The 72,089-nt window shown below is 36.6% G+C and overlaps 2 protein-coding genes across 2 annotated transcripts; both read right to left on the bottom strand.

The window, feature by feature from the left end:
- Window positions 1-10,890: 10,890 nt before the first annotated feature.
- LOC113922586 (NKG2-A/NKG2-B type II integral membrane protein-like) lies at window positions 10,891-19,735 on the bottom strand. Its single transcript, XM_027594635.1, has 6 exons — window positions 19,549-19,735; window positions 19,034-19,111; window positions 18,491-18,544; window positions 17,820-17,965; window positions 11,248-11,351; window positions 10,891-11,011 (listed from the first exon to the last, which is right to left on the bottom strand). The coding sequence occupies exons 1-6, from the start codon at window positions 19,733-19,735 to the stop codon at window positions 10,891-10,893; spliced, it is 690 nt and encodes a 229-aa protein (XP_027450436.1).
- A 24,701-nt stretch (window positions 19,736-44,436) lies between these two features.
- On the bottom strand, window positions 44,437-71,054 carry LOC113922132 (NKG2-A/NKG2-B type II integral membrane protein-like). The gene is given in 6 exon segments (XM_027593954.1): window positions 44,437-44,563; window positions 44,793-44,896; window positions 69,180-69,321; window positions 69,862-69,916; window positions 70,389-70,466; window positions 70,868-71,054. Coding segments are annotated over 6 exon segments (693 nt in total).
- Window positions 71,055-72,089: the final 1,035 nt, after the last annotated feature.

The following is a 72,089-nucleotide window of genomic DNA, read 5'->3' as shown; positions in this document are numbered from 1 at the left end:
TCCTAGTTTCGTTGATCTGTTCTACTGTTCTTTTGGTTTCTAGTTCATTGATTTCTGCTCTGACCTTTATTATTTCTCTTCTCCTGCTGTGTTTAGGCTTTATTTGCTGTTCTTTCTCCAGCTCCTTTAGGTGTAGGGTTCAGTTGTGTATTTGAGACCTTTCTTGTTTCTTGAGAAAGGCTTGTATTTCTATATACTTTCCTTTTACAACTGCCTTTGCTGCATCCCAAGGATTTTGAACAGTTGTGTTTTCATTTTCATTTGCTTCCATGAATTTCTGTAATTCTTCTTTAATTTCCTGGTTGACCCATTCATTCTTTAGTAGGATGCTCTTTAGCCTCCATGTATTTGAGTTTTTTCTGACTTTCCTCTTGTGATTGAGTTCTAGTTTCAAAGCATTGTGGTCTGAAAATATGCGGGTAATGACCGCAATCTTTTGGTACCTGTTGATACCTGATTTGTGACCTAGGATGTGATCTATTCTGGAGAATATTCCATGGGCACTAGAGAAGATTGTGTCTTCTGTTGCTTTGGGATGGAATGTTCTGAATATATCTTTGAAGTCTATTTTGTCCAGTGTGTCATTTAAAATCTTTATTTCCTTGATCTTTTGCTTACATGATCTGTCCATTTCAGTGAGGGGGTGTTAAAGTTCCCTACTATTATTGTATAGTTGTCAATGTGTTTCTTTGCCTTTGTTATTAATTGGCTTATAAAATTGGCTGCTCCCATGTTAGGGGCATAGATATTTACAATTGTTAGGTCTTCTTGTTGGATAGACCCTTTAAGTAGGATATAGTGTCCTTCCTCATCTCTTATTATAGTCTTTGGATTAAAATCTAATTTGTCTGATATAAGGATTGCCACCTCATCTTTCTTTTGGTGTCCATTAGCATGGTGAATGGTTTTCCACCCCCTCACTTTCAATCTGTGGGTGTCTTGGGTCTAAAATGAGTCTCTTGCAGACAGCATATCAATGGGTCTTTTTTTTTTTTTTTCCAATCTGATAGCCTGTGTCTTTTGATTGGGGCACTTACCCTACTTACATTCAGGGTAACTATTGAAAGATATGAATTTAGTGCCATTGTATTGTCTATAAGGTGACTGTTACTGTATATTTTCTGTGTTCCTTTCTGGTCTATGTTACTTTTAGGCTCTCTCTTTGCTTAGAGGACCCCTTTCAATATTTCTTGTAGGGCTGGTTTCATGTTTGATAATTCCTTTAGTTTTTGTTTGTCCTGGAAGCTTTTTATCTCTCCTATTTTCAGTGACAGCCTAGCTGGATATAGTATTTTTGGCTGCATATTTTTCTCATTTAGTGCTCTGAAGATATCATGCCAGTCCTTTCTGGCCTGCCAGGTCTCTGTGGATAGGTCTGTTGCCAATCTAATGTTTCTACCATTGTAGGTTACAGACCTCTTGTGCTGAGCTGCTTTCAGGATTTTCTCTTTGTCTCTGAGAGTTGTAAGTTTTACTATTAGATATCAGGGTGTTGATCTATTTTCATTGATTTTGAGGGGTTTCTCTGTGCCTCCTGGATTTTGATGCCTGTTTCCTTCCCCAAATTAGGGAAGTTCTCTGCTATAATTTGCTCCAATATACCTTCTGTCCTTTTCTCTCTTTCTTCTTCTTCTGGGATCCCAATTATTCTAATATTTTTTCAAATTAGGATATCACTTATCTCTCGAATTCTGCCCTCATGATCCAGTAGTTGTTTATCTCTCTTTTTCTCAACTTCTTTATTTTCCATCATTTGGTCTTCTAGATCACTAATTCTCTCTTCTGCCTCATTTATCCTAGCTGTTAGAGCCTCCATTTTTTTAATTGCACCTCATTAATAGCCTTTTTGATTTCAACTTGGTTAGATTTTAGTTCTTTTATTTCTCCAGAAAGGTTTTCTCTAGTATCTTCCATGCTTTTTTCAAGCCCAGCTAGTTTGTTTATAATTGTCATTCTGAACTCTAATTTTGACGTGTTACTGATGTTCATATTGATTGGGTCTCTGGCAGTCGGTACTGCCTCTTGTTCTCTTTTTTGAGGTGATTTTTTCCATCTTGTCATTTTGCCCAGAGGAGAATAGACGAATGAGTGAACAAAGTGCTAACAGGGTAACAATGTTTCCAGAAAATATACACTAAACAAATCAGAAAAGACCTGTAACCAGGGGAAAAGAAAGGGAAATAAAGGTCATAACCTGAGCCAAAATTAAGAGTTTCCCATTAAACCTTCTGAGCCGCCAAGGTGCCACATTCTGTTTTTGTTTTGTTTTGTTTTGTTTTTTTGCCAGAACAGCACCAGTTGAGGTCAAGAGAGATTTAACTATATACACAAAAGCTGTCATTTTCTCAAGATCATTCTTGGAAGTCTGATTAGTTTTATTTGGAAATTTTGTCTTTGATCATTTAATTTTCTTTTTTTAAATAATTTTTTATTGTTATGTTAATCACCATACATTACATCATTAGTTTTTGATGCAGTGTTCCATGATTCATTGTTTGTGCATAATACCCAGTGCTCTGATCATTTAATTTTCTGTTGAGAGTTCTGATCATTTGGTGATTTTTTTCTTTAAAAGTTTAGTAATCTTTATTTGTCTATTTATATTGATGATTGATGTCCATTAAACTTGAGCAATATTTTTGTCATGAAATAGTATTTGTATTACTTTGTTAATCAAATTAGAAAACATACAAAGAAGTTTACCTCTGGCAATATTGAAGCTGTGGGAGGAACCATGTTGCTGGACAGAGTATGAGGATATTGTATATTTTGCCTTTTGGGATTTCCTTTCCTCCTGCAGCTGGTCATACTGGTGGTACACAACCCTCTTCAGCGCACTTAGCATGTATTCTGGCATCTCTTATGCCAAAAATCACATTCCTGAGTGCCTTTCTCTTAGAGTCATAATGACAGGGCAAAATCTATTGATTTTTATTTTGCTATGTTTCAAAAAAGGCCACATAGCCTAGATCATCTTAAAGTAAAATTAAAGAATTTAATGAAGGTATTTGAATTCTTATTCTGGCAATAGTCCTAAGCACCCAAGTACTCATTACCTGTTACTTTTAAGCTGATGAGAGGATTAAATATCTTCACCCTGTTGAGCTCAAGTTGGGCTCTTCTGAGATGAAATGCTAGGAGGCAAGTTCATGGCATTCTGTAGCTCTTTTCTCTCTGACACAAGAACCAGTGTTGTTACAGATAGAGGCTACTTAATAAACCTTCATTCAGGGGTGAAGGTGATCTGGGTAAGAGACATATGGTACAAGTAAGAAATAAAGTTCTCTTGCTACAGATATAATTTTTGTTGTTGTAATGAGATCTAATATTTGGGAATTATAAGACATTGTCAGGAATACATGGAGGAGTTATCATGTCTCTAGACTACACTATAAGTCTCAGTATATTTTTAAAGGCTTTATTTATTTATTTATTTATTTATTTATTTAGGAGAGAGAGAGAGAGTGAGAGAGCAAGCGGAGGGACAGAGGGAGAAGCAGACTCCCTGCTGAGCAGGGAACCTGACTACACAGGGCTTGATCCCAGGACCCTGGGATCATGACCTGAGCTGAAGGCACTTAACCAAGTGAGCCACCCAGGTGCCCCTATAAGCATCAGTACTGCTTTCAGTTGAAGAATTTGCTGAAGATGACTGTTCTAGTTACAAACCTTGTGGGAGAGTACAAAAATCTTCCTCAGGACACAGATTTCTTAGCTCTAAATATTTCCCAAACCGAAAGCAATCAAAACAGCCAGTGTTGGGACTAAAATTGTAAATCCAGTGGAATGTAGAAGTTATGTCATTAGAAATGCCCCATACTCAATGTATTATCAGGGGTCCTGACATATAGAGATCAAAAGGAAAAGGATAATCCATGGATTCTGAACGTGCAAGTAAAGTACTTCAAGTATGACCTGGTCAGTTAAGTTGAAAACATTTGACATTTCTAAACTTTGCAAAAAAAGCAACATATCTAAGAGGAGATAATATTGGAGGTTTATTTTATCCCTGATATGTAAATATACTTATCACATTTAACTGTATAAAGAAGACTTCTTCCAAAAATGTTAAGATTGTGTATCTAGCAAAATGAACAAGTAGCATTTAAAAATAACAGTCACCCCAAAAAGGTTAAATCAGGGATATTTTCCTTTTTTCAGATATTATTAGGTCTGCCATTGTCTTTGGAGACAATGATCCCTGGGCTCTGAGAAAATAATTTTGCACATAATAAACCCTAAGGGTGAGGAATCTTGTTTTATTATGAAGATGATGATTATGACAATGATGATGATGGTGACTATGTGGATGAAAGTCTAGTGTTTTGATGATTTTATGCAGTACTACACATTTGGAGATTTAAAAATAACAAATATAAGATTTTTGTTTTGTTTTTGTTATTTGAGTATAACTGACACACAATGTTACATTAGTTTTGGGTATAAAACAGTGATTTGACAAGTTTGTACATAACACTGTGCTCACCACAACTGTGGTTACCATCTGTCCTGTTTCTAAGCCCATTTTTTGTGGTCAGAAAATGTTACATCTATATCAAGGGAAGGCAACCCAAGCTGAATCTCCCTAGGAATACTAAATCCAGGCAACACATACTTTATGGTGAGAATAACCAAAGTAAGAGTTTGGGGTAGATGAATTATTTTCTTAATCATTTTTAGTCTTTTATATTACATAAGTGTTAATTTCAAAATTAAATTATTCTGGATTCAAAATTTGTTTTGTTTTTGTGCCTTCTATGCCTGCCTTCTCCAGGATTATTTGAATATTTTTTAGAATTTCATTCCAATTAATATATTGGCTTCTAGGCTACCTCTGTTTACATCATATTGTGATTGTTCTAAAGATTACAGTACACAGTCTTAACTTTTCATAGTCTTGATAGAGTTAATTTTTTACAACTTAAGAAATTTTGTACAAAATAGGTTTATTGATCACCTCCCCTAGTCATTATGGTGTAGTTATCATATGTATTACAATCTACATACATTGCAAACACTGGAAGACACTGTTGCAAACTCTGCTTTGAGTAGACATGCATACTGCAATGAAATTAACAGAAGATTGTCTTTCATATTTACCCAGATATTTATAGTTGCTCGTGCTCTTCTTACATTCCTAAATGCCCAATTTTCTATCTGATACTATTACTCAGAGCCCTGAAGAATTTCCTTTTTTTTGCACCTCTTGCAATGCAAGTATGTCGGTAATGGATGTTTCCAGTACTGTTTGAAAATGTCTTAATTTATCTTCATTCTGGGGCACTATTAATGATATTGAATTCTGAGTTGGCAGTTTTTTTTTTTTTTTCTTGAGATGACTATTCCATTATTTCTTATTCTCATTACTCATGAGTTTCTGGGTATATAGGTGTTATTCTCTGGTTGCTTTCAAGATCTTTTTTTTTTTTATCTCTTTCAGAAGTTTGAGTTTAATGCATCCACTCATGACTTGGTTTTTATTTATCTTATTTGGGTTTTGCTGGGCTTCCTGACTTTAACTTTGTGTTTTTCAACAAATTTGGAATAGTTTCGGCCATTATTTCTTTAAATATTTTTCTGCCAATTGTTTCCTTCTCCTTGTAAGATCCTAATTACATGTGTCATAATTTTTGATGTTATTACATTGATCTCTTTTAAAAATTAATTTTGCTCTCCTCTGAGATTGCATTACTATTCTTACCCAATCCAGACCATTTGAGGGGGACAAGAGCTAGATATTTACATGTTGCCTTAGGAGGAGCCACAAAGAAACATAGGTTGTAATTAAGGGAAGAGCCTCATAAAATGTAGGGCAGAGTAACACTTTCTAAATACTGAAGTCTTATTTTATCCACAAGTTTATACTCATTAATTACCAGGAAATGAAATTTTTACATTAGTAAATTTAGTGCACGAGATTGGAAAGACACAACTCTGTACTTTTTGCATTCTCTCTGGAATTGAGTGCCTGCAAAAAACACACTTTCTGGTCTGTTCCAATAACAGTAAATTTTAAAAGGGCACCATCTTCCTCTGAATTTAGTACTGAAACGAGTACTATTTAACTCTGGGATCCAGAAAAACAAGTCTGTTCATTATGTTGAACACCTAATGTATATTCTCAGAAAGTTAGACACAGAGAAAACTACCATTTCCCTGACTTCTCCATGACTCTTTCTATTCTGAATTTACTTTTCACTAACATCCTCCTAATATTGTTCCATATTTATATAGCTCCAGTGGTTTTGGTGGATCCCTTAACCAAGCTCACTCTACCAAATATTTCCCATAGCTCCTCATGGGTAGGTATAAGACTTTAGGTACCTTTTTATGAACGTGTTTAGATATGTAGAAAATACTTTGGGAGAAAATTGGGAGGTGTTCCACATCAGAATGTATTAAGCAGCTTCTCTCTTATTTCTCCATTTTCAATAGTAAAAGTACATACTTGTGGTTGGGATTCTCCAACATTAGAAAGAAGAGGGCATTTTGGTGTCTTCTTCCCCTAGGACCCTGTAGGTTCCACAAATCTAGGAATCGAACAGGCTATTTTGTCAAACCTTGACAAGCCCTTTCAAATTTCTTTAATACAAAAAAAGGATAGCCTTTAAATATGTCCAAAACAACACATTGTGGGAGGACACAGGGGTTCTTCATCACTGAGAAAAGGAACAGTAATCATGACTTGATTTTCAAAATAGGAATGCATGTACAGTAGAAATATCACTGTCCATACATGATTTGCTGAATTTCTCAAAAACCTTGTTTAAAATGCAGTACCTTTGATGTATATGATTGAATTGGTTAAATCAGATGATATTTTTGATGCCACATTAAACTAATATATTGAAACAATAGAAATTTGGATAGGTGAAAAGAGAAAGACAAAGTTTTAGACTTCAGGTCTTCTTGAAATCAGAGTTTATTAAATATTAGGGAAGCAAAATATGAAAAGAGGACATATAGCAAGAACTCAATGTGGTTACACTTTATTTTAAGGATCTTTAGGCATGATATTATTTATTCTTCAGATCAGCCCTATTAGGTGGCTACAATTATGGTCCTCATGTCAGATGATGAAACTGAAGCATAAAGTTTTTAAGTAAAAACAACTGAGATTTAGTGAATACTTATGTGCCAAGAGGTGATTTCAAATAATTTTCAGGTAACTCTATGAATCAAACACTATTTCTATCATATTTTCCAGGAGAGGAGCCTGAGTCAGAGCAGTTCTGTAACTAAGTCACAGGGCTAAGAGTGTGCATTCAGAAATTACATAGAAGTGACCTGGTTTCATTGGTGATGTCCTTAAACTTTACCCCATACTGCTTATTCCCCATTTTTACATTGATTAGGGACCCTGGTGAAAGCATCTATATGATGATGTTTACCACTAAACAAAATACCTTCTGAGAATATTTGGCATAGAGGACACAAAAAAACTAGATGGGAAGTTAAAAAAATAACTAAGCTTTTAAACTGTTTTCCAATATTGTTTTTTACAAACACACTTACTTATCTCATAAACTATAATGAAAAAAATATTCCTAAGGCTATTATAGTAGGTTAGGTTAAATTTCAGTGATCTACATTTCTTCCATCTGACCATTTTGAAAAGAGTATACTTTGCTGACAATTAATGGATGTTTGGTCATGTGACTTCTTTTCACAATATAATGTGAGTGAGAAAGTGACATCTTACAAGTTCAGGGACCAGGCATTAAGAAGCACATATCTCCCTTCCCCTATGATCTAACTGAACATAATAAATAAATAAATAAATAATAATAAATTAATCTTAAAAGAATAAAATATTAATTAAAATAGTAACCAAAAAAAAGCACTTATCTACTGGCTCTTCTGAGAGCTATTGATCTCTGTTATATAAGGTCATATACCAGGTATCTCAGTCCTCTAAGAATAAAATACATAAGAAAGATGTAAACTGAATCTGGAATAGTCTGGAGTCAAGTTCTTACACGCCCAACCTACATAAACTGAAACATCCCCAAACTATAAGTGGTTGAATGAGAAATAAATTTAAATTATTTTTAAAGAATTTTTAAAATATTTTATTTATTTATTTTTGAGAGAGAAAGAGAGAATGCATAAGCAGGGGGAGGGGCAGAGAGAGAAGCAGAGTCGAAGGCAGACTCTGAACAAACTGAGCCCCCCAGGCGCCCTTTAAATTATTTTTAAATGTCAATGCAATCTTGGACAGTTTGTAACACAACTTTAGCTATTAGTTACAGCTGATATTTACATATTGTACGAAAATAATCTTGAATATTCATATAATTTCTCTATACGAGTTTAGGGAATAAATATAGAGAATATAAAGAACAAGGCTATATTCAAAGAGATAATGTGTATGAACTACTGAGTTATTTTGCAAGTTATAATCAAATGTAAGCTCTTTACCTCTTGTGAATGAACTAGGGTAGAAATATCTCTGAATAATTATCAAATTACAAAAGGCTCTCCCAAATTCTGTCAATATCCAGCTGCTTGACCCACACAAGTATCATTATACTTTTAATTCTTGTTTTCTTTGTTATTTAACATTTTTTCCCATTAAAGTACTTTTCTAAGCATTGAAGTGAAGAGTGGCAAAAATAGGGACATGGAGAATTTAATAAAACATGCTATCTTCCAAACTATCTGCAGTCCAGGTGAAGAAAAAAAAACAAGAAAATGTATCAAAGAACATTGGTTATTATCCAATGAAAATACCAATCTTTGCCAGAAAATGAATCTAATCATTAATAATGCTGCACTAAAACAGATTCAGAAGATAGATGTCGATTCCATACTCTGGGGACGTGGGACAGATGTGAATGGCTCTTTTATAGCAACCCTGTGGTTGTTGCATGATAACCCCAAGTGTCTGTTTTTTCTGTTTTTTGTTGTTGTTGTTTATAAAAATTTATTGAAATTGAAAATTTGATCTTCTATCCCATGAACATCCATTTAGGTGCCTTTCAACTGGTAATCTGCTCTCATAACTGGATTGCTGCTCTCATAAATGCCCTCTAAATCTTCAGGTTGACAGGTCTGCCTTGGCTTAAAACTTGTTCCAGGCCTTGTAAGCTGTCCCAACTCTTCACACCTTTACATGAAAAGGTCTTCAAACTCAGCACCCAAGCAAGCCGTCCAAGATAGTGGCCTGTAAACCCAAAGATAGTTGGTCCAGACATGTCAACGACTCAAGTCCACCCCTTCAACTTCCAGCTAATTATGTTTAGTGCATGTTTGCTCATGGCTAAGGTGTGAAACTTGAGCTTTAGGATCTTGGCAGCCACTTCCACACCTTTGGCACAGAACTGTCCATCAGAAGCCATTAAAAGCCACATTGCATTCACACCCAACACCATTCCTAGGGAAAACATTAGGATTTTTAAGATAGCATTTTGTTCTAAAGTCTGTCTAAGCATGTCGTTTTTCTATCATCTATATTGGATCATTTACACCACCCATAATTTCCTGACTATAAAGGGCGCAGTTCATGCAGTTCATAAGTTAGAAAAAGCATATTGCACAAAGGTTGGGAACCACTGACATAAATAATGGTGCACTACCTGAATGCAGCCATTGAGAGAACCACGTGGACTACCCCAACCACCAGCCTTCCTGAGCAAGGGGCCAAAGGAGGCCCTGGCTGAGGTCATTAACAAAGGCCCACTCAGGTGACTCAGCATGGGCAGACCCTGAGTGCCTATTAACCATTTAGTACTCTCGGCTCCAAATGGATCTCTCAGTGCCCTGTTTTCGGGTAATGGAGCTAGGTGCTATAAACTTCTCTTCTTTGTCAGCTCACATGAGGTTGAATTGTGTTGGTAGAAGGCAATGGAGAGACATTGCTGCAGAAAGGGCTTTTCTTCCTGGTTTCATGGTGTTTTCAGGGTGTTTGGCTGCTATGGCTTGGTTGCCTGCTGTATGCATCCAGGAAGTCCTGTCCCAGTCAAAGCTTCCAGCCCTTTGTTCTGTGCCTCCTAACAGTCTGGCAGAGAATTCTTCCTGCCTGCCAGTGACAGCCTGAGATCCATCCTCACCAAGTTCAGCCTGTGGACTATGCAGCTGCTCTGTCTCAGGCTAATCCCCTGAGCATGTCTGCCATGAATCGTGTGTATCCACCGTCTTCAATGACATCTAAATCCCATCTTCAGAGAGTAGACCTGTCTTTCTCAGTGATTACTACTTTGGGTACTCTCCTTTCACTCTAAGGTATTCTTATAACTTTCCTTATCTTAGCAGCCTTTCCTCTTAGTAGGCTTTCCCTTACAAATAGATAATAATTGTTTACATCAAACTTCTCCTGGATTTTGTCCCCTGACTCAATTCTCACTGATAACCTTGCCACCCTGGTTTGTCATTTGTAGTCCCTTTAAGGGCTATGAGAAACCAACTCATTTGGAAATATGAGTGGAATTATTCACCTTAGTGAGAACTTTATAGTAACAGTGCTTGATATTATAATTTGTAATTTATGATTTAACAAATAACAAAAGCCTAAGAAATGTATAATATGTTCCTTAGTATATATTTTTTACATTAATAAAATTGAGATTGAAAAACAGTTCTATAACACCAAGGGTGAAACCTCAGGTACACTTTGGACTTTGTGTGATTATGATGCATCACTGAAGGTTCATCCTTGGTAACAAATGAACCATTCTACTGAATGATGCTGATAATGGGAGAGGCCATGCACGTGTGCATAGAGGGATAATACAGGTTAGTTCTGTATTTTCTTCTTAATTTTGTTGTTAATCTAAAATTGCTCTAAAAAATAATATCTGAAAAATATTCTGAGAAAATAATTGGCTTTTAAAGAAATGAGAGATATGTTTTTTTAAGATGGTGAGATAGCATTATACCAAAATTAAGTAGCTAATATGCCTGGTGCTTACAAACATATGTTTTCGTTTCTAAACAGGATGCAAAAGAACATTTGCTTGACTCAAAATCAAAAAATGGGCAATTCTTGTCACTCTCTGAAGATACTGACAACCTGAAATACAGAGAATTATATCTCATTAATCTTAGCAATAAATAATATAATATTCTAATGAATAAACAATTTATTTTGACTAAGAGTTATATATCTAAATCTGAATATTCCCCATATAATTTTTCTATAGAAACACTTCAACAATTGTATTTATATAGTTGTTCATATATGGCTGTTTTTCTTTGTAAGATTAATTATTTTAAGTCATGAAATATAAATGTTCTTAAGAAACTTACTCTTTGGAAAAGAAAGGTGAGCATTTTGACCACATTGATGAATTATAATGGCTTCTCTGGGAGACTGTTATCCATGAAGAATGAATGAAGACATCCAACAAACACTATGAGAAAGCAAATTTAATTAGAAGTCAAATAAAAGCTCATACTCACCTGAATTTTGTAGTAACAAATAAACTCTTTCTTACTTTATAGAATCTTTTAAATTATCATATAATGTTACACACTGGACACATTATAAAAGTATCATAGTAGGAGTAAGTGAAGAGGACAAACTGACAAAGATAACAATTTCAGGGTTCTAAAAATTGACCAAAGGTTAATAATAATTTGTGAAATATCTATTATTAAAAAACTCTTAGAGATTCAAGTAAGAAGAAAGCACATCTGTAGTTTTCTTGCTCAGCACTGTTCCCATGCCTTCCTGCCTGCCCACCGTAGCTTAGTGATCCAGCACTTATAGTTCTACAATTTGGAGAAGCTGCAAATGGTGCTAGTGCCACAGGGAGACTCTATTAGCAGTGGAGAAGGGAGTGAAATAGCCCATTGACTTTTCAGCTCAGAGTGATGATTTTGCTTGTTAATGAATGAGGAAATCCCATATATTTACTAGTCAGAGGCTGTGTATCAAGCCTTGTATCAAGCACTGTGATCTTCATAAATACAAGCGGAAGATACTGTAAGGGAAAGTATGACCAAAGAGTTGACATGAGTTCTCTAAACACTCTTGGCTGATGGAAAAAATATATATATATGTGCAGAGGGAGAGGAGACCAAGATGAACCCAGTAGAAAGTAAAAGCAGAAGGAGGCTTGAGAACTGCTAGAGAAGTTATGAGCACTCCACTCCCCCCCACACACACACATGCACACACATCACATGGCAGAGGGTGGAAGCCCTACTGACTTGTGGTATTTGAATATAGTCTTTTGAAAAAATTAGTGTTTGACATCTAAACTACAAAGTCACCAGGGCAATCCCTAGGAATGTTGGCTGAAAAATAAAAATAAGCAATTAGAATTTGGAAAAACTGGGCAGACATATCAGCAGGCAGACTTAGAAGATCCTGTAGTAAAGTTTATGCAAGTTTCAAAAATAATAAATCAAAGAAAAATGAAATAGAATGCATGGTTACTAATCTATATTATCAAAAATTCTACCTAAAAATTAAAAAAAAAAAACATGAAAAGGAACTGGAAGGGGTGCCTGGGTGGCTCAGTCAGTTAAGTGTCTGACTCCTGGTTTTGGCTAGAGTCATGATCTCGTGGTTGTGGGATTGAGCCCCTGTCCGGCCCATAGTCAGTGAAATCTGCTTCAGATTCTTTTTCCCTCCCCGTCTGCCGCTCCCTGCTTGCATGTGTTCACTCTCTCTCTCTCTAAAATAGGTAAATAAAATCTTTAAAAAAAAGGAATGAAAAGGAACTGGAAAATGTCTTCCATACTAAGGGAAAATAAGGTCTATAGAAACTTTTATGGGGATAAGATGTTAAGTTTATTTGAAAAATATATTTTAAAGGAATATTTAAAAATCTATGTAAATTATAAAGAAAACTATGTTCAAATAATTAAACGAAAATATTATGGCAGTAGTAGATCAAGTAGGAATTATGAACAGAGAAATAAAACTATGCAAATAGACCATAGAAATTCTGAGTTTATAAATAATAGGTATCCAATTTTGGTGAGCATGTGAAGAAAAGGAAACCCTTTGAATGAAATGTAAATTGGTATTGCCAAATGGAAAATAGTATGGTGGTTTTTAAGAAATTAAAAATAAAACTACCATATGAATTAGTAATGCCACTTCTATGTATATATTTAAAAGAACTGAAATCATTATCTCAAAGTTATACCTGCATGTCAATTCTCATTGCAACATTATTCACAATAGCCAATATATGGAAGTATCAGCAACAGATAAATAGTTAAAGAATGTATGATACACACACACATACACATATTTATACATATTGAAATATTATTCAGCCATGAGAAAGAAGAAAATCTTGCCATTTGTGACAAATGGATGGACCTTGAAGACATTATGTTAAGTGACAAAAGTCAGACAGAGATAGACAAATACTGTGTGGTCTCACTTACATGTAGAATCTAAAAAATTGAACTTGTAAAAGCAAAGAGTAGAATGTTGTTTACCAGAGGCTGAGAGGTGGGGGAATTGGAGAGGTTTAAGAATACAAAGTAACAACTAGTAGATAATAAGTTCTGGAACTCTAATGTACAACATAGTGATTATAGTCAGCATTACTGTATTAGAAACTTCAAAATTGCTAAGACTAAATCTTAGCTGACACCCACAAAAATGATAAATATATAACATGAAAAAAGTGTTACTTAACATTATCTTAGTAATCATACTCTAATACATAAGTGTATCAAATGAACACATTGTATGCCTTAAATTTATACAATGTTATATGTCAATTATATCTCAATAAAAACAAAAAAAAAGATATATTTGTAATACCTACAGCTCCTACTAAGGAAATAAGAATATAGCTAAGACAATTTTTGTCTTAGGAATTAAAATGGAACACTAAAATAACACATGTTTAATATAAAAGTTGTCAGGTAACATAGAAGAAGAAATCAAGACACAGACATAGAATAAATAGCAAAATGGCAGACCCAAACCCAACTATCCTATTAATGATATTCGTGTGAATTAAATAAATATTTCAATCAAAAGATAGAAATTGCCACCCCGAATGAAAAAGTAAGATCCATCTATATGCTTTCTGTAACAGACACACATTAGACTCAAAGGCACAAGTAGGTGTAAGTAAAAGGGTAACAAAAGATCTACCCTACAGAGTCACCCCATGAGTGAGCAGAAGTGGCTATTCTAATATCAAAGTAGCTGTTAAGACAAGAAATATTATTAGAAATTAAAAGAAACATTTCAGCATGTTAAGGCTGTCGATATAAGAGGAAAATAAAACAATTACAACCATATAATATTCATTTTACAACAGAACCCGCAAACACATGCAATAGAAACTGACAGATTTGAAAGGATAAATAAACAATTCAATGAGCACAGCTGGAGATTTACAGTTCTTCCATCAGTAGTGAGAGAACAGCTAGTCACAGAATCAGAGGCCTATGGAAGACCATCAAAACAGTAGGAACCAGCTTGACATAACTGACATATACAGAAAGAGGTTTAGGTCATAGATAGGGATCAAATATTTGAAGGATGGAGATATTCAAAGTATATTCTCTGAAGACATAGGAACAAATTAGAAGCAGCAATGGAAAGAAATGTGGGAAATGTCAAAACATGTGGAAAAGTGATACACTTCTGAAAAATGTATAGTTCAAAGATGAAATCTGTCAAAATACCTTGTACTGAATGATACTAAACTGAGAATATGTGAAAACTTTTAGGGTGGAACTCAAGTAGTGTTTAGAGACAATTTGCACCTTTGTCACTTCTACTCAAAAGGAAGAATGTTATAAAATGCATGATCTGAAAAAAACAAAACAAAAAATCAAAAAATAAATAAAATGCATGATCTGAGTAGCTTCCTTCTCAAGAAGCTATACAGAGAAGAGCCAATTAAAGTTAGAGAGGAAAGAAATGGTAAACATATATTTAGCAGAAAGCTGATTCTGAAGTATGTATAGTAGAATAACTAAGAGTAGCCCTAAATGGATCAATACCCAAATATCCAAGAGCATCAGCAGTAGTATGGATGAATACATTATAGTAGAATCAGACAATGGAACGGAAATGAGTTTGGACAATTGAAAACTTCATGCAACTACATAGATGAATTGCACAAGTTTAGCTTCCCCTGAAAGAGCCAAGAAAGAAAGAATACATACTGTATGATTCCATTTACGTAAAGTATTTTTTAAATGCAGGTAAAAATATGAAAGGGGCATTTTGTAGTCCTGGTAAAATTCATTTTCTCATTCTGTGAGATGATGACACTTGAAAATTCAGCCATCTGTCGGCATGTATAGCATTCCACCCATCTGTATGTATATTATACCACAATAAAATTAGCATAAGAGAATATTTTGAAAATATGCAAACATTTTTAAAACTAGACATAAAATTGAAAAAAATCCTACCAAACACAACTTGTGAAAACCAAAGCAAAAAGAAATAAAAATATCAGAAGTGTGTTACAACTTCTAATACAATTTTATCTGTCATTCAGAAAGCTTTTCACACTCAGTTACAGAATATTTAGATGTTTATGAGTAAGGACAAATGTGATGCCATTTGAACACCAAAATGAAACCCTTGAGCGTGGAAAAAAGGGGCTAATAAAATCTGTGTTATGTGCATTTTGATAGGAATACTAAAAAAAAGGAAATTACATGTCAGTGGCAATCATAAGTAGATTCTGACAATATGTAAAAATAAAGGACTATGACCTAAGTAGATTTATTGAAGCAATACCATGTTGGATTTACATCTGAAATCCCATAGTCATAATCCATCACATTAGCAGAGTAAAGAAGATCAAATGATGTGATTTCTCTGATGCAGAAGGCAACTGATAAAATTAATATTTATTCTTATTTTAAAAAATATCTTTAGAAAGATAGAAATAAGTAGGAAACATCAATGCAAAGATCTAGAATAGATATAAGTCTGGAAAGAATTATATAAACTTAATGTTTAAAAAAAGACCATTTTTAAAGTATGAGTTGACATAAAAGTACATAAGGAGATTAATGAGACAGAAGTGCAAAATTTATATTCACACATATATGGAATGTAGATTTCAACAAAGATCAAAAATCATTCAGTGGAGAAAGCATAGTCTTTTCAACAAATACTGTGGGAAAAAATAGAGTATCAAATATTATTAATAAATATATATTTTATACTATGTAAGAAATGCTAAAAATTGATCATACATAAGTGTAAATGATAAGATTTCAAGATGATTATTAGAAAAAATGCATGACCTAAAGTTGGGCAGACATTTCTTAGGTAGAACACCAAAAACATGATCCATGAAAGAACAAATTGACGAAGTGTATTTCATCAGGATAATTTCTACTCTTTGAAGGGAAAAGAAAGATAAATCATAGACTTCAGAGAAAATATTTACAAACCATGCATCTCATAAAAGACTTGCTGCCAGGATACATAAAGAATTATCAAAGTACAGTAACAAAAATTAAAAATATAACCAAAATATTTCAATAGTTAACTTCATCAAAAAACATATATGGATGGCAAATGAGCTTAGGAAAAAATGTTCAACACTATTAGTCTTAGGAACACTCAAATTAAAACCACTACAAATCAGACTTCCTGTTGTCTATAGTTTGTGAATGTTCACTGCTTCTGTCTTATATGAATATGACATTTTAAACTCAATTCTCAGAAATTTTCCAATATGGGAGTAAAAATCCAAGTCACAGTGTCAAAATGTATTTGCATCCTATAAACTCAGAAAAGAGCACATATCTAAAATATGACAAGGACTTTTAAGAAGGGAAAAGAAGACACCATCTAGGAGAAATGGGCAAAAGACACACTTGAGCACTTCTCATTCTCACAAAAGAGAATATCCTAATGATTCACAGCCCATAAAAATGGAGCTGTTATATAACCACCAGAACTTACTCTATTAATTTTTCTGAGACTACTGAACTTTGGATCAAGGTACTCTTTGGTAAAATGTGTATTTATACAATACATTAGAAAAACATTGGAATAATTTAATAAATTGAAAGCACACATAATTATGACCATGTAATTTCATTCTAATCCTTAGAGAAAAATGTATTATAATTAAACATAAATACAATTATAATGTTATATTTTGCATTTGTATTTTATGATGATAAATGTAATATTTATATGCTTAAATGTATTATATACTATATAGTTATGCATCATTTATAAATTATTTTACATACAATATGTAAAAAGACAGGGAAAGGCTTTTCATAAAATAATTGTTCATAATACCCACATACTAAAAGGAACAAAATTTCTGAGAATAGATTTTAAAATGTCATATTCATATAAGACAGAAGCAGTGAACATTCACAAATTATAGACAAATGGATAATATAGATGGTTTACAAATATGTGAGAGTGAAAGGAGACACATATCAAAACGCATACTGCATGATTCCATTGATATAAAGTCTAAAAATAAGCAAAGGTATTTCATAATATGAAAATTAGCAGGGGTAATAAAGGCTCTAAACTTCTATTTCAGGATCTGATTTGTAATTATGTGGTTCTAACTACTTTGTGATCAATTTCAAAATTATATACTTAGTTTTTTGATGTGTGGTAAAATTAAATAGTAAAGTTTATTTCAGGCAAAAGAGCATATATAGAAGCACTGCTTTCTATGAAAAGCTAGACTGGAAATTATCAAATGTACACTGACAGTATAAAATATAAATAAAATATTTAGAGTCAAACTATGGAACATTAGCAGACTTAAATAAACTACAAATACAAATACAAACACAAATACAAAACTATGGGTGAACTCTACAAATTTGATATTATAATATTAACTGATAAACTCTTAATAAAATGGAAACATCTGAAATCTTACCAATTCCTCTTTATCATCTATGGAGAGCAAGTTAGAGTTCTTAGAAGCACAGGACACTGAACTCTCATTCCATGATTTTCTTTCAGTGCTAATGTAATAGCAATTATGAAAATATGTAAACCACTCTTTTGGACAACAGTGACAAGCTGGAGAAAGATTATGAGATATCATGCAAAAAAACTTTGAATATTAACAAATTCAAATTAATTTACAGACTCACATATGTATACACATATCCATATACACTCATAGGATGGTATAAATAGAACAAAATATGCTTACATACACTTACCAAAGAATGGTCAGACTATCATTCCTTAATTTGTGTGTTCATATAAAGCAAACACACAAGAATGTCCATCTCTACATGTCCTGAGAGTCACTAAACGAAACCACTATTTTAGAATAGTAAAATGATTTATCTCTTATCATGTTATAGCAGGAGGAAATTTGAGGCAATGGCTAACAATGGATATAGGGATTTGAATGACTATTTCTTCAGATTGTTACATTCAAAGTAATACTCTCCTATAATCATTATTTTTGAAAGTTTATTACATTATTTTCTACTTTATTTTCCCCAAAACAATCTATTATCATCGTTTCCTAGCCTAAGATAGAGATAAAATAGAAACTATACTAATATCAGAATTTTGAAAATGATGTTGTACCTTTTGGGATCCTTGTTTCCAGGGACGTTTGGTTCTGCTCTGGTCCTTCAGTAACTAGAAAAATTAAAACAATCTTCATACAAACTTAATATTAAACTGAATAAATCATAATGATTTGAGTTTCTGAGTTTGAAGTTTGGCGCATTGTTTAGAATGAGAAAATTCTGTAATAAAATTGATTTTACCAGTAAGTAATTAATGAAGTAATGAATATGTGGGGGAAAATGTTTCAAAAGCCTAAAGAACCAAACCTCACCACTTCATATAGTATTTGGTTTATGCAATCTCAAGAATTAATTTGTGTATTTCTCAATAAGGTCTCTGCTGTAACTTCTCTTTGAGTCATGAAATCTGAACATATTTGTGATACTCTCTACATTATTGTTATTTCTACTGTGACAAATTTAAAATAACCATTCCAAACTTAAAGCATATACGTATTAAAATGAGATAAGACAATTCCATAACATAGTGCAATATTTCAAGGCACTAATGATCATTAAAGTGAAAAATTCCCTTGTAGTCATTCAAACACTTACTTACAGGGAATAACAGCTATTGTGACCACAGTGGACATCAAGACAAGGCAGATAATTCCCAGGATCCCAGCAATGAGCTTTCCTGGACATGAAGGTAAACAGTAGGAAGAGAAATGAAAACAATGAGAAAGGACGGGCAGAAATTATCCTTTAGGAAATTTAACGTACCAGAGAACAAATGATGTCCAGAGGGTCACAGATAAAAACTTGGACTCCAAACCCATATCTACCGTTGTAATTCTCTCAGAATATACCATTGTATTTGCAGTAAATTTATTACCCCATGAGACATTGGTAAAGACTACAAATAGTCTGGAACAAAGTCAACTACATTATATTATGCAATTATATCAATTATATCATGTAATTATATCAATTGCAATACTATAGTTGCAACTTCAAGCTCTGATCCTAAGAAATGAAAAATATGGAAGATCTTTCCCTACTCACTTTCTGCACCCCTGCATGCCAACTGCACATCATATTACAGTTACACTGTGTGTATATTAAATGTTTTACCTTTGTAGTGGGAATTCTTGTCATTCCTTTGAAGAGCCTGAGAAGCATTTTGAAGATTTAATTCTGCATATGTTATTTCCTGCTCAGTTACTGAAATGGAACTTTTAGTGCCCTTAGCTTTCATTTGCTGTCTTTTTGAGCCCTTAATCTGATTGAGTTCTGCATAGGTAACTCCTTGGTTACTCATCTCTGCAGCTGAGTAGTGTCAGGCACGGTGCTGAATGGAACTGTACTGAAGGACTTGAATAGAATATGCAATAACAAGATTGCTAGGACAGTCACACGGGGTGGAGTGTGTGGTAAGTGATGGTATTCATTTGCTGCTGAACAATGTAAAATCTGGTACTAATTTACTCATAGATTTAAAGAAGCATTTCATGATGAAATAAGTGGTTTAACAATGATATTCTATGTTTGACACAATAATACTGGTTGGAGAAATGTAAAGCAATAAATTAGTGAAGAAGAAAGGAATTCATGAATAATATTATCCTTATTAATGTAAGTTCAGATTCCACGGAATATTTCAAAGGCAGAAGAATAACTGGGTTAAAATTAAGATGCTGTATTAGAAAAAAATGCTGTACCAACTTTTTGATAGTTTTTAAAACCATTTTAAAATTGAGTGCTCTAAGATTGAGAAATACTAGTTTTAGCACATATAGGAATTTCCTGTAGTGTATGACTTTTATTTGGGGATTTAAATTTCTTTTTTTTTAAGATTTTATTTATTTGACAGAGAGAGACACAGTGAGAGAGGGAACATAAGAAGGGGGAGTGGGAGAAGGAAAAGCAGGCTTCCCGCTGAGCAGGGAGCCCGATGAGGGGCTGGGACCATGACCTGAGCTGAAGGCAAATGCTTAATGACTGAGCCATCCAGGCGCTCCGGGGATTTAAATTTCTTTACTAAAAAATAATGCAGTACTATCAACTGAATTTTTATTTTGAATAATTGGGGAGTTCTAGAAATAATTTAATTTTAAAAGAAAGATTTTATATGTTGAAAAATATTATATAACACACTCAACTTATCAGAAACCGGAACCACATTGAAAACAAAGACCAAAATATATTTTTTAAAAGTACTTATATAACACCAGAAATTGACAATTAATTTAATGATAAAGATATGAAATCATAAAATGATAAATAAAAGTATAGATCATTTATGGAAGAACACTGTTGGTACAAACCACAGAAAGATCTATGAATGTCAAAGACAGTGCAGGTAGCTTTAGTTGTATAAGGAATTCTAATAAACCAAAGTGTAATTTCATAATTCAGTCAATGAGCTGTGCAGTCAGTGAAATCTGAAATTACTCTTGGCTCTCAAACTTATAAAGTATGACCTTTATAAAGTTACTTCATGTCTAGCTACCTAGTTTTTACTAATCCAAAATGGAAATTAAAATAAAATATACTGCAGGGGCGCCTGGGTGGCTCAGTCGTTAAGCGTCTGCCTTCAGCTGAGGTCATGATCCCAGGGTCCTGGGATTGAGCCCCGCATCGGGCTCCCTGCTCAGCGGGAAGCCTGCTTCGCCCTCTCCCACTCCCCCTGCTTGTGTTCCTTCTCTCGCTGTGTCTCTCTCTGTCAAATAAATAAATAAAATCTTTTAAAAAATAAAATATAGTATAATGCATATAAAGCAGCGTATCTTTTAAACTATGTAACATAATTCATTAGACAGGAGTGTCTTTCAGTATTGAATATCCTTTTTTTGCCAAGTTTTGATATGCTTTTAAAAAAGTCTTTTGAGTGTTTATAGTTAAGTTTAAATTAGCATTTTGCAGAAGGTACCTCATCTTGCTTTTTATGAAAAATCAAATTGTTTCCATTCATCTATGCAAATGTATGAGGAATTATGTTTGACCGTTATGATTTAATGGACCATTTTAAGAAAAAAGGTTGCTAAATCTTGGCATTACATACTTCCTTCTTATGACCTTGCTATGTCATTTCTATTATACTGAAAATATTCTAAAATCATCGCCCTGTTAACAGGTATTTAATGATATTTGACACTAATTCTGAAGACTTACTACATTTTCAACTTTACTGTTACTGTCACAAAGACATCAATTTCCAAACTTATCTTTTTTAAAAGATTTTATTTATTTGAGAGAGAGAGGAAACACGCACAAGTGTTGGGGGGAGGGCCAAGGGAGAAGGAGAAGTGGACTCCCCACAGAGCAGGGAGCCTGAAGGAGGGCTCAATCCCAGGACCCTGGGATCATGACCTGAGCTGAATGTAGATGCTTAACCCCCCAGAGTGAACTACCCAGGCGCCCCTCCAAACTTATCTTTTCAATTTTTCTGCCTTAGTTTTTAATATGCATGCAATCAATTTTGTTATTTGTAAATAAGTTATTTAGGTTTCTGCTGAAAAAACTAAATATAACAGTGAACAATATTAAAACAATTAAACGATACATGAACACCAAAGATAAAATACATATATTTTTAAGATTCTATTGATTCATCTGACAGAGGGAAAGACAGTGAGAGAGGGAACACAAGCAGGGGGAGTGGGAGAGGGAGAAGCAGGCTTCCCGCTGAGCAGGGAGCCAGGCGCCGGGCTTGATCCCAGGATGCTGGGATCATGACCTGAGATGAAGGCAGACGCTTAACGACTGAGCCACCCAGGCGCCCCCAAAAGATAAAATATTAAATTATGTAATACATCAATAGAATTCTTTTCCTTTTTTTTTTTTCACATTGTTGGAATTTATTTGCCAATATTTTTTTAGGATATTTGCATGTATATTTCTTTTGGTCTGTAGTTCTTTTTTTTTTTTTTTTTGTAAAATTGGGTGACAATTTAAATTTTATTTTTATGTATTTATTCATAATGATGTATAGTTGGCATACAATATTCTATTAGTTTTAGGTGTAGACATAATGATTCAACACTTATACACATTATGCTATGATCATCACGATAAAACTCATTATCATCAGTGTAGGAGGGTTCCCCTTTCTTCGCATCCTCGCAAACATCTGTCCTTTCCTAACTTGTTAACTTTGGCCATTCTGACTGGTGTGAGGTGGTATCTCATTGAGGTTTTGATTTGGATTTCCCTGATGCCGAGCAATGTTGAACACTTTTTCATGTGTCTGTTGGCCATTTGGATACCTTCTTTGGAAAAATGTCTGTTCATGTCTTCTGCCCATTTCTTGATTGGATTATTTGTTCTTTGGGTGTTGAGTTTGATAAGTTCTTTATAGATTTTGGATACTAGCCCTTTACCTGATATGTCATTTACAAATATCTTCTCCCATGCTGTCAGTTGTCTTTTGGTTTTGTTGACTGTTTCCTTTGCTGTGCAAAAGCTTTTCATCTTGATGAAGTGCCGAGAGTTCATTTTTGCCCTTGCTTCCCTTGCCTTTGGCAATGTTTCTAGGAAGAAGTTGTTGCAGCTGAGGTCGAAGAAGTTGCTGCCTGTGTCCTCCTTTAGGATTTTGAAGGACTCCTGTCTCACATTTAGGTCTTTCAACCATTTGGAGTCTATTTTTGTGTGTGGTGTAAGGAAATGGTCCAGTTTCATTCTTCTGCGTGTGGCTGTCCAATTTTCCCAACACCATTTGTTGAAGAGACTGTCTTTTTTCCATTGGACATTAATAAAATAAAATTAAAAAAAACTCATTACTATCTATCACCATACAAAATTAATAAAATTGTATTGACTATATTCTCTATATTGTAATTTATCTCCCTGTGACTTATTTATTTTATAACTGAAATTTTGTACCACTTACTTCCTTTCACCTATTTCAGCCTCCCTTGTCCCTGCTCCCTTATGGCAACCACAACTTTGGTTTCTTTTTTTTTTTAAAGATTTTATTTATTTATTTGACAGAGAGAGACACAGCGAGAGAGGGAATACAAGCAGGGGGAGTGGGAGAGGGAGAAGCAGGCTTCCCGCTGAGGAGGGAGCCCAATGCAGGACTCGAACCCAGGACTCTGGGATCATGACCTGAGTCAAAGGCAGATGCTCAATGACTGAGCCACCCAGGCGCCCCCAACTTTGGTTTCTTTATATGAGACTATTTCTGTTTTGTTTGTTTTTAGATTCCACATTATCAGTTGAATCATATGATATTTGCCTTTCTCTAATTTCACTTAGCATTAAAACTTCTAGGTCCAACAATATTGTCAAAAATTACAAAAATTTTATTTTTTTATTACTGACAAATACTCCATTGTGTATATGTATGTATATGTAATATATATATTATTTCTTCTTTATATGTTCATCTATAGTTGGACATGAGGGTTGCTTCCATATCCAGGCTATTATAAGTAATGCTGCAATAAATATAAGGTGGTTACATCTCCTCAAGTGAATGTTTTCATTTTCTTCAAATAGACAGCCTGAATAGATTTTCTGGATATTATGTTATTTCCATTTTTAATTTTTTTGAGAAACCTCCATACTCATATGCATTGTGACTACACCAATTTACATTCCCAGAAACAGTGCACATGGTTCGTTCTTCTCCACATCCTTGCCAATATTTGTTATTTCTTGTCTTTTTGATTCTGACAGGTGGGAGATGATAGATACCTCATTGTGGTTTTGATTTTCATTCTCCTGATGATTAATGATGTTGAGAATCTTTTCATGTGTCGGTTGGCCATCTGTATGTCATCTTTCATGGAATATCTATTCAAGTCCTTGGTCCATTTTTTAATCACTTGTTTCTGTTCTTTTGGTGTTGAAATGTAGGAGTTCTTTAGGTCTTTTGGATACTAATCACTGGTTGGATATATCATTTCTAAATATCATCTCCCATTCAGTAGGCTGCCTTTTTGTTTTGTTGATGGTTTCCTTGGCTCGGCAAAAGCTTTGTGGTTTGAGTCGGGAGGAGCAAGATGGTGGAGGAGTAGGAGACCTAAATTTCATCTGGTCCCAGGAATTCAGCTAGATAGGAATCAAACCATTCTGAACACCTACGAACACAACAGGAGATTGAAAAAAGAATAGCAGCAACTCTGAACAGAAAAGCAAACACTTTCTGAAAAGTAGGATGTGCAGAGAAGTGAATCTGAGGGGATATTCGGGAAGATAGATGGTAGAGGAGGGGGCCTCCGTCAACTGCTACTGACAAGTGATAGAGCAGCGGAGCACAAAATCAGAACTTTTAGAAGTCGGCTCTGCTGAGGGACGTCACTCCAGTGGCTAAGTGGGGGGAGGGGGGAACCCTTGTGGAACAGTGTGGTCTCAGGACCCTCGGGGCCACAGAAAAACTGGGGGTGCCTGAGTGCGGCAGAGCTCCCAGGTATCCAAGCAGAGAAGCTGGCTGCAGAGATGGAGCCGTGGAGTGGGCTCTCAGCTCAGGGTTGCCATAAACCATGATCCGAGGCACAGTCAGGCCACTGCTCTTCCAGGAGGGACCCAACAAGCAGCAGATTGGGGAAAAACTCCCCTTCCTCATCTGGGAGGAGCAGCGTGGGAGCGCACTGCAAGAATCTGCAGGGTTTGGAGACTCCAAACAGGGTCGTGTGCCAGAGATAGAAACGCTTGGTCACAGGCCGGGTGAGCATGGAGTGTGGCCGGAGACTGGGGAGATGGGAGTGATTGACTGCTTTTCTCTGGGGGCACACTGAGGAGTGGGGACCTGAGTTCTTGGCTCCTCCAGGGCAGAGATTGGGAGGCTGCCATTTTCACTCTCATCCTCCAAAGCTGTACAGAAAGCTTGCAGGGAAAAAAGCTCCTGAGAGCAAACCCAAGCAGATTACTTAGCCCGGACTGGCAAGGGTGGGGCAATGTCGCCTCCGGCAAAGACATCTGAGAACCACGGCAACGGGCCCCTCCCCCAGAAGATTAGCAAGAACAACCAGCCAAAACCAAGTTTACCAGTCAAACAGAATGGCAGAACTCCAGCACTAGAGGAATACAGCACATAGAATTCATGGCTTTTTCCCCATGATACTTTAGTCTTTCAAAGTTAATATTTTTTTAACTTTCTTTACTTTTTTTTTTAGAATTTTTCTTTTTCCCTCTTTCAACCAACATCTTATCAATCCCTTTTTTTTTTTAAATTTATTTTTCATTTTTAGAGCCATATTCTATCGCTTCATTGTAGTTAACCTTATTTTTGGTGTATATATATATATAAGTTGTTCTCTAAAATTTTGGAATACAGTTTCCTCTAACAGAAAAAATATACTCTAAATCTCTAGTGTATGGCTTTGATCTGGTCTCCTGTCTGATCATATTCTCTCCCCCCCCCTTTTTTTTTAAATTCTCCTCTTTCTTTTTTCAACCAAATTCTTATGAATTACTTTTATAAAAAATTTTATAATTTTCATCCTTACAGTCATAGTCCATTGCTTCATCGTATTTACCTTATTTTTGTACATATATAAGTTTTTATCTATTTAAAATTTTGGGAGGCACTTTCTTCTAACAGACCAAAATATGCCCAAAATCTAGTGTGTGGCACTGATCTATGCACCAGCCTGATCATAGTTGATCATATTCTGTTTTTTCTTTGATTGTTTGTTTGTTTTATCTTTTTCTTTTACTTTTTTCTTTCTTTCCATTTCTTTTCCCCAGGTTTCAGGTCTCTTCTGATTTCTTTACTGTATATTTTCTGGGGTTGTTGTTACCCTGATAGCATTTTGTTCTCTCATTCATCTATTCTCCTCTGGACAAAATGACAAGACAGGAAAAATCACCTCAAATAAAAGAACAAGAGGCAGCACCGACTGCCAGGGACATAATCAATAGAGACATTAGTAAGATGTCAGAACTGGAGTTCAGAATGACGATTTTAAAAATACTAGCTGGGCTTGAAAAAAGCATGGAAGATGTTAGAGAAAACCTTTCCGGAGAAATAAAAGAACTAAAATCAAACCAAGTCAAAATCAAAAAGGCTATTAATGAAGTGCAATAAAAAATGAAGGCTCTAAATGCTAGGATAAATGACACAGAAGAGAGAATTAGTGATATAAAAAATCAAATGATGGAAAATAAAGAAGCTGAGAAAAAGAGAGATAAACAACTACTGGATCACGAGGGCAGAATTCGAGAGATAAGTGATAGCTAAGACAAAACAATATTAGACTAATTGGGATCCCAGAAGAAGAAGAAGAAAGAGAGAGAGGGGCAGAAGGTATATTGGAGCAAATTATAACAGAGAACTTCCCTAATTTGGGGAAGGAAACAGGCATAAAAATCCAGGAGGCACAGAGAACCCCCTCAAAATCAATAAAAATAGGTCAACACCCCGAGATCTAATAATAAAACTTAGAGTCTCAGAGACAAAGAGAAAATCCTGAAAGCAGCTGGGGAGAAGAGATCTGTAACCTACAATGGTAGAAACATTAGACTGGCAACAGACCCATCCACAGAGACCAAGCAGGCCAGAAAAGACTGGCATGCTATCTTCAGAGCACTAAACCAGAAAAAATATGCAGCCAAGAATACTATATCCAGCTAGGCTGTCATTGAAAATTGAAGGAGAGATATAAAGCTTCCAGGAAAAACAGAAACTATAGGTATTTGCAAACATAAAACCAGCCTTACAAGAAATATTGAAAGGGTTCCTCTAAGCAAAGAGAGAGTCTAAAAGTAACAGACCAGAAAGGAACATAGACAATATACAGTAACAGTCACCTTACAAGAAATACAATGGCACTAAATTCATATCTTTCAAAAGTTACCCTCAATATAAATGGGCTAAATGCCACAATCAAAAGACATAGGCTACCAGATTGGATAAAAAAACAAGACCCATCGATATGCTGTCTGCAAGAGACTCATTTTAGACCCAAAGACACCCCCACATTGAAAGTGAGGGGGTGGAAAACAATTTTCCATGCTAATGGACATCAAAAGAAAGCTGGGGTGGCAATCCTTACATCAGACAAATTAGATTTTTAAACCAAAGACTATAATAAGAGATGAGGAAGGACACTATATCCTAATTAAAGGGTCTATCCAACAAGAAGATCTAACAATTGTAAATATCTATGCCCCTACATGGGAGCAGCCAATTATATAAGCCAATTAATAACAAAAGCAGGAAACACATCAACAACAATACAATAATAGTGGGGGACTTTAACACCCCCCTTACTGAAATGGACAGATCATCTAAGCAAAAGATCAACAAGGAAATAAAGACTTGAAATGACACACTGGACCAAATGGACTTCACACATACATTCAGAACATTCCATCCCAAAGCAACAGAATACACAGTCTTCTCCAGTGCTCATGGAACATTCTCCAGAATTGATCACATCCTAGGTCACAAATCAGGTGTCAACCAGTACCAAAAGATTGGGGTCATTCCCTGTATATTTTCAGACCACAGTGCTTTGAAACTAGAATGCAATCACAAGAAGAAAGTCAGAAAGAACTCAAATACATGGAGGTTAAAGAGCACCCTACTAAAAATGAATAGGTCAACCAGGAAATTAGAGAAGAATTTTAAAAATTCATGGAGAAAAATGAAAATGAAAACATAACTGTTGAAAATCCTTGGGATGCAGCAAAGGCAGTCATAAGAGGAAAGTATAGTGCAATACAACCTTTCTCAAGAAACAAGAAAGGTCTCAAACACAACCTAATCCTACACCTAAAGGAGCTGGAGAAAGAACAGCAAATAAAGCCTAAACCCAGCAGGAGAAGAGAAGTAATAAAGATCAGAGCAGAAATCAAGGAAATAGAAACCAAAAGAACAGTAGAACAGATCAACAACACTAGGAGCTGGTTCTTTGAAAGAATTAACAAGATTGATAAACCCCTGGCCAGACTGATCAAAAAGAAAAGAGAAATGACCCAAATAAATAAAATCATGACTGAAAGAAGAGTGATCACAACCAACGCCAAAGAAATACAAACAATTATAAGAATATATTATGAGCAACTGTATGCCAGCAAATTAGAAAATCTGGAAGAAATGGATGCATTCCTAGAGATGTATAAACTACCAAAACTGAACCAGGAAGAAATAGAAAACCTGAACAGACCTAGAACTACTAAGGAAATTGAAGCAGTCATCAAAAATTTCCCAAGAAACAAAAGCCCAGGGCCAGATGGCTTCGCAGGGGAATACTACCAAGCATTTAAAGAAGATTTAATACCCATTCTTCTGAAACTGTTCCAAAAAATAGAAATGGAAGGAAAACTTCCAAACTCGTTTTCTGAGGCCACCATTACCTTGATCCCAAAACCAGAGAAAGACTCCATCAAAAAGGAGAATTACAGAGCAATATCCTTGATGAACATGGATGCAAAAATTCTCACCCAAATACTAGCTAATAGGATCCAACAGTACCTTAAAAGGATTATTCACCACGACCAAGTGGGATTTATCCCTGGGCTACAAGGTTGGTTCAACATCCACAAATCAATGTGACACAATACATTAATAAAAGAAAGAACAAGAACCATATAATCCTCTCAATAGATGCAGAAAAAGCATTTGACAAAGTACGGCATCCTTTCTTGATCAAAACTCTTCAGAGTATAGGGGTAGAGGGTACATACCTCAATATCATAAAAGCCATCTATGAAAAACCCACAGTGAATATCATTCTTAATGGGGAAAAACTGAGAGCTTTCCTCCTAAGGTCAGAAACACGGCAGGGATGTCCATTATCACCGCTGCTATTTAACATAGTATTAGAAGTCCTAGCCACAGCAATCAGACAAGAAAAAAATAAAAGGCATCCGAATCAGCAAAGAAGAAGTCAAACTCTCACTCTTGCAGATGATGTGCAACTTCATGTGGAAAACCCAAAAGACTCCACCCCATAAATGCTAGAACTCATACAGAAATTCAATAAAGTGGCAGGATATAAAATCAATGCACAGAAATCAGTGGCATTCCTATACACCAACAACAAGACAGAAGAAAGAGAAATTAAGGAGTCAATCCATTTTACAATTGCACCCAAAACCATAAGATACCTAGGAAGAAATCTAGCCAAAGAGGCAGAGAATCTGTACTCAGAAAACTATAAAATAGTTATGAAGGAAATTGAGGAAGACACAAAGAAATGGAAAAATGTTCCATGCTTATGGATTGGAAGAACAAATATTGTGAAGATGTCAATGCTACTTAGAGCAATCTACACATTCAATGCAATCCCCATCAAAATACTATCTACTTTTTTCAAAGAAATGGAACAAATAATCCTGAAATGTGTATGGAACCAGAAAAGACCCCAAATAGCCAGGGGAATGTTGAAAAAGAAAAGCAAAGCTGGTGGCATCACAACTCCGGACTTTAAACTCTATTACAAAGCTGTCATCATCAAGACAGTATGGTACTGGCACAAAAACAGACCCATAGATCAATGGAACAGAATCGAGAGCCCAGAAATGGACCCTCAACTCTACAGTCAGCTAATCTTTGACAAAGCAGGACAGAATGCCCAATGGAAAAAAGACAGTCTCTTCAACAAATGGTGTTGGGAAAATTGGACAGCCACATGCAGAAGAATGAAACTGGACCATTTCCTTACACCACACACAAAAATAGACTCCAAATGGTTGAAAGACCTAAATGTGAGACAGGAGTCCATCAAAATCCTAAAAGAGAACACAGGCAGCAACCTCTTCAACCTCAGCCACAGCAACTTTTTCCTAGAAACATTGCCAAAGGCAAGGGAAGCAAGGGCAAAAATTAACTCTTGAAACTTCATCAAGATAAAAAGCTTTTGCACAGCAAAAGAAACAGTCAACAAAATCAAAAGACAACCAACAGAATGGGAGAAGATATTTGCAAATGACATATCAGGTAAAGGGCTAGTATCCAAAATCTATAAAGAACTTATCAAACTCAACACCCAAAGAACAAACGATCCAATCACGAAATGGGCAGAAGACATGAACAAACATTTTTGCAAAGAAGACATCCAAATGGCCAACAGACACATGAAAAAGTTCTCAACATCACTCGGCATCAGGGAAATCCAAATCAAAACCTCAATGAGATACCACCTCACACCAGTCAGAATGGCTAAAATTAACAAATCAGGAAATGACAGATGTTGGCAGGGATGTGGAGAAAGGGGAACCCTCCTACAGTGTTGGTGGGAATGCAGGCTGATGCAGCCACTCTGGAAAACAGTATGGAGGGTCCTCAAAAGTTGAAAATAGAGCTACCATATGACTCAGGAATTGCACTAGTGTGTATTTACACCAAAGATACAAATGTAGGAATCCTAAGGGGTACATGCACCCTGTTTTTTATAGCAGCAATGTCAATAGCCAAACTATGGAAAGAGCCAAGATGTCCATTGACAGATGAATAGATAAAGAAGATGTGGAGGCGCCCGAGTGGCTCAGTCGTTAAGCGTCTGCCTTCGGCTCTGGTCATGATCCCAGATTCCTGGGATCGAGCCCAGCATCGGGCTCCCTGCTCCACGGGAAGCCTGCTTCTCCTTCTCCCACTCCCCCTGCTTGTGTTTCCTCTCTCGCTGTGTCTCTCTCTGTCAAATAAATAAATAAAATATTTTAAAAAAGAAGAAGAGGTGGTATATATATACAATGGAGTATTATGTAGCCATCAAAAGGAATGAAATCTTGCCATTTGCAATGACGTGGTTGGAACTAGAGAGTATCATGCTGAGCGAACTATGTCAATCAGAGAAAGACATGTATCATATGACCTCACTGGTATGAGGAATTATTAATCTCAGGAAAGAAATGGAGGGTTGCTGGAGTGGTGGGTGGTGGGAGGGATAGGGTGGCTGGGTGATAGACATTGGGGAGGGTATGTCCTATGGTGAGCCCTGTGAGTTGTGTAAGACTGTTGAATCACAGACCTGTACCTCTGAAACAAATGATACATTATATGTTAAAAAGAAGAAGAAGAAAAGAAGAAGAAGAAGAAGAAGAAGAAGAAGAAGAAGAAGAAGAAGAAGAAGAAGAAGAAGAAGAAGAAGAAGAAGAAGAAGATAGCAGGAAGGGAAATATGAATGGGGGAAATGGGAGGCGGAGATGAACCATGAGAGACTTTGGACTCTGAGAAACAAAGTGAGAGTTCTCAAAGGGAAGGGGTTGGGGGGATGGGTTAGCCTGGTGATGGGTATTAAAGAGGGCACATACTGCATGGTGCACTGGGTGTTATACGCAAACAATGAATCATGGACCAGTACATCAAAAACTAATGATGGAATGTATGGTGATTAACACAACATAATAAAAAAAAAAAAAGCTTTGTGGTTTGATGTCTTATTTATTTTTCATTTTATTGCCCTTCCTTAAGGAGAGAGACCCAAAGAATAAAGTTAAGACCTATCTCCAGCATTTGTTGCCTGTGTTTTCTTTTAGGAGTTTTATGGCTTCTGATCTTATATAGGTCTTTAATTCATTTTAGCATTTTGTGTGTGTGTATGTGTGTGTGTGTGTGTATGGTGTAAAAAGTTTTGTTTTTATTCTTTATCATATAATTTTCCAATTTTTTAAACAGTATTTACCGAAAACTCTCTGTTCCCCATTGTCTAACTTTACCTTCCTTGTCATGTATTAGTTGACCATATAAACAGGTTTATTTCTGGGCTTTGTATTCCATTTCTTTGATCTATGTGTCTATTGTTGTACCATACTGCTTTGATTGCTTTAGCTTTGTGATACAGTTTGAAATTTAAGAGCATGTTACATACAGTTTTGTTTTTTTTCCAAAAGATTGCTTTGGTTTTAAAGTGCTGGTTGTCTGATATAAATATTGCTATTCCTGCTTTCTTTTGATGTCTGTTTACATGATAATGTTTCTCAACTCCCTCATCATCAATCCACAGGTGTCTTTAGGTCTAAAATGAGTCTCTTATAGGCAACATACAGTCCTTTTTCTTTAAAATTCATTTTGACACTGTATGTGTTTTAATTGGAGAGTCTTGTCCATTGAAATTTAAAGTAATTATTGATAGATATGATTTATTACCATTTTATTACTTTTTTTGTCATTATTTCTGGAGATTTTCTCTGATCCTTTCTTGTCTTTGTCACCTTTGGTCTTTCCCATTGACAGAGTCCCATTTAATATTTCTTGCAGGGCTGGTTTAGTGGTCATAAACTTTTAGGTTTTGTTTGTCTGAAAAACCTTTTATCTCTCCTTCTATTCTGAATGATAACCTGGCTGGATAGAGTATTCTTGGCTGTAAGTTTTTCTTATTCATTACTTTGAATACATCATGCCACTTCTGCCTTGCTAAGTTTCTGCTGAGATATCTGTTGTTAGACTTACGGGTTTTCCATTGTAAGTTAAGGACTCCTTTTGTCGATGTTTAAGACTTTTTCTTTATCACCATATTTTGCAAAATTAATTATAATATGTCTTGGTGGTATTGGCCTGCTTTTGTTGATTTTAATGGGAGTTCTCTGTGCTATTGGTTGGATCTGGACTGTAAAAAGAGACAAAGAAGGGCATTATATAATCATAAAGGTGACAATCCAACAAGAAGATCTAACAGTTGTAAATATTTATGGCTCCAACTTGGGAGTTCCCAAATATATAAATAAATTAATAACAAGCATAAAGAAGCTCATTGATAATAACACAATGATAGTAGGGGACTTTAGGACCCCACTTACAAAAATGGCCAGATCATCAAACAGAAAATAAACATGGAAACAATGGCTTTGAATGACACACTGGATTAGATGGACTTAACAGATACATTCAGAACATTCCAACCTAAAATAGTAGAATACACTCTTTTTCAAGTGCACATGGAATATTCTTCAGAATAGATCACATATTAGGTCGCAAAATAGGCTTCAACAAATACAAAAAGATTGAAGTCATACCATGCTCCTTTTTGACCACAATGCTATGAAACTAGAAGTCAACCATAAAAATATTTTGGAAAAAAACACAAATACATGGAGGCTAAACAACGTGCTAATAAAGAATAAATGGGTCAACCAGGAAGTCAAAGAAGAAATAAAAAAATACATGGAAGCAAATGAAAATGAAAACATGACAGTCCAAAACCTTTGGGATGCAGCAAAGCAGTCCTGAGAGGGAAGCATAGAGCAATAGAGGTGTACCTCAGGAACCAAGAAAAATCTCAAATAAACAGACCTGACTGATGAATGGATAAAGAAGGGGTATTATATAAATACAATGGAATATTATTCAGCCACAAAAAGAATGAAATCTTGCCATTTGCAACAACATGGTTGGAGTTAGAGAGTGTTATGCTAAGTGAAGTAAGTCAGTTGGAGAAAGACAAATACAATATGATTTCACTCATATGTGGAATTTAAGAAACAAAACAAAGGGAAAAGAGAGAGGGAGGCAAAGCAAGAAACAAACTCTTAACTATGTAGAACAAAATGATGGTTACCAGGGGGAATGTGGATGGGTAAATGAGTGAAGTAGGTGATGGGGATTAAGGACTGCACTTGCTATGATGAGCACTGAATGTTATATGGAAATGTTGAATCAGCACATTGTACACCTGTAACTAATATTACACTGTATGTTAACTAACTATAATTTAAACTAATATTTAGAAAAATATAAAGATTGCTTTGGATATTCAAAGTCTTTTGTAGCTCCATACCAATTTTAATTAATTTAATTTAATTTATTCTAGTTCTGCAAAAAATGATATTGATATTTTCATAGGGATTACATTAAATTAATAGATTATTTTATATAATATGGATATTTTCATAATATTAGTTCTTCCAGTCCATAAGCATGGTATATCTTCCCATTTACTGATTTGTGTCTCTTTGAATTCCTTTTATCAATGTCTTATGGTTTCCAGAGTATAGGACTTACACCTCTTTGGTTATAATGCAATTATAAGTAGTATTGATTTCTTAACTTCTGTTTCTCCTAGTTCTTTACTAGTGTATAAAAATGCAACATATTTCTGCATACTAATTTTGTATCCTGCAATTTATCTGATTTCATGTATTAGTTTTAATAGTTTTTTTGGTGGAGTCTTTAGGTTTTTCTATCTAGAAAAACACTATTTGTTGTTTGCAAATAGTGACAGTTTTGCATTTTCCTTATCAATTTGGATGTCTTTTATTTCTTTTTCTTTTCAGATTACCGTGGCTAGGACCTCCAGTACTGTTTTGAGTAAAAGCTGTAGAAGTGGACATCCTTGTCTTGATTATGATCTTAAAAGAAAAAGCTTTTGGCTTTTCACTGTTTAGAATGTTTTTTTGTGGGTTCTTAACATATGGCTTTTATTATGTGAGGTTCATTCCCTCTCTACATACTTTGTTGGGAGTTTTTACCATAAATGGATGTTGAATTTAGTCAAGTGTTTTTCTTCATCTATTGAGATTACCATATGATTTTGACCTTTCATTTAGTTAATGTGATGTATCAAGTTGATTGATTTGGAGATATGGAACCATTCTTGCATACTTGGAATAAATCCCACTTGATCATGGTGTATGATCCTTTTGTTGTATTGTGGAATTCAGTTTGCTAATATTTTGGTGAAGATTTTTGCATGTTCATCAGGGATATTGGCCTATAATATTCTTCCTGTGTGTGTGTGTGTGTGTGTGTGTGTGTGTGTGTGTGTGTGTGTGTTGTGTCCTTGTTTGGTTTTGATCAGGGTAATGCTGTCCTCACAGAATGAACTTAGAAGCTTTCTTTTGTCTTCAATTTTGGGAATAATTTGAGAATAGACATTAAGTCTTTTTTCAATTTTTTAAATTTAAATCAAATTTAGTTAATATATAGTGTATTATTAGTTTCAGGAGTAGAAATCAGTGATTCATCAGTTGCATATAACACCCAGTGCTCATTATATCAAGTGCCTCCTTAATGCCCATCAGCCAACTACCATCCCCCCCCATCTCCCCTTCAGCAACCTTCAGTTTGTCCCCTATAGTTAAGAGTCTCTTATGGTTTGCCTCTCTCTCTGTTTTTATCTTATTTTATTTTTCCCTCCCTTCCCCTACGTTCATCTCTTTTGTTTCTTAAATTGCACATATGAGTGGAATCATATGGTATTTGTCTTTCTCTGACTCACTTATTTCACTTAGTGTAATACCCTCTAGTTCCATCCATGTCATTGCAAATGGCAAGATTCCATTCTTTTTCATGGCTGAATTATAATCCATTGTGTGTGTGTGTGTGTGTGTGTGTGTGTGTGTGTGTGTGTGTGTGTGTGTAACCTCTTCTTTATCCATTCGTCTGTCGATGGACATCTGGGCTCTCTCCATATATTGGCAATTGTGGACAGTGCTAATATAAACACTGGCGTGCATGGGCCCCTTTGAATCACTATTTTTTTGTGTCCTTTGGATAAATACATAGCAGTGCAATTGCTCGGTCATAGGGCAGTTCTATTTTTAACTTTTTGAGGAACCTGCATACTGTTTTCCAGAGTGACTGCACCAGTTTGCATTCCCACCAACAGTGTTAGTGTTCCCCTTTTTAAAATATTTTATTTATTTATTTGAGAGAGAAAGAGAGAGCCAGAAAGAGAGCACGAATGGATGGGAGGGGCAGAGGGAGAAGCAGACTCCCCACTCAACAGGGAACCTGATGTGGGGCTTGATCCTAGGACCCTGGGATCATGACCTGAGCTGAAGGCAGACTCTTAACAGACTGAGCAACCCAGGCAGCCCAAGAAGGTTCCCTTTTCTCTGCATTCTCTCCAACATCTGATGTTTCCTGAGTTGTTCATTTTAGCCATTCTGACTGGTGTGAGGTAGTGTCTCATTGTGGTTTTGATTTGTATTTCCCAGATGTTGAGTGATGTTGCGCATTTTCTCATAAGTGTGGTATTAAGTCTCTTTTAAAAGTTTGGTAGAATTCACCTGTGAAGCCATCGGGAGTGTTTTGATTTACTGATTCAATTTCTTTACTATTAATTAGTCTGTTTAGATTTTCTATTTATTCCTGATTCAATCTTGAAAATTTGTATATTTCTAAGAATTGGTCCATTTCTTCTAGATTGTCCAGTTTGTTGGCATATAATTGGTCACAGTAAGTCTCTTATGATCTTCTGTATTTCTGAGCTATGTCTTGTAACTACTCCTATTAATTTCTGAATGGATTTATTTAGGTTCTCTTTTTTTCCCTGACAATTCTGGTTAAGGTTTTATCAATTTTCTGTATTTTTTCAAAGAAGCAACTGTTAGTTTCTTTGATCTTTTGTATTGCTTTTCTAGTCTTGTTTTCAATTATTTCCACTCTCATCTTTATTATTATTTCTTTGTAATTTGTTTTTTTTTTCCTTTTCTAGTCCTTTTAGGTATAAGGATAAATAGTTTATTTGAGATTTTTCTTGTTTATTGAGGTAAGCCTGTATCTTTAAACACTTTCCTCTTTGAAATGATTTTGCTGTGTCCCATAGATTTTGAAACATTGGGATTTCCCTTTCATTTTTCTCCAGGGATTTTATATTTTCTTGTTGATATTTTCATTGACCCTTTGGTTGTTATGTAGCATGCAGTTTAGCCTCCACATGTTTGGTTTTTTATTAATTTTTTTTATTCTTGTAATTTATTTCTAGATGCCCATACCATTGTGGTCAGAAACGATGCATGAGATGATTTCAATCTTTCTAAATTTAATGATATATGTTCTGTGGCTTTCCATGTAATCTATTCTGGAAAACGTTCCATGTGCATTTAAAAAGAATGTGTATTCCTTTGGCTTTAGATGTAATGTTCCATACATATTTATTAAATTCATTTGGTCCAATGTTTCTTTAATGATATTATGTCTTGATGTATCCATTGACATAAGTGGGATGTTAAATTCCCCTACTATTATTGTATTACTGTCAATTTATCCATTTTTTAAAAGATTTTATTTATTTGTCAGAAAGAGGGAGAGAGAGCAGAAGCAGGGGGAGCAACAACAGGCAGAAGGAGAAGCAGGCTCCCTGCTGAGCAAGGAACCTGATGCAGGGCTCCATCCCATGACCCTGGGATCATAACCTGAGCTGAAGGCAGATGCTTAACCAACTGAACCCCCCAGGCATCCCAGAATTTATCTATTTCTTAAAAGATTTTTTTATTTATTGGGGCACCTGGGTGGTCAAGAAGGTTAAGCATCTGCCTTGGACTCAGGTCATGATCTCAGGGTCATGGAATGGAGCCCTACTTTGGGCTCCCTCTTCAGCGGAGAGCCTGCTTCTCTTTCTTCCCACCTCGGCTGATGCTCTCTCTCTCTCGCTATCTCTCTCTCAAAGAAAATCTTTAAAAAAAAAAGATTATTTATTTGTTTGAGAGAGAGAGGGAGAGCAGAGTTAGCCAGAGAGAACACAAAAGGGGAGGGGCAGGGGGAAGGAGGAGCAGACTTCCTGCTGAGCAGGAGCCTGTTGCAGGGCTCCATCCCTGGACCCCAGGATCGTGACTGAGCCAAAGGCCAATGATTAACTGACTGAGCCACCCAGGCGTCCCTCAATTTATCCTTTTATGTTAATATTACTTTTATATGTTTAGGTGCTCCTATATTGGGTGCATAGGTATTTACCATTGTTATATTCTTTTGTTGGATTGACTCCTTTTCATTATGTGAGGCCCTTTATTGTTTCTTGTTACTGTCTTTGCTTCAAAGTCTATCTTGTCTGATATAAGAATTACTACCCCAGCTCTTTTTTTTTTAACTTCCATGCGCATTGAACATTTTTTCCCATCTTTTCACTGTCAGACTGTGTGTCTTTCAGTCTAAAGTGAGTTTCTTATAAGCAGGATATAGATGGATCTTGCTTTTTTTCTCTTTTCTTTTTTATTTGTTTAGTCACACTGTTAGACAGGGCTGGCCCCTGATACAGTTGACTGAGAGTCCTGGGTAGGAATATTGAGGGTGTACTTTTGGACAGGACAAGTCCCTAGTGTCGCAGGCTGTATGGCTTGTCCACATATGTTGCAGGCATACTGGTGGGCATGGGCAACTGCCACAGGAGTTCCTTTACAGGGGTTCTAGTCTTAGTGAGGCCACCCACTTGGTGTGGCAGAATGGGAGACTTTTGGGGGGTTTTGGTCCCAGCTGAGATGGTCCACAGGGTTTGGTGGCCCATAAACCACTTCACAGGTGTGCCAAATTCAGCAAAGCCTGCTTGGAGGGTGTGGAGGTGTGGGAGTCACTTTGGCAGTGAGCCATACTGATCAAGGCTTTCTTCCAGGCATGGTGGGGCATGTGCCCATTTGTGGCTCACTGGACTCAGTGTAAGTTGCCCTTGGGGTGTGGCAGGGCAGGATTCCCTTTAGGGGCATCTGCCAGGACACACACATTGGGCGGGTGGGTTTGCTAGGGAACACCAAGATGGGGTGAAAAGTGCTAAAAAGGTGGATGGAGGCTGTCAGATTTGGAACTTAAAGCATAAGGGCAGCTAAGCAAAAGGTGGGTAAGAGAAATGGTGTCCACCACCAGCTCTTCTATTTCTGCCTCTGGGGCACACCCTTAAAATTAGTCATTAAATCTTCACATATGGGAAAGCAGTTTTCAAACTGCTGCCTCTCTGCTGGGTCTCAGTGCAGGTGAGTTTTATGAGCCCTATAAGAGCAGAGTCTTATTTTCCTATAACCCTTGAGCTCTCCCAGAGTTAAACCCCACTGATTTTCAATGCCCTGCAGGTAAAGCCAGCTAAATGTCAAAGCCAGATGTGGTGGAGGCTCATCAACCCAATGCAGATCCTCAGGATAAGGGGATGCCCAATGCAGAGCCTGATCCCTTCACTTTTTACAGAGGACTCTGCCTGTGAGGTCTCTGCCAGTTGTGGGTCACCAAATTGGGGTTGTGAATCAAGAACAGGCTGTGTCTTGTCCTTTCTACTTTTCTTGATGTGACTTTTTCTTCATATCTTTAGCCATGTAGAGCTGTTCTTCTAGTCTTGAGGTCATTCTCCATATGTAGTTGTAGACCTGCTGTGTGCCTTGGAGGTGAGATCAGAATCCTCTTACTACACCATCTTTGAACTGACCTCAGAATTCTTGTCACCAATTTTTTATCTTGTACCAAGAAAAGGGGGAATGTTTATTTATAATTTCTAAATATATTCACTTAAACCATAATCTCTAGGAGACTGAGTTTGTATAAACAAGCTTTAGCTTTCTAAAACCTAGAAAGTGAAATTTAAAACCATATTTATGTTATTGAAATCAGGACCAATACTTGAACCTTTTTAACAATGGCTGAAGCTGGCTAGCTATGAGTGATTCAATTATATTACATTTTCATAAACAAAACTAACAATTTATTTCTCTCTATTAGCCACATAATAGGATTATAACATTTAAAGTGTTCATTAATGATGTCAAATAATGTAAAATTCACTGTGCTGTCTTTTGAAATTGAGGTGCTTATATCTATTATTCTTGTGTTTATACACATTGCTGTTTTTAATTAAATAATTGTATATACTTTTGTATAGATAATGTCCTTTGTTAAATGTAAAAATATAGACTCACTCTTTGACATTTAACTTTAATGCAATCTATGCCTGGCAGTACAAAGTCACAGTAAAAATTACTCCAATTATTTCCCTCTCCTTGAAAGATCCTGATTACACATGTGTCATAACTTTTGATGTTATCACATACATCTCTTTTAAATATCATATTTGCTCCTCATCTCTCATTGGATTATTACTCTATCCAATCCAGAGCATTGGGGTTGGCTACACAAGCTAAATTTGTATAGGGCATAGGGCTACACAAGCTAAATTTTTACATGTTGCCTTAGGAGAAACAACAAAGTAATAATGCTTGTAACTAAGGGAAGAGCCTCATAAAACATAGGGCAGAGCAACACTTTTGAAATGTTAATGACTTATTTTATCCCTAAGTTTACACCCATTGATTGCCAGGAAACAAAATTCCAATTCTAGGAACTGAACATGCTATCTTGTCAAGCCTTGATAATCCCTTTCAAATTTCTTCAATTCCAAAAGAGATAGCCTTTACATATGTCCATATAACACACTGGGGGAGGAGATTGGGGTTCTTGATCAGTAACAGAAAGAACAGTAATTGCAACTTGATTTCAAAAAAGGAAATACATCTCCAGAAAACATTAGTCCTGTTTAGTGTGCATATGTGACATGTATCTAATTTCTCAAAAAAAAATGTTTGAAAATGCAAATATCTTTGATGTATATTATCGAACTGGTTAAGTCAGACTGTATTTCTGATGCCTGGTTATTTCATTGGGTGAAAGTTAGAAGACAGTTATAGGGCATAAGTTTTCTAGGAAAATGACTTTTTTTGAATATTTGGTAAAGTAAAATATGAAGAGATCACAGAGAGCCAGAACGTCATGTGGTTAGGCTGTATTTTAAGGATCTTTAGGCATTATGTTATTGATCCTCAGATCAGCCCTATGAAGTAGCTACAATTAACATCATCATGTCACAGGAGATAGTACAGAAGCATCAAGTTCTTAAGTCAAATGACTGAGATCTAGTGAATATGTCAGGTACCTGCTCTTCTAAGAATAAAATATGGAAAAAAGATCTGAGCCCAATCTGTAGGTTGGAGCCAAATCCATACATGCCCAGCCGCATCAACTAAAACATAGCCAAACCACAAACTGACGAATGAGAAATAAATGCTTATTGTTAAACCTCAGTGCAATCCTGGGTTGTTTGTAACACAATTTTAGCAATTAGTTACAGCTACTGTTCAACTATTATATGAAATTGATTTAGAATATTCACATGATTTCTCTATATAATCATGAAGAATAAGTACAAAGAATATAAAGAATATATCTTCAAATAGATAAATGTATATAAAATATGAATTTATTTTGCAAATAATTATCGAGTTTAATCTCGCTCCCTGTTGTAATTGAATTAGGGAAGAAATATCTCTGAATCATGATCAAAGTAGTAATGTTTGTCCTGAATTCTGGCAATAACTAGCTGTTTGCTCCATACAAATGTCTTTATACTTTTAATTCTTCTTTTCTTCACTATTTAAAATTTATTTTCACTTCAAAGTACTTTTTAGCATGGTAGTAAAGAATAACAAAGGTGGTGATGTGAAGAATTTAATAAAACAAGGTCTCTTCCAATATATCTGAAATCCAGGTGAGGAAAACAACACACAAGAAAGAGTATCAAAGGACATTGGTTATTATTCAATGAAAAACCAATCTCTACCAAATAATGAACCCAACTTTTCATAATGCTTCACTAAAACAGATTCTGAAGATAAACTTTGCTTCCATTCCCTGTGGACGTGGGGCAGATGTGAATGGCTCTTATAGAGCACGCCTGTGGTTATTGCATGATAACCCTGAGTGTCTGTGAACAATTTAGTACTCTTGACTCCAAATGGATCCCTCAGTGCTCTGTTTTCAGGTAATGGAGCTAAGTGCTATAAACTTTTCCCCCCTGTCAGCTCATATGAGGTAAAATTATATGGATAAAAGGCAGTGGAACAATCCTAAAATTTGTATGGAATCAGAAAAGACCCTGAATCACCAGGGGATTGTTGAAAAAGAAAACCAAAGCTGGGGGCATCACAATGCCTGACTTCAAGCTATATTACAAAGGTGTGATCATGAAGACAGCATGGTATTGGCACAAAAACAGACACCTAGATCAATGGAACAGAACAGAGACCCCAGAAATGGATCCTCCACTCTATGGTCAACTAATTTTTGACAAATCAGGAAAGAATATCCAATGGAAAAAAGACAGTCTCTTCAATAAATTGTGCTGGGAAAATTGGACAGCCACATGCAGAAGAATGAAGCTGGACCATTCTCTTACACCATACACAGAGATAAAATGGATGAAAGCCCCAAATGTGAGACAGGAATCTATCAAAATCCTAGAGGAGAACATAGGCAGTAACCTCTTCAACACTGGCCACAGAGACCTCTCAAGACACATCTCTAAAGGCAAGGGAAGTGAAAGCAAAAATGAACTTTTGGGACTTTGTCAAGATAAAAAGCTTTTGCACAGCAAAGGAAACAATAAACAAAACTGAGAGGCAACCCACGGAATGGGAGAAGATATTTGCAAATGACATATCAGATAAATGGTTGGTATCTAAGATCTACATAGAACTTCTCAAACTCAACACCTAAAAAACAAATAATCCAGTCAAGAAATGGGCAGAAGACACGAACAGACACTTTTACAAAGAAGACATACAAATGGCTAACAGACACATGAAAAAATATGCAACATCACTAGCCATCAGGGAAATACAAATCAAAACCACAATGAGAAACCACCTTACACCAGTCAGAATGTCAAAAATTACCAAGAGAGGAAACAAAAATTGTTGGTGAGGATGTGGAGAAAGGGGAACCCTCTTACACTGTTTGTAGGAATGCAAGCTGTTACAGCCACTCTGGAAAACTGTATGGAGGCTCCTCAAGACTTTAAAAACAGAGCTACCCTATGACCCAGAAATTGCGCTACTAGGTATTTACCCCAAAGATACAGACTTAGTGAAAAGAAAGGGCACATGCACCCCAATGTTCATAGCAGCAATGTCCACAATAGCCAAACTGTGTAAGGAGCAGAGATATCCTTCAACAGATGAATGGATAAAGAAGATGTGGTTCATATATACAATGGAATATTACTCAGCCACCAGAAAGGATGAAAACCCACTATTTGCACTGACATGGATGGAACTGGAGGGGATTATGCTAAGTGAAATAAGTCAATCAGAGAAAGACAATTATCATATGGTTTCACTCATATGTGGAATATAAGAAATAGCACAGAGGATCATAGAGGAAGGGAGGGAAAACTGAATGGGAAGAAATCAGAGAAGGAGACAAACCATGAAGACACTGGACTCCGGGAACCAAACTGAGGGTTACAGAAAGGAGAGGGGTTGGGGGATGGGGTAACTGGGTGATAAAAATTTAAAAAATAAAGAAATAAAATAAAAATTCTACAATAAAAAAAGGCAACAAAGAAACATTACAGTAGAAAGGGTTTGTCTTCCTGGTTTCATGGTGTTTTCAGGGTGTTTTGTCGCTATGGCTTGGTTGCCTGCTGCATGCATGCAGGAAGCCCTGTGTATTCAGCCTCCAGGAAGTTTTGTGGCCAGTCCCAGTCAAAGTTTCCTGCCCTCTGCTCTGTGCCTCCTAATAGTCTGGCAGGGGTTCTTCCTGCCTACCAGTCACAGCCTGAGATGCATCCTCACCAAGTTCAGGTGTAGATTGTAAAACTGCTCTGTCCCAGGCCAATCCCTCAAGCATGTCTGCCATGAAGCTGTGTGCAGTCACATTGTCTTCAATGACATCTAAATCCCATCTTCAGAGAGTAGATATGGCTTCCCAGTGATCCCTCCTTTGCATACTCTCCTTTAATCCTAAGGAATTCTTATAATTTTATCTTAGTAGCCATTTCTCTTAGTAGGCTTTCTCTTACAAATGGATAATAATTGTTTACCTCAAACTTCCCCTGGTTTCTGTGTCCTGACTGGTAATCTTGCAACCGGGGCTATTTAAGCCTCATTTGTAGCCCCTTTAAGGGCTAGGACAAATCAATTCATTTGTAATTATTAGTAGAATCATCACCTTACTGAAGAATTTACAAAAACAGTTCTTGATATTATGATTTGTAATTTAAATAGGATTCATATTAATAAATAGCAAAAGCTTAAGAAATGTATAATATGTACCTGGGTATTTATTTTTTATATTAGTATGACATCAACACCAAGTGTGAAACCTCAGGTACACTTTGGACATTGGGTGATAATGATGCATCACTGCAGGTTCATCCTTGTAACAAATAAACCATTTTAGTGAGTGTTGTTAATGATGAGAGAGGCCCTCACCTGTGCGGATAAGGGCAATAGAGGAAATCTCTGTACCTTCTCTTAATTTTGTTGTGAACCTAAAATTGTTCTAAAAAATAACATCTTAAAATATTCTGAGAAAGCAACTATATGGCTTTTGAAGAAATGAGAGAGATGTTTTTCAGATGGTGAGATACCACTATACCAAAATTAGGTAACAAATGTCTGGTGTTTACAAACATATGGTTTTAATTCTAAGCAGGATTCATGACAAAATATGTTTGAGTCAAAGTTGAAATATGAACAATTCTTGTCACTCTCTGAAGATACTGCTGATCTGAAATACAGAGGATTACATCTCATTAATTTAGTAATATATATCATAATATTTTGAAGAATAAATAATTTGACTAATAATTATGTATCAAAATCGAAATATTTCCCATGTCATTGTTCTATGAAACACTGCAATATTTGTGTTTATCTAATTGTTCACATATTAATGTTTTCCCTTGTAAGATTAATTCTTTTATGTCATAAAATATAAACATTCTCAGGAAATTTACGTTTTGGAGAAGAAAGTTGAGCCTTTTGGCCACACAGATAAATTATTATTGATTCTCTGGGAGACTCTAATCCATGAAGAATGAGTGAAGAAGTTCAACAAATACTATGAGAAACAGATTTTATTAGAAGTCAAATAGAAGCTCTCATACTCATTTGAATTTGTACTAACAATAAAGTTAGTTCTTTCTTACTTTATAGTATCTGTGTATATCTATATATTTTGTACCACACCGGACACACTATAAAAGTATCTTACTAGGATTAAGTAAGAGGAGAAACTGACAAAGATAACAATTTTGGGTTTCTGATAAGTGATAAAAGGTTAAAAGTATTTTGTGAAATATTTACATTGGAAAAAATCTTAGAGATTCAAGTAAGAAGAAGCACCTTGTAATTTTCCTGTGTAGCACTGCTCCCATAACTTGCCCCCATCAAGATAGCTCAGTGATCAAGAATTGTAGTTTTTACATTGGAAAAGCTGCAAAAAGCAATGGTGCTTGTGCCACAGGGCAGACTTGATTAGAAGTTGGGAAGGGGACAAAATAGCCCATTGATTTTCCAGCTCAAAGTGCTAATTTTGCTTGGTCATGATGAGGAAAACCCATTCTTTAATTAGTGAGAGCTTGTGGTCTTTATATCAAGCGCTCTGACTCCCATAAATATAATGGGAAGATACTGTAAGGGAAAGTACAACATAAGACTTGACATGAACTCTCTACACACTCTTGGCTAATGGAAAAAAAAATATGCACATAGGGAGAGGAGACCAAGATGAACCCAGTAGAAAGTAAAAGCTGAAGGAGACTTGAGAACTACTAGTAAACTTATGAGCACTCCCCTCCCTACCCCCCCACACACATGCACACACATCACATTTCTGGGCATCAAAGGGATCGATCAACAGAATGAAAAGACAAAGTGGGAAAAAACAGTTGCAAATCATATATCAAACAAGGGATTCATATCCAAAATATACAAGGACTACTACAACTCAGTAACAACAAAAACAAAAACCAAAGAACCCAATCAAAACTGGGCAAAAGAATTAAATAGACATTTTTTTCTAAAAAAAAATGATTGAAAACCATATCAAAAGATGCTCAATATCACCAATGATCAGAGAAATGCAAATCAAAACCTCAATGAGATATCACCTCATACGCTTTAGGATGGATATTATATTAAAAAAAAAAGTGTGTGTGAGGAGGTGGAAAAAGAAGACCCTTGTACACTGCTGTTGGGAATGTAAATTGGTCAGCCATTATGAAGAAGAGTATGGAACTTCTCCAAGAAATGAAAAATAGAATTACCATATGAATCATCAATTCCACATACATAATACATACATAAAATATTTGAAAGCAAGATTTCAAAGAGATAATTGTACACCCATGTGCACTGCAGCATTGTTCACAGGAGCCAAGTGGTAGAAGCAACTCAAATGTCCATCAATAGATGAATGGATCAAGAAAACAGTATGCATATAACAATGCAGTATTATTCAGCCTTGAAAAGGAAGGAAATCCTATTACATGCTACAACATGGATGAAACCCCAGGACATTATGTTAATAGAAAGAAGCCAGTCACACACACACACACACATACAGACACAGACACATACACATGCAAAAAAGTACATCCTCCCATTTATCTGAAGTATCTAAAGTAGTGAAACTGATAGATACAGAAGTAGAATGGTGATTACTAAGGCTTAAGGGGTACATGGAGGAGGGGAATTATTGTTCAATGAGTAGCGAGTTCCAGTTTTACAAAGTGAAAAGTTCTAGAGATCTGTTGGGCAATAATGTGAATATAGTGAGCACTCTAAACCATGTGCTTAAAGTTGGTGAAGATGCATGATGTAGTTAGACGTAATGTAAGTTGTGAGATAGTGTATAAGTCCCACTATATGACAGTCTAGAGAAAACAAAACTATAGAGATAGTAAAAAGATCAGTGGTAGACAGGGTTTAGTGGGGAAGGAAGGATGGATAGGAGGGGCACAGAGGATTTTTAAGGCAGTGAAACTATTCTATATAACTCCATAATAGTTGATACACATCAACTACTTCTCCAAACTCATAAAATGCACAATATCAAGAGCAAACTTTAAAGTACACTATGGTCTTTGGGTGATAAAGATGTGTCACTATATGTTCATCAATTGTAGCAAATGAACCATGTCACTGAGGAATACTGAGAGAGTCTATGCACTACACATGTGCATAGATATAGACAGTAAGGGAATACAGGAAATCTCTGTGACTTGTCTGAGTTTTGCTACAAATCTAAAGCTGCTCTAAGAAAATATCTGTTTTTAACATGGGTAATGGGGTAAATATTATGTTATGTGGTTTGGTTGCCAGAACTTAAAAATAGAAAGACAAACAAACAAAAAGAAATGATCTTGACAGCAGCGAGAGAAAAACTAGTCATTACATTTAGGAAAATAACAATATGGCTAATAGAGGAGTTCTCACCAGAAACAATGAAGAATAAAAGACAGGGAGAGTCAAATTCAGAGCTGAAAAAACAAAAAACAAACCTACTCCTCACACAAAAGAATCTGAAGCAAAACAAAATAAAACAAAATGTCTTGTCAAGCAAGAATTATAAATTATAAATTTAACAAAACAGTCTGTCTAAAAAGAAGGTGCATAAAGACCCCATGATATACACAAAACCTAAGAGAATTTCTTCTTCGTAGATCTGCCCTCCAAAAATATTCTTCAAGCTAAAAGTAGAGGACACTAGATTGTAAAACAAATCTACAAAAACGAATAAAGAATAGCAGAAATGGTAAATATGTCGGTAAATTTTGAAATCTGTATGTGTATTTTCTTCTCAGAATTGCTTTTGGAGATTATTTAAAGCCACCATTATAATGCCATATGGTTGAACCTATACCATATATGGATGCAACCTTGTACTGGTATATGGGCACATGGCGGGGAGGGGGAGAAAACACTTTTTCTTTTTAGTATTTGTTATTTTTTTCGGTGCAAGTTCCCCAAGAATGCTTCATTTCACATCACCAATGTGAAATCATGAATGCAGTAGGAAAAGACATGCATGATGGGTGTTCAGAAGCCAGTACTAGCTGGCTTCAGTAAGGCATGGTTAGAAGTACAGGTTTCCTGCTCTATCTGAAAGTAGAGTATTCATCTGAAACTTTTTCCTAAGCTGAAAAGGTGTAAATTGAAGAAGCAGTTACCATTAATTTATAAGAAAAGTTGTTGAGCATTCCCTGATCCAAAAAATAACCTCTTTTAGGCTTTTCTGATACCTTAAGACACATCTTATTAATGGATACACACAATAAATTGAGCTGAAGCACAGATCTTCAAAAACATGGTTGAAAGCTACACTTGATACTGGGATGCTGAGTATAGTTTCTGATGAAGGAACCTGACGGGGTCACTCTCACTGCTTAGGGTGTGTGCTCCCTCTATAACAAGAAATCTAGCACTGAACACAAGTCTCGCTTTTCACCTTTTTTTAAGATTGGTCTTTCATAAAAGCAAAGTGACATAAAACAAATTTTTTGAAAAATTGAGGCATACATGTAATAGGGGGAGGAAAAGAGCTATGTTAGTGGTGATTTAATATATTTTATCAGAATTTAGTCAGAATTAATTTGAAGTAGATGGCGACCAGTTAATAATATATGTGTGAAGATTGCCATCAGCAAGATGGAGGATAGAGTGTCCCAGAGGCCATCATCCCACAAAAAACAGTAAGAACAATAACTAAACATGGCTCTTGAAACTAAAAATGGCTCAGGGAATGCTTTAGATAACAAAGAATCATCAGTATCCAAAATCTTTAAAGAACTTATCATACTCAACACCCAAAAAACAAAAATCCAGTCAAGAAATGAGCAGAAGACATGAACAGATATTTCTCCAAAGAAGACAAACAAACAGCCAACAGACAGATAAAAAAATGCTCAACATCACTTGGCATGAAGGAAATACAAATCAAAACCACAATGAGATACCACCTCACACTGGTCAGAATGGCTAAAATTAACAGCTCAGGAAAGAAGAAATTTTGACGAGGATGTGGAAAAAGAGAAACCCTTTTACACTGTTGGTGGGAATACAAATTGGCACAGCCATTCTGGAAAACAATATGGAGGTTCCTCAAAAAGTTAAAAATAGAGCTACCCTATGACCTAGCAATTGCACTACTAAGTGTTTTTTTTTTAAAGATTTTATTTAATTATTCATGAGAGACAGAGGAAGAGAGAGAGAGAGAAGCAGAGGGAGAAGCAGGCTCCCAAAGAGCAGGGAGCTTGATGCGGGACTCGATCCCAGGACCCTGGGATCATGACCTGAGCCAAAGGCAGACGCTTAACCATCTAAGCCACCCAGGCGCCCTGCACTACTAAGTATTTACCCAAAGGATACAAGCACAGTGATTCAAAAGGGCACTTGTGTTCCAAGTTTATAGAAGTAATGTTTATAGTACCACAATGGCCAAAATATGGAAAAAACCCAGAGGTCCATCAACAGAGGAATGGATAAAGAAGAGATATATATATATGAGATGGAATATTACTCAGCCATCAGAAAGAAAGGAAAAGAAGGAAATCTTACTATCTGCAACAACGTGGTTGGAACTAGAGTGTATTATGCTATGCAAAAAAGTCAGTCAGAGAGGTTTAGGGAAAAGATGGCAGAGGAGTAGGGGACCCTATTCCAACTGGTCCCCAGAATTGAGCTGGATATCTATCAGACCACTCTGAACACCCATGAAATCAGTCTGAGATATAAGAAGATACATCTGGATCTCTACAAACAGAATATCGTAGGCAGCTGGTTTTGAGGTATGAAGTGGGGAGCCGTGATTCCCCAGGGCAGATATTGGAAGATAAACAGAGAAGGGCGGAGCTGTGGGGATCCTGCACCGCAGGTGAGCGAAACCCTCCCACGCTAGGGACAGGGCACAGATTCGCAGACCAGTAGTGCAGGGGAAAGGACTTTAGGGCAGCCCCCTGGACGGAAAACCAGAGCAGCAGGGCCATGCATGTGTACTGGGGGTGGCTGGCAGTTTTAGAACCACAAAGGGCAGAGACGAGCCCCCATGCCTGACCTGGAGGTGAGGACTAGGAGCCCAGCTGAGGGACGCACAACCCAGGATGCCGCAGTTTATAGCAGCACAAACAGAAAGGGAGATAGTGTGGCCTGGAAAGCTCACTGAAGAACAGACTGCAATCTCTCTGTTCTGAGGCAGAGGGTTGGAAACGATCTCTTATGCTCTGACTCTTGGAAGAGACATGGAAAGTCACCAGGGAAAGCCACCAGAGAACAAAAGCCCCCCCAAAACAGTTTTTACTGAGCCCATCCTCCCCACAGGGGGCAGGGCAACTCTGCCCAAACAGGGTTGCCTGAGTAACAGCAAGGCAGTTTCCCCCACCCACCCACCCCCCAGAAGACAGGCTGGGAGAAAAAGAGACCAACAACCCTAAGGTCCCTATACAACAGGTGCATCTTGCTTGGGTTGTGGTCAATAACTTGGACTCTGTACATTCCCTCAACCACCCCTCAACAGAATGACTAAGAGGAGGAACCCCTCAAAATAGGAAACACTCAGAGACTGTGACTTCTGCCACAGATTTACAAATGGATACAGATATAACCAAGATGTCAGAAGTGGAATTCAGGGTAGCAGTTGTGAAGACAATAGCTAGAATGGAGAAATCGATTAATGGCAACATGGAGTCTCCAAGGGTAGAAATGAAAGCTGAACTGGCAGAACTTAAAAATGCTATCAATGAGATACAATCTAATATAGATACTCTAACAGCTGGGGTAAGCAAGGCAGAAGAACGAATTAGTGATCTAGAAAACCAATTGATAGAAAAGACGGATAAAGAGGAGGTGAGGGAGAAACAACTCAAAATCCATGAAAATAATCAGAGAAATAAGTGACACTAGGAAACGTTCCAATGTCAAAATTATTGGGATCCCTGAGGGGGTGGAGAGAGAGAGAGGACTAGAAGATATATTTGAGCAAATCATAGCTGAGAACTTCCCTAATCTGGGGAATGAAACAAACATTTGTGTCCTAGAGGCAGAGAGAACCCCTCCCAAGATCAAGGAAAACAGAACAATGCCCCAGCATAGAGTAGTAAAACTCACAAATCTTAGAACCAAAGAAACCATCTTAAGGGCACTTAGGGGGAAGAGATTCCTTATGTACAGAGGGAGAAATATCAGAATAACGTCAGACCTATCCACAGAGACCTGGCAAGCCAGAAAGGGCTGGCAAGATATATTCAGGGTATTAAATGAGAGGATCATGCAGCCAAGAATACTTTATCCAGCAAGGCTATATTTTGAATGGATGGGGAGATGCAGAGCTTCCAAGACTGGCAGAAACTGAAAGAATATGTGACCACTAAGCCAGCCCTGCAAGAAATACTAAGGGGGGTTCTATAAAAGGAGAAATACCCCAAGAGTGATATAGAACAGAAATTTACAGACAATCTATAGAAACAAGGACTTCACAGGCAACATGATCACAATAAATTCATATCTTTCAATAATCACTCTTAACATGAATGGCCTAAAAACCGCACACAGTTGCAGATTGGATAAAAAGACAGGACCCATCCATATGCTGTCTACAAGAGACTCATTTTGAACCTAAAGATACATCCAGACTGAAAGTGAAGGGATGGAGATCCATCTTCCATGCCAAAGGACCTCTAAAGAAAGCTGGGGTAGCAATTCTTGAACAAATTAAATTTTAAGCTAAAGACTGTAGTTTGAGACACAGAAGGACACTCTATCATTCTTAAAGAATCTATCCAACAAGAAAATCTAACAATTGTAAATATCTGCATCCCCAACATGGGAGCTGCCATCTACATAAGCCAAATGTTAACCAAAATAAAGAGTCATATTGATAATAATACGTTAATTGTAGGAGATCTCAATACTCCACTCTCAGCAATAGATAGATCATCCAAGCAGAAAATCAACAAAGAAACAAGAGCTTTGAATGACACACTGGACCAGATGGACCTCATAGATATATATAGAACATTCCACCCTAAAGCAACAGAATACTCATTCTTCTCGAGCGCACACAGAACTTTGTCCAGAATAGATCACATACCGGGTCACAAATCAGGTCTCAACTGATACCAAAAGACTGAGATTATTCCCTGCATATTCTCAGACCACAATGCTTTAAAACTGGAACTCAATCACAAGAAAAAAATTGGAAGAAATTCAAACACTTGGAAGCTAAAGACCACCCTGCTCAAGAATGTCTGGGTCAACCAGGAAATCAAAGAAGAACTTAAACAATACATGGAAACCAATGAGAATGAAAACACATCGGTCCAAAACCTATGGGATACTTCAAAGGCGGTCCTAAGGGGGAAATACATAGCCATCCAAGCCTCACTCAAAAAAATAGAAAAATCCCGAATACACAAACTAACTTTACACCTTAAAGAACTGGAGAAAGAACAACACATAAAGCCTAAACCAAGCAGGAGAAGAGAAATAATTAAGATTAGAGCAGAGATCAATGAATTAGAAACCAGAAACATAGTAGATGAGATCAACAAAACTAGAAGCTGGTTCTTTGAAAGAATTAATAAGATTGATAAACTGCTGGCCAGACTTATCCAAAAGAAAAGAGAAAGGACCCAAGTTAATAAAAGCATGAATGAAAGAGGAGAGATCATCACTAACACCAAGGAAATAGAAACAATTACTAGGAATTATTATCCACAACTATATGCCAATAAATTAAGGAACCTGGAAAAAATGGATGCATTCCCGGAAACCTATAAACTGCCAAGACTGAAACAGGAAGAAAATGACAACCTGAATAGGCCAATAACCAATAACTAGATTGAAGAAGTAATCAAAAACCTCCCAAAACACAAGAGCCCAGGACCTGATGGATTCCCTGGGGAATTCTACCAAACATTCAAAGAAGAAATAATACCTATTGTCCTGAAGCTGTTTCAAAAAATAGAACAGAAGTAAAGCTTCCACACTCATTCTATGAGACCAGCATTACCTTAATCCCCAAACCAGGTTAAGACCCCATCAAAAAGGAGAATTTCAGACTGATATCCCTGATGAATATCGATTCCAAAATTCTCAACAAAATCCTAGCTAATAGGATCCAACAATACATTAAATGGATCATCCTTTAAGATGAAGTGGGATTTATCCACAGGATGCAAGGGTAGTTCAACATTTGCAAATCAGTGTGAAAGAACACATTAATAAGAGGAGAGAGAAGAACCATACGGTCCTCTCAATTGATGCAGAAAAAGCATTTGATGAAATACAGCATCCTTTCCTGATTAAAACTCTTCAGAGTATAGGGATAGAGGGAATATTCCTCAAGTTCATAAAATCCATCTATGAAAAACCCACAGTGAATATCATCCTCAATGGGGAAAAGCTGAGAGCTTTTCCCTTAAGATCAGGAACATGTCAAGGATGCCCACTCTCACCACTATTGTTCAACAAAGTACTAGAAATCCTAGCCACAGCAATCAGAGAACACAAAGAAATAAAAGGTATTCAAATTAGCAAAGAAAAGTCAAACTCTCAATCTTTGCAGATGACATGATACTTTATGTGGAAAACCCAAAAGAGCCCACCCCCAAATTACTAGAACTCATACAGCAATTCAGTAATGTGGCAGGATACAAAATCAATGCCCAGAAATCAGTTGCTTTCTTATACACTAACAATGCTACTATAGAAAGAGAAATCAGACAAACGATTCCATTTACAATAGCACCAAAAACCATAAGACACCTCAGCATAAACCTAACCAAAGAGGCAAAGGATCTGTACTCTAGGAACTACAGAACACTCATGAAAGAAATTGAAGACACAAAAAGATGGAAAAACATTCCATGCTCATGGACTGGAAGAATAAACATTGTTAAAATGTCTATGCTGCCCAGAGCAATCTATACCTTCAATGCCATCCTGATCAAAATTCCAATGACATTTTTCAAAGTACTGGAACAAACGATCCTAAAATTTATATGGAATCAGAAAAGACCCTGAATTGCCAAGGAAATGTTGAAAAAGAAAAACAAAGCTGGGGGCATCATGTTGCCTGATTTCAAGTTATATTACAAAGCAATGATCACCAAGACAGCATGGTAGTGGCACAAAAACAGACATATAGACCAATGGAACAGAATAGAGAGCCCAGATATGGACCCTCAACTCAATGGTCAAATAATCTTCGACAAAGCAGGAAAAAATATGCAATGGAAAAAAGTCTCTTCAATAAATGATGCTGGGAAAATTGGACAGCTATATACAGAAGAATGAAACTCGACCATTCTCTAACAGCATACACAAAGATAAACTCAAAGTGGACGAAAGACCTCAATGTGAGACAGGAATCCATCAAAACCCTAGAGGAGAACATAGGCAGTAACCTCTTTGACATCAGCCACAGCAACTTCTTTCAAGATACACCTCCAAAAGCCTGTGAAACAAAACGGAAAATGAACTTTTGGGACTTCATCAAGATAAAAAGCTTCTGCACTGCAAAGGAAACAGTCAACAAAACAAAGAGGCAACCCACAGAATGGGAGAAGATATTTGCAAATGACACTACAGACAAAGCGCTGATTCCCAAGATCTATAAAGAACTTCTCAAACTCAACACCAAAAAACCAAATAACCATGTCAAAAAACTGGGCAGAAGACATGAACTGACACTTCTCCTAAGAAGACATACAAATGGCTAACAGACACATGAAAAAATGTTCATCATTAGCCATCAGGGAAATTCAAATCAAAACCACATTGAGATACTACCTTATACCAGTTAGAATGGCAAAAATGGACAAGGCAAGAAACAACAAATGTTGGAGAGGTTGTGGAGAAAGGGGAACCCTCTTACACTGTTGGTGGGAATGCAAGTTGGTACAGCCACTTTGGAAAACAGTGCGGAGGTTCCTTGAAAAATTAAAAATAGAGCTACCCTATGACCCAGCAATTGCACTACCGGGGATTTACCCCAAAGACATGGATGTAGTGAAAAGAAGGGCCATATGCACCCCAGTGTTCATAGCAGCAATGTCCGCAATAGCCAAACTGTGGAAAGAGCCAAGATGCCCTTCAGCGGATGAATGGATAAAGAAGATGGGGTCCATATGTACAATTATTCAGCCATCAGAAAAGATGAATACCCAACTTTTATATCAACATGGATGGGACTGGAAGAGGTTACGCTAAGTGAAATAAGTCAAGCAGAGAAAGTCAATTATCATATGGTTTCACTTATTTGTGGAATGTAAGGAATAGCATGGAGGAACATAGGAGAAGGAAGGGACAAATGAAGGGGGGATATCAGAGGAGGAGAGGAACCATGAGAGACTATGGACTCTGAGAAACAAACTGAGGGTTTTAGAGGAGGGGGCGGTCAGGGGATGGGTTAGCCTGGTGATGGGTGTTAAGGAGGGCACATACTGCATGGAGCACTGGGTGTTATACGAAAACAATGGATCGTGGATCACCACACCAAAAACTAATGATGTATTGTATGGTGACTAACATAATATAATTTGATTTGATTTAATTTAATTAAAAAAAAGAAAAGAAAAAGTCAGAGAAAGACAGATACCATATGATTTCACTCTTATGTAGAATTTAAGAAACAAAACAGGTGAACATAGAGGAAGGGAAGGAAAAATAAAATAATATGAAAACAGAAAGGAGGGCAAACCATAATGACTCTTAACTATGGGATACAGACTGAGGGCTGCTGGAGGGGAGATGGGTTTGGTGATGGGGTAACTGCATGTTGGGCACTAAGGAGGGTACTTGAAATGATGAACACTAGGTGCTGTTTGCAACTGAGGAATCAGTGGATTCTTCCTCTGACACTAATAATAAAATGTTAATTAAATTGAATTAAAACATTTTTAAAAATCATCTTTTTTTAAAAGATTTTATTTACTCATTTGCAAGAGAGACAGAGAGAGAACAAGCAGAGGGAAAGGCAGAGGGAGAGGGAGAAGCAGACTCCCCGCTGAGCAAGGAGCCCGATGCGGGACTCAATCCCGGGACCCTGGGATCCTGACCTGAGCCGAAGGCATACGCTTAACCATCTGAGCCACCCAGGCGCCCAAATTTAAAAAATTTTTAAAAAGCCAAAAAACAAGGAAGCATCAAAAACCTGGTGGAGCTCAAAAATCCAGGATTGCTAAATAAACTAAAGAAAGCATTTTACCTGCATGACCCAAACCTCCAGCTGAGAGCTGCCTTGCACCTGGAGGAATACACTCAGAGGGAGTCACCACATGGAGAGAAGAGGAACAGGAGAACCCAGCAAGCTTCACCTTTGTGGACATCAGCAAATTTTGCAACAGAGTTGCCTACTAATGCTGATCCCCTCTGATGGAGCAGCACAGAGTACCCCAGCCCCTCGCATTTATTACCAGAGGCTGGAGCTGTTGCTATGGGGAGACTGGCCTTCAGGGGCCCCAGGTGCTGCTCTTAGAGATTGGGCAGCATTGCATCTCACTATATACAGCATTAGAGATGACTCTGATTTTTGCCCACCCCTAGTCCCAAGTTGGGGCTCTGTCTCAACATTACTTGGGCAACTTTGCTGACCTGAACCCTGCCCCCAGGTCCTAAGACATGCTTTGATTGCCACTAGTGGTGCATGCTGCTGCTTCCCTGTGCCCCCCCAGTGGGATCCATGTCATGACACTCGGTCTTCATTGTAAAGGATGCTCTGAACTCCATCCCTATCCCAGGACTGGACTCTGAACTGCCATTGCTAACACCAAGTTGCTGCTGCCTGGACACTTTCCTCCACCTATGGCAGCCCAAGACTCTGACCCATCATTGCTCAGGCCAAGCTCCCACTGCCTTGAGTCCCATCTCATAGGTCCCACAGGAGGGCTCTGAGTCCTCATTATATTGTCGCATCCCAAGACACACTTTCAACTCCTGGGTCACAGCTTGAACTGTTATGGGGGCTAGGCTCCTAGAGCTCTATGTCCAGCTCCCTGGGTCCTGACACATGGTTTGAACAAACCTCCACTGGATCATGCTGCTGCTATCTTGTGACTGCTACTCAGGACAGAATTGAAACTTTGACTTACTGTCCTCAGACTATGCTGATACTATACCCCGTCCCCCAGGCCTAAGCCCCCACTGAACCTCGTCATCCCAAAGCCCATGTCACTGCTACATTCCTCCAGCTAGCCAGAGTCACAAGGTGAGCCTCTGAGATGCAAGTACAGTTTCCAGGGAATAGGTGCATGTGTCTCAACCCCAGACCCCAGTGCCATGGCCACAGCAAGTGAACCTGTGCACCAACACGCAGTTGCTATGGTTGTTCCATGTGTGCCTGATCCTGGATGACAGCTTCAATACTGCGCTGAGAGCTCTGAGGTCAGCATGTCATACCAGACACCAGGATCCTCGCAGCAAGAATTTCTTCCCATGGATGAGACAGGAGAGAGTGGGATGATATATGTTTAACGTGATCAAAGAGAAAATGACCTGTCAACCAAGAACACCTCACTCATCAAAACTGTCATTCAGAAATGAAGTAGAGATAAAGACTTTGCCAGCATCCCCGAGGATGGTGTGTCAAAGTTTTCACTCTCACTGCAGATGGCGGTCAGAAGAGAGCAGCAGTGTGACCCCAGGGGTGGTCCGTTAATGTCACATGCAGAAGAAATTTGAACTATTAGACCTGCTTTAGAGAAATGTTAAAGTGAATTCTTTAGGTTGAAATAAAGAGACATAAATGTATCAAATGAACATATTATAGGCCTTAAATTTATACAATGTTATATGTCAATTACATCTAAGTAAAAAACCCACAAAGAATATATTTGTAATACCTACAGCTCCTACTAAGGAAATAACTTAAGAGTATAGCTAAGACATAATGGAGGAATTAAAATGGAACACTAAAATAATATATGTTTAATACAAAATATGTCAGATAAGGTGGAAGAGAAACAAAGACATAAACATAGAATAAATAGGAAAATGGCAGACCTAAATACAATTATTCTAATAATGACATTCATGTGAATTAAATAAATATTCCAATCAAAAGATAGAAATTTTCTCCCAAATGAAAAGGTAAGATCCATCTATATGCTCTATGTAACAGACACATGTTAGACTTAAAGGCACAAATAGATGTAAGTAAAAGGATAACAAAAGATCTACCCAAGAAACAGTAACCCCATAAGTAAGCAGAAATGGCTATTCTAATATCAAAGTAGCTGTTAAAACAAGAAATATTATTAGAAATTAAAAAAAAATTTCAACATGTTAAGACTGTCAATATAAGAGGAAAATAAAGCAATTATAAACATATATTATTCACCTAACAACAGAACCCTCAAACACATGAAATAGAAACTGATAGATTTGGAAGGATAAATAAACAATTCAGTGAGTATAGGTGGAGATTTAAAAGCTCTTCCATCAGTAAGTGAGAGAATAGCTAGTCACAGAATCAAGAGGCCTATGGAAGACTGTCAAAACACCAGGAACCAGCTTGACATAATTGACATATATAGAAAGTATTCTTGTAGGATATAATTGGGATCAAACATTAAAAGGATGGAAATTTTCAAAGTATATTCTCTGAAGACAGAGGAATAAATTAAAAGCAACAACAGAAAGAAATTTGGGGAATTTCCAAACATGTGGAAAGTGACACACTACTGAAAAGTTTATAGTTCAAAGATGAAATCTGTGAAAATACATTGTACTGGATGATACTAAACAGAATATATCAAAACTCAGGGTGAAACTAAAGTGGTGTTTAGAGACAATTCATAGTTTTGTCACTTATACTCAAAAGGAAGAATGTTATAAATGCATGAGCTGAGTAGCTTCCTTCTCAAGGAACTGTACAGAGAAGAACCAATTGAAGATAGAAAGAAGAAATAATAAACATATTTAACTGAAAGGTGATTGTGATGTATGTACAGTAGAATAATTCACAGTAGCCTCAAACAGATCAATACCCAAATATTCAAGGGCATCAGCAATAGCATGGATGGATACATTGTAGTAGAATCACACAACGGAACAGGAAGGATTATGGACAGTTTACAACTTCATGCAACTGTGTGGATGAATTGCACAAGTTTAGCTTCACCTGAAAGAGCCAAAAATAAAGTATGCATACTGTATGATGCCATTTACATAAAGTGTTTTTAAAATGAAGATAAGAACAAGAAAGGGACATTCTGCAGTGCTGATAAAATTCATTTTCTCATTCTGTGTGATGGTGACACTTGAAAATTCAGCCCTTTGTTGTTGGCATGTATAACATTGCATTCATCTCTATGTACATTATAGCACAATAAAATTATCATAAGAGGATATTATGAAAATATGCAAACATATTTAAAACTAGACATAAAATTGAAAAAAATCCTACCAAATACAACTTGTGGAAACTAAAACAAAATTAAACAAAAATATCAGAAGTGTCTTCCAACTTCTAATACCATTTTATCTGTAATGCAGAAAGCATTTTACAATCAGTTACAGAATATTTAGATGTTTATGAATGAAGAAAAATGTAATGCCAATGAAATACCAAAGAAACACTTGTAGGGTAGAAAAAAAGGGGCTGGGGCGCCTGGGTGGGTCAGTCGGTTAAGTGGCTGCCTTCGGCTCAGGTCAAGATCCCAGGGTCCTGGTATTGAGCCCCACATCGGGCTCCCTGCTCAGCGGGAAGCCTGCTTCTCCCTCTCCCACTCCCCCTACTTGTGTTCCCTCTCTCACTGTCTCTCTGTCTAATAAGTAAATAAAATCTTTAAAAAAAAGGAAAAAAAAGAAAAAGGGCGAATACATTATGTGTTATGTGCATTTTGATGGAAATACTAAAAAAAAAGGAAATTACAGGTTAATGGTGATCATAAATAGATTTGGACAATGTGTAAAACTAAAAGGCTGTGACAGAAATAGATTTATTGAAGCATACCATGTTGGATTTACATTTGAAATGCCATAAACTATCTGTCATATTAGCAGACTAAAGAAGATCAAGTCATGTAATTTCTCTGATGTAAAAGGCAACTGATAAAACTAATATCCATTCTTAATTTTAAAAAAATATTTAGAAAGATAGAAATAAAGAGGGAACATCTAGGCAAACTTCTAGAATAAGTATGATAACTCTGAAAAAGAACTATAATGAATATACTGTTTACACAAAGGATGGTTTTTAAGTATGAAATTGACATAAAAATACATAGCGAGGTTAATGAAACAGATTAGAGAGTACAAAATATACCCACATATATATGGAATGGAGATTTCAAGAAGGATGCAAAGTCAGTTAGTGGAGGAAGTAAAATCTTTTCAACAAATGTTGTGGATGAGCACTGAGTGTTGTACGTAAGTGATGAATCACTAAATTCTACACCTGAAACTAATACTGCACTGTATGTTAACTAACTGGAATTAAAATGAAAACTTGAAAAAGAAAAAAAAATGAAATTGTTATGGAAACAATTCAGTATCAATAAAATTAATATTTATATACCTTATACTATATAAAGATGCTAATGTTAAAAATTACTCATACATAAATGTAAACTATAAAATTTCAAGGATATATATATATATATCACATTACCTAAAGTGGGCCAGAGATTTCTTTTTTTTATTATTTTATTGTTATGTTAATCACCATATATTACCTCATTAGTTTTTGATGTAGTGTTCCATGATTCATTGTTTCTGCAAAACACCCAGTGCTCCATGCAGAACGTGCCCTCTTTAATACCCATCACCAACCTAACACATCCCCCCATCCCCCTCCCCTCTAGAACCCTCAGTTTGTTTTTCAGAGTCCATCGTCTCTCATGGTTCGTCTCCCCCTCCGATTTCCCCCCCTTCATTCTTCCCTTCCTGCTATCTTCTTCTTTTTTTTTTCTTAACATATAATATATAATTTGTTTCAGAGGTACAGATCTGTGATTCAGCAGTCTTGCACAATTCACAGTGCTCACCATAGCACATACCCTCCCCAATGTCTATCATCCAGCTACCTCATACCTCCCACCCCACCCCCAACCACTCCAGCAACACTCAGTTTGTTTCCTGAGATTAAGAATTCCTCATATCAGTGAGGTCATATGATACATGTCTTTCTCTGATTGACTTATTTCACTCAGCATAACACCCTCCAGTTCCATCCACGTCGTTGCAAATGGCAAGATCTCATTCCTTTTGATGGCTGCATAATATTCCATTGTATATATATATACACCAATTCTTCTTTAACCATTCATCTGTCAATGGACATCTTGGCTCTTTCCATAGTTTGGCTATTGTGAACATTGCTGCTATAAACATTGGGGTGCACGTACCCCTTCAGATCCCTACATTTGTATCTTTGTGGTAAGTACCCAGTAGTGCAATTGCTGGATCATGTGGTAGCTCTATTTTCAACTTTTTGAGGAACCTCCATACTGTTTTCCACACTGGTTGCACCAGTTTGCATTCCCACCAACACTGTAGGAGGGTTCCCCTTTCTCCGCATCCCTGCCAACATCTGTCATTTCCTGATTTGTTAATTTTACCCTTTTGACTGGTGTGAGGTGGTATCTCATTGAGGTTTTGATTTGGAGTTCCCTGATGCCGAGCGATGTTGAGCACTTTTTCATGTGTCTGTCAGCCATTTGGATGTCTTCTTTGGAAAAACGTCTGTTCATGTCTTCTGCCCATTTCTTTATTGGATTATTTGTTCTTTGGGTGTTGAGTTTGATAAGTTCTTTATAGATTTTGGATACTAGCCCTTTATCTGATATGTCATTTGCAAATATTTTCTCCCATTCTGTCGGTTGACTTTGGTTTTTTTGACGGTTTCTTTTGCTATGCAAAAGCTTTTTATCTTGATGAAATCCTACTAGTTCATTTTTGTCCTTGCTTCCCTTGCCTTTGGCGATGTTTCTAGGAAGAAATTGCTGCAGCTGAGGTCGAAGAGGTTGCTACCTGTGTCCTCCTTTAGGATTTTGATGGACTCCTGTCTCACATTGAGGTCTTTCAACCATCTGGAGTCTATTTTTGTGTGTGGTGTAAGGAAATGGTCCAGTTTCATTCTTCTGCATGTGGCTGTCCAATTTTCCCAACACCATTTGTTGAAGAGACTGTCTTTTTTCCATTGGACATTCTTTCCTGCTTTGTCAAAGATGAGTTGACCATAGAGTTGAGGGTCCATTTCTGGGCTCTCTATTCTGTTCCATTGATCTATGTGTCTGTTTTTGTGCCAGTACCATAGTGTCTTGATGATGACAGCTTTGTAATAGAGATGGAAGTCCGGAATTGTGATGCCGCCAGCTTTGCTTTGCTTTTTCAACATTCCTCTGGCTATTCGGGGTCTTTTCTGGTTCCATACAAATTTTAGGATTATTTGTTCCATTTCTTTGAAAAAAGTGGATGGTATTTTGATAGGGATTGCATTGAATGTGTAGATTGCTCTAGGTAGCATTGACATCTTCACAATGTTTGTTCTTCCAATCCATGAGCATGGAACGTTTTTCCATTTCTTTGTGTCTTCCTCAATTTCTTTCATGAGTATTTTATAATTTTCTGAGTACAGATCCTTTGTCTCTTTGGTTAGATTTATTCCTAGGTATCTTATGGTTTTGGGTGCAATTGTAAATGGGATCGACTCCTTGATTTGTCTCTCTTCTGTCTTGTTGTTGGTGTATAGGAATTCCACTGATTTCTGTGCATTGATTTTATATCCTGCCACTTTATTGAATTTCTGTATGAGTGATAGCAGTTTTGGGGCGGTGTCTTTTGGGTTTTCCACATAAATTATCATATCATCTGCGAAGAGTGAGAGTTTGACTTCCTCTTTGCTGATTTGGATGCCTTTGATTTCTTCTTGTTGTCTGATTGCTGTGGGTAGGACTTCTAATACTATGTTGAATAGCAGTGGTGATAGTGGACATCCCTGCCGTGTTCCTGACCTTAGGGGAAAAGCTCTCAGTTTTTCCCTTTGAGGATGATATTCGCTGTAGGCATTTCATAGATGGCTTTTATGATATTGAGATAGGTACCCTCTATCCCTATACTCTGAAGAGTTTTGATTAAAAAAGGATGCTGTACTTTGTCAGATGCTTTTTCTGCATCTATTGACAGGATCATATAGTTCTTGTCCTTTCTTTTGTTAATGTATTGTATCACATTGATTGATTTGCGGATGTTGAACCAACCTTGCAGCCCAGGCATAAATCCCACTTGGTCATGGTGAATAACCCTTTGAATGTACTGTTGGATCCTATTGGCTAGTATTTTGGTGAGAATTTTTGCATCCATGTTCATCAAGGATATTGGTCTGTAATTCTCCTCTTTGATGGGGTCTTTGTCTGGTTTTGGGATAAAGGTAATGGTAGACTCATAAAATGAGTTTGGAAGTTTTCCTTCCATTTCTATTTTTTGGAACAGTTTCAGGAGAATAGGTATTAATTCTTCTTTAAATGTCTGGTAGAATTGCCCTGGGAAGCCATCTGGCCCTGGGCTTTTATTTCTTAGGAGATTTTTGATGACTGCTTCAATTTCCTTAGTGGTTATAGGTGTTCAAGTTTTCTATTTCTTCTTGGTTCAATTTTGGTGGTTGATACATCTCTAGGAATGCATCCATCTCTTCCAGGTTATCTAATTTGCTGACATAGAGTTGCTCATAATATGTTCTTATAACTGTTTGTATTTCTTTGGTGTTGGTTGTGATCTCTCCTCTTTCATTCATGATTTTGTTGGTTTGGGTCATTTTTCTTTTTGATAAGTCTGGCCAGGGGTTTATCAATCTTGTTAATTCTTTCAAAGAACCAGCTCCTAGTTTCATTGATCTGTTCTACTGTTCTTTTGGTTTCTATTTCATTGAGTTCTGCTCTGATCTTTATTACTTCTCTTCTCCTGCTGGGTTTAGGCTTTATTTGCTGTTTTTTCTCTAGCTCCTTTAGGTGTAGGGTTAGGTTGTGTATTTGAGACCCCTCTTGTGTCTTGAGAAAGGCTTGTATTGCTATATACTTTCCTCAGGACTGCCTTTGCTGCATCCCAAAGATTTTGAACAATTGTGTTTTCATATTCATTGGTATCCATGATTTTTTTTAATTCTTTTTTAATTTCCTGGTTGACCCATTCACTCTTTAGTAGGATGCTCTTTAGCCTCTATGTATTTGAGTTCTTTCCAACTTTCCTCTTTTGTTTGAGTTCTAGTTTCAAAGTATTGTGGTCTGAAATTATGCAAGGAATAATCCCAATCTTTTGGTACCAGTTGAGACCTGATTTGTGATCTAGGATGTGATCTATTCTGGAGAATGTTCCATGGGCCCTAGAGAAGAATGTGTATTCCGTTGCTTTGGGATGGAATGTTCTGAATATGTCTGTTAAGTCCATTTGGTCTAGTGTGTCATTTAAGGTCTTTATTTCCTTGTTGATCTTTTGCTTAGATTATCTGTCCATTTCAGTCAGGGAGGCGTTCAAGTCCCCCACTATTATTGTATTGTTGTCAATGTGTTTCTTTGCTTTGGTTATTAATTGCCTTATATAATTGGCTGCTCGCATGTTAGGGGCATAGATATTTACAATTGTTAGATCTTCTTGCTGGATAGACCCTTTAAGTAGGATATAGTGTCCTTCCTCGTCTTTTATTACAGTCTTTGTTTTAAAATCTAATTTGTCTGATATAAGGATTGCCACCCAAGCTTTCTTTCGGTGTCCATTAGCATGGTAAATTGTTTTCCACCCCCTCACTTTCAATGTGGGGGTGTCTTTGGGTCTAAAATGAGTCTCTTGCAGACAACATATCAATGGGTCTTTTTTTTTTAATCCAATCTGATAACCTGTGTCTTTTGATTGGGGCATTTAGCCCATTTACATTCAGGGTAACTATTGAAAGATATGAATTTAGTGCCATTGTATTGCCTGTAAGGGGACTGTTACTGTATATTTTCTGTGTTCCTTTCTGGTCTATGAGGCTTTTAGGCTCTCTCTTTGCTTAGAGCATCCCTTTCAATATTTTTGGAGGGCTGGTTTCGTGTTTGCAATTTCCTTTAGTTTTTGTTTGTCCTGGAAGCTTTTTATCTCTCCTTCTATTTTCAATGACAGCCTAGCTGGATATAGTATTCTTGGCTGCATATTTTTCTCATTTAGTGCTCTGAATATATCATGCCAGTCCTTTCTGGCCTGCTAGGTTTCTGTGGATAGGTCTGTTGCCATTCTAACGTTTCTATCATTATAGGCTACATATCTCTTCTCCCGAGCTGCTTTCAAGATTTTCTCTTTTTCTCTGAGACTCGTAAGTTTTACTATTAGATGTCGGGGTGTTGACCTATTTTTATTGATTTTGAGAGGGGTGCTCTGTGCCTCCTGGATTTTGATGGCTGTTTGCTTCCCCACATTACGGAAGTTCTCTGCTATAATTTGCTCCAATATACCTTCTGCCCCTCTCTCTCTTTCTTCTTCTTCTGGGGTCCCATTTACTCTAATGTTGTTTCATCTTATTGTATCATTTATCTCTTGAATTCTGCCTTCATGATCCAGTAGTTGTTTATCTCTCTTTTTCTCAGCTTCTTTATTTTCCATCATTTGGTCTTCTATATCGCTGATTCTCTCTTCTGCATCATTGATCCTAGCAGTTAGTGCCCCCAATTTTTATTGCACCTCATTAATAGCCTTTTTGATTTTGACTTGGTTATATTTTAGTTCTTTTATTTCTCCAGAAAGGGTTTCTCTAATAACTTCCATGCTTTTTTCAAGCCCAGCTAGTATCTTTAAAGTCATGATTCTGAACCCTACTTCCAAAATCGCACTAATGACCGTATTGAGTAGGTCCCTGGCAAATGGTACTACCTCTTGTTCTTTTTGTTGAGGTGATTGTTTCATCTTGTCATTTTGTCCAGTGGAGACTAGATGAATGAGAGAAGAAAATGCTAACAGGTTAACAACGACCCCAGAAAATATACTCTAAACAAATCAAAAAAGACCTGAAACCAGGGGATAATACAGGGAGAGAAAAAAGAAAGAGAAAAAAAGAAAAAGATAAAAACAAACAAAAACAGAACAAAACAAAACAAAAAAACCAGAATATGTTCAGATATGATCAGGCTGGTGTATAGATCAGTGCCACACACTAGATTTTGGGTGTATTTTGGTCTGTTAGAAGAAAGTGCCTCCTAAAAGTTTATCGAAAGAAAAACTTATATACATACAAGATAAGGGTTGATATGATGGAGGGATGGAATATGACTGTAAAGATGAAAATTATAAAGATTTTTTAAAAAGGAATTGATAAGAAAGTGTTTGAAAAAATAAAGAAGAGGATTAAAAAATAAGGAAAGAAAGAAACAAACAAAAGGGGGGGAGAGAATGTGATCAGGCAGGAGACTGGAACAAAGCCATACACTAGAGATTTAGGGTATACTTTGATACATTAGAAGAAACTATATCTCAAAATTTTAAAGAGAGAACAACTTATATATATATGCCAAAATTAAGGGTAAGTACTATGAAGGGATAGAATATGACTCTAAAAATGAAAAATAAAAATGTTTTTTTAAAAAAGGGATTGATAAGATGTTGGTTGAAAAAAGGAAAAAGAAAACTTCAAAAAAAAATAGTAAAAAAAAATTAACTTTGAAAGACTAATGAATCATGGTAAAAAAGCCGTGAATTCTATGTGCAGTATTCCCCTAGCGCTGGAGTTCTCCCGGTCTCATTGCTCAGTAAACTTGGTCTTGGCTGGCTGTTCTTGCTGATCTTCTTGGGGAGGGACCTGTTGCCATGGTTCCCAAATGTCTTTGCTGGAGGCAGAATTGCCCTGCCCTTGCTGGTCCGGGCTAAGTAATCTGTTTGGGTTTGCTCTCAGGAGCTTTTGTTCCCTGCAAGCTTTCCATACAGCTTTGGAGGACAAGAGTGAAAATGGCGGCCTCCCAATCTCCGCCCGGGAGGAGCTGAGATCTGGGGCCCCGCTCCTCAGTGCGCCCCCAGAGAAAACGGTCAGTCACTCCCATCTCCCCGGTCTCCGGCCGCACTCTGTGCTCACCCGGCCTGTGACTGAGCATTTCTATCTCTGGCACCCGAGCCCCTGTGGAGTCTCCAAACCCAGCAGATCCCTGTGGTGCGCTCCCGTGCTGCTCCTCCTGGGGGAGGAAGGGGAGTCTCCCAGGATCTGCCGCTTGTTGGGTCCTTGCTGGAGGAGCAGTGGCCCAACTGTCTCCGATCACAGTTTATGGCAACCCCAAGCTGAGAGTCTGCGTCTCGGCTCCGTCTCTGCAGCCGGCTTCCCTGCTCTGATACCTGGGAGCTCTGCCACACTCAGGCACCCCTGGTCTTTCTGTGACCCCGAGGGTCCTGAGATCACACTGTCCCATGAGGGTTCCACCCCCACTTAGCCCCTGGAGTGACGTCCCTCAGCAGAGCCGACTTCTCAAAGTTCTGATTTTGTGCTCCGCAGCTCTATCACTTGCCAGAAGTGGCCGATGGAGGCCCCCTCCCCCGCCATCTATCCTCCCAAATATCGCCTCAGATTCACTTCTCCGCACGTCCTACCTTCCAGAAAGTGGTCGCTTTTCTGTTCAGAGAGTTGTTGCTATTCTTTTCTTCAATCTCCTGTTGAGTTTGTAGGTGTTCAGAATGGTTTGATCCCTATCCAGCTGAATTCCTCAGACCGGCCGAAATCCAGGTCTCCTACTCCTCCGCCATCTTGCTCCACCCCCTGGGCCAGAGATTTCTTAAAAAGAATACCAAAAGCATGATCCATAAAAGAAGAAATTGATGAAGTGTAGTTCATCAGGACAATTTCTACTCTTTGAAGAGGAAAGAAAGATAAATCATAGACTTCAGGGAAAATATTTACAAATTATACATCTCATAAAAGACTTGCTGCCAGGATACTTAATGAATTCTCAAAATACAATCACAAAAATTAAAAATATAACCAAAATATTTAATAGTTAACTTCATCAAAAACCATATATGGATGGCAAATAAGTACAGGAAAATATGCTCAACACTATTAGTCTTAGGAACATTCTAATTAAAACCACTACAAATCAGACTTCTTGTTCTGGAAAGATAGAGAAGATAAACTTTTTGCTATTCTTTCTATCAGATACAGCTAAAAGCCCTGGACAGTATTTACAAGACAACACAAGAAGATTCAGACAGGTGATGAGAAAGCTGACAGACCTGGCACTCTAGATCTAAGGAATGACATGGCTGTGAGTGCCCTGGAATTTCTCTTTACCTGACATATACCAGATTGGTGAGAGAGAGGCTGGCAACCCACAGACACCAATGAGGACAGACAAAAGTCCCCAAGATGTTTTTTCTCTCCAGTTAAAATAAGGAGAAAAATCATGTTAGGAGACAGAAAATTTTTAGACACTAAGTGCATTGTCCTTATCAAAAACCATGGACTATTATCCAACAACAATATCACTCAGGAATGCAGGAGAAATCAAGACATTCTGTGATAAAGGAAAACTATGAAAATTATGAAACCCACTTTGAAAGAACTGCTAAAGGGAACTTTCTAAACAGAAATTAAAAGATAAAAGAAGGAATCTTGGGTCATGAGGAAGAAAGAGAACAAAAGAAAGAATAAAACTATCATTAGGTCTAATGGAATTTGTTTCAGCTCTTGTGTTGTCTAAATTGTTTGATAGTTGAAGCAAAATTTCCACTTGAAGCCAAATTTTAACATCTATGTGATTCTCAATGTAAGTAGAGAAATATTTAGGAAAATTATAAGTAGGACACAGTGAAGGAAGGTAAGGCTCTACATTTAAAGTGCTGTGGTTGTGATAGGCTGTAGACTGTGATATATGTGTATATGATTATTTATATAAAGATATCTAATATCTATATTATTTATATAAAGCAGATTAGAGCACATCTGACTATATATATTGTTATATATATGAAGTTACTTATAAAGAAAAGATCTACTTCGGTATAAATTATACTCCATCAATTAGGTGATGATGTAGAAAAGTGTAACCTTTAATTTTATCTGACAGCATCACAAACAGAGCATCACAAAAAATAAATTCCCAATGGGTCATAAATTCTTTTTAAGAGTTAAAAAATAAAGAAATAAAGAAAAATAGATAAATCCTAGAGAGTAACATAGGAAATTATATTCATGTACTTTGACTAACTTCTGAAAAAGTCCAAAGCAATCACCAAAATGATAATTTGGACTAGAGTAACATTAATAAATTTTCTCATTAAAAGACTCTACTTTCAGAGTAAAAATGCACTTCACAGAGTCAAAAATCTATTCGCATCTTATAAACTCAGAAAAGAGCTCATATCCAAAATATGACAAGGACTGGAAACATTTGAAATCTTACCATGTCCTCTTTATCTACGTAGAGCAGGTTAGAGTTGTTAGAAGCACAGGACGTCAAACTCTAATTCCATGATTTTCTTTCAGTGCTAATGTAATAGCAATTGTTGGAGTATGTAAACCACTCTTTTGGACAATGGCCACAGTGATAAACTAAAGAAAGATTATGAGATATCATCCCAAAGAATCTTGAATATTAACAAATTCAAATAAATTTACATACTCACATATGTATACACATATGTGTGCATAACATATCCATGTACACTCACAGGATGGTACAAATAGAACAAAATATGCTTACACACACTCATCAGAGTATGGTCAGCCTATCATTCCCTAATTTATGTGTTCATATAAAGCAAACACACAAGAATATCCATCTCTACATGTCCTGAGAGTCACTGAACAAAACCACTATTTTAGAATAGCAAAATGATTTATCTCTTATCATGTTATAGCAGGAGGCAATTTGAGGCAATTGGTAATAATGGATATGGGGATTTAAATGAGTATTTCTTCAGATTGTTACATTAGAAGTAGCACTCTCCTATAATCATTATTTCTGAAAGTTTATTACATTATTTTCTAATTTATTTTACCCCAAAAAATCTATTATCATCTTTTCCTAGCCTAAGATAGAGATAGAATAGAACCTATACAATATCAAATTTTGAAAATTATGTACCTTTGGGGTCCTTGTTTCCAGAGACGTTTGGTTCTGCTCTGGTCCTTCAGTAACTAGAAAAATTAAAACAATCTTCATACAAACTTAATATTAAACTAAATAAATCATAATGATTTGAGTTTCTTAGTTTGAAATTTGGTGTATTTAGAATGAGAAAATTCTGTAATAAAATTGATTTTACCAGTAAGTAATTAATGAAGTAATGAATGTGTGTGGGAAAATGTTTCAAAAACCTAAAGAATCAAACCTCACCACTTCTTATAGTATTTGGTTTACACAATCTCAAGAATTAATTTGTGTATTTCTCAATAAGGTCTCTGCTATAACTTCTCTTTGAGTCATGAAATCTGAACATATTTGTAATACTTTCTACATTATTGTTATTTCTAATGTGACAAATTTAAAATAACCATTCCAAACTTAGAGGAAAATGACATAATACAATTCCATAGTGTTATGCAATATTTCGAGGCACTGATCATTAAAGTGAAAAATTCCCTTGTAGTCATTCAAACACTTACTTACAGGGAATGACAGCTATTGTGACCACAGTGGACATCAAGACAAGGCAGATGATTCCCAGGATCCCAGCAATGAGTTTCCCTGCACATGAATAAGTAGTAGGAAGAGAAATGAAAATGCTGAGAAAGGATGGGCAGAAATAATCCTTTAAGAAATTTACATACAAGAGAACCAAGGATGCTCAGAGAGTCATATATAAAAATTTGGAACCCAAACCCCTATCTACCATTGTAATCTTCTCTCAGAATATATCATTACATTTGGAGTAAACATATTACCCCATGAGGTAGTAAAGATGAATTACAACAATGCCTGAACAGTTAGTCCTCAGATTTCAATTACAATACCATACTTCTACTCCTCTCTCTATATGATCACAAATGAAAAATATGGGAGATCATTCCCTACTCATTCCCTACATCCCCACACCCCAACTGCACATCATAATACAGTTTATACTGTGTGTGTATTAAATGTTTTACCTTTACAGTGAGAGTTTTTGTCCTTCCTTTGAAGATCCTGAGAAGCATTTTGAAGATTTAATTCTGCATAGATTATTTCCTGTTCAGTTACTGAAATGGAACTTTTAGTGCCCTTAGCTTTCATTTGATGTCTTTTTGAGCCCTTAACCTGATTGAGTTCTGTATAGGTAATGCCTTGGTTATTCATCTCTGCAGCTGAGTAGTGGCAGGCACAGTGCTGAATGGAACTGTACTGAAGGACTTGATGAATAGAATATGCAATAACAAGATTGCTAGGACAGTCACACTGGGTGGAGTGTGTGGTGAGTGATAGTACTCATTTGCAGTTGGGCAATGTAAAATCTGGTACTAGTTTCCTTAGAGCTTTAAAGAAGTGTTTCATGATAGAATAAGTTGTTTTAAAATAATACATTATATGTTAAAAAAAAAAAGATAGTAGGAAGGGAAAAATTAAGGGGGGAAATTGGAGGGGGAGATGAACCAGAGTATGGACTCTGAGAAAAAAACTGAGGGTTCTGGGGGGGTGGCGATGGGTTAGCCTGGTGATGGGTATTAAAGAAGGCATGTTCTGCGTGGAGCACTGGGTGTTATACGTAAACAATGAATCATGGAACACTACATCAAAAACTGATGATGTACTGTATGGTGATTAACATAACAGAATAAAATAAAATTTAAAAAAATATTTAAAACTAAAAAAATAAAAAAAGGAATAGGTTGTTTTACAATGATATTCCGTTTGACACAATAGTATTGGTTGGAATAAGGTAAAGCAATAAATTTGTGAAGAAGAAAGGAATTAGTGAATAATATTGTCCTTATTAATGTAAGGTCAGATTCCACAGAAACATGTCAACACTATTAGAATAACTGGCTTAAAACTAAAATGCTGCATTAGAAAAAAATGTTGCACCTACTTTTTTGACAATTTGGTTAAAAATTGAGTGTTCTAAGATTGGGGAATACTAGTTTTAGCACAAATAGGAATTTCCTGTAGTAAATGACTTCTATTTAGGACTTACATTTCTTACTAAAAGGTAATGCTATCACGTCAATTTTTATTTTGAATAATTGTAGAGTTCTGAGAAATCGTTAAATTTCTTTTTTTTAAAGATTTTATTTATTTATTTGAGAGAGAGAATGAGAGATAGAGAGCATGAGAGGGAAGAGAGTTAGAGGGAGAAGCAGACTCCTTGCTGAGCAGGGAGCCCAATGTGGGACT

The sequence above is a fragment of the Zalophus californianus genome, chromosome 9 (genome assembly GCF_009762305.2).
Source record: "Zalophus californianus isolate mZalCal1 chromosome 9, mZalCal1.pri.v2, whole genome shotgun sequence".
NCBI classification, from domain to species: Eukaryota; Metazoa; Chordata; class Mammalia; order Carnivora; family Otariidae; genus Zalophus; species Zalophus californianus.
This window is presented reverse-complemented; position numbering and strand designations above follow the sequence as displayed.

Coding starts and splice junctions, on each gene's coding strand:
- LOC113922586 (XM_027594635.1), bottom strand. CDS start 19,735: ATGAGTAACCAAGGAGTTACCTATGCAGAACTCAATCAGATTAAGGGC. Junction 19,112..19,548: donor CAAGAATTCCCACTACAAAG/GTAAAACATTTA, acceptor CTTCATGTCCAG/GAAAGCTCATTGCTGGGATC. Junction 11,012..11,247: donor TCACCTTTCTTTTCCAAAGA/GTAAGTTTCTTA, acceptor TCTGTATTTCAG/GTTGTCAGTATCTTCAGAGA.